Source organism: Elaeis guineensis, chromosome 6 (genome assembly GCF_000442705.2).
Source record: "Elaeis guineensis isolate ETL-2024a chromosome 6, EG11, whole genome shotgun sequence".
NCBI classification, from domain to species: Eukaryota; Viridiplantae; Streptophyta; class Magnoliopsida; order Arecales; family Arecaceae; genus Elaeis; species Elaeis guineensis.
Window position 1 is genome coordinate 13,531,232 of NC_025998.2, and position 71,879 is coordinate 13,603,110.

Genomic DNA, 71,879 nt, shown 5'->3' on the forward strand with positions numbered 1-71,879 from the left:
GACGACTCATTGCCCATCATCTACCTCCGATGCAGGATCTGTCGCCGATGCTTTTCTCCCACTTGGCCTCCCTCGTCGTCTCCCGCATCGACAGCTAACTTCGTCAGCAACCTCTTTTGCCCACCGAAGCTAGCGATGCCTCTCGCCATTTCTCACGTAGGCGGGGTTCCTCGGTCACCCTCACTTCTTCCTCCGCCACCTCGCTCTCCGATGATGAGGAGATGATCTCGCGCTCCCTCATGGATGGTGGCGGAGGAGAGCAGGAAGAGAGTGGAGAATTTGAAGATTAGGAAAGGAGGGAGGGGCCGGTGGTTGGGGTTCTTCTGATGCTAGTAGCGGAGGGCGGCGGCTTTGGCAGTGAACAGACTGGGGGAGGAGGAGGGTGGCGTTAACGTTGAGGAGGAGAAGAGGGGGAGGAGGGGGAGAGAACATTGGGAAGCTGGAGATTTTCAATTTCGCCGTGAACTGATTTATCCATATCAGCCCTTTCTGCCGTATAACTCAGTAACGGAAGCCGGATAGAATCCAGAGTCCAAATTGAACTTTTATAGTTTGATGATTTAATTATATCTGTTCGGATATATCGATCGGTCCTCTCACACCGACTCACTATCGGGTCCGTCTGACCAATGTCCGACTCTGTCGATCGACGACTGCCGACACCGATCGACCGAGTATACGTCGGTCGGACAGATCCTCTCCGCTCTCGACTGACCGAACTGTAGAGCCCGATATCCGACTCTTGTAAGGCGCCCGACTGACCATCGGAGAGTCCCTAGGTGTCCGTCCGACTGACCATCGAAGGGTCCCTGGGTGTTCGCCCGACATTCCTCAACCAGGCACCGATATACAGTCGGCCGACTCCTTCAAACGCCGTACAACTGCTAGAGGTTGTCCGCCCTGACAGCAGCGTGCGGCTTAGCCGCCTTGGAGCGTTGTCCCACCTAAGGCATGGGTCAACCCTAGTGATTTGACAGCCCCACGATAATTTGACAGTCCTCGATAATTTGACAACTCTCCTATTGTCGGCGCCATTAATGACGGCGCCATGCCGCGCCCTACTATAAAACGGAGAAGGCAACAGTGCTGAAGGGGGCTTTTCGAAATCCTTGAGCGTGTACTCTCTCTCTCCCTCACTGAGCTCCTTGATTCTTTTCTACTGTTGCCTAGTCTCCTCTCTGACTTGACCGTCGGAGGGTCCTCGCCGGAGACACCTCCGGTCAGTGCAGACTTCTTTTGCAGGCGCTCGTTTCCGGCGACCAGGCGACGAGGGGATTGGCCGCAACAGGTTTGGCACGCCAGGAAGGGGGGGCGGCTAAGGAACAGGGATTGCGACCCCCACAGAACTCGAGATGTTCTTTCGAGATGACAAGAACCAGAGCTCAGCGGTCGAGGATCACTGGATCGCGAGGCACTCTTCCCGTCGGGAAGAGGCATCTCCTCCACCCTTCATGGTGGAACCTAGCTCTCCGCGTCCTGTGGTGACCACGGAGGCGCAGATCGCGGTGATTGTGCGGCAGATGACCGTGCTGACGGACGCGGTCAAGAGCCTCCAACAGCAACCAATCCGGTTGCCGCACTCATCGACGGAGCAACCGACGGCACACCCGATGCCCTCCAGGAGCAGCCGCCGGCGCCCGCGTCGGTCTCCGTCTCCTCCTCAAGAGCCACTGTTACATCACTCCCATCGAGAGGAGGAGAGGCGGCCGCGGCTTGATACCCATCGGTCTAGACGACCGACTCCTTTCCGGCTGGAACGGGTAAGGAAGGAGAAGCGGCCGCGAATGCCATCCGCCTCCCTCTCAGAGTCATCGAGAGACTCCACTCCCGGGGTCCCTCAGCACCGACGGGCCGACGACTACGAACGCAGGTTCGAAGAAATCGACCGTCGGCTTGCCCAGCTGCAGGTGGACGGACAGAAGTCCTCGAACGACGTTGACTTCCAGACCGCCCAACCTCTCTCCCGACTTATCCTCGACGAGCCGATTCCTAGTCGGTTCAAGATGCCCCATGTGGAGCCTTATGACGGCTCCACCGACCCACTTGACCACCTAGAGAGCTACAAGGCTCTCATGATGATCCAAGGGGCGACCGATGCCCTCCTTTGCATCGGCTTCTCCGCCACACTCCGCAAAGCGGCCAGGGCCTGGTACTCCGACCTTCGCCCAGGAAGTGTTCACTCCTTTGGACAGCTTGAGCATTCTTTTGTGGCTCACTTTAGCACCAGCCGAAAGCCGTCACGAACTTTGGATAGCCTTTTTTCCCTTAAACAGAGAGAAAATGAGATGCTCCGACATTTCAAGATGCGATTCAACGCGGCCACGCTCGAGGTCCGGGACCTCAATGAAGACATGGCCATCTCAGCCATGAAGAGGGGGTTAAGGGGGTCCCGATTTACCTACTCTTTGGACAAAACCCTCCCCCGGACGTACGTCGAGCTGCTGGAGCGCGCGTACAAGTACATGCGCGTGGATGAAGGAGCTTCTGATCGGTGCCAGACCGAGGCCAAGGGCCCGAAGGAGAAGCGAAGGAAGGGTCGGGACCCTACCGAGCCTAGCAGGCCCCCGACCGACAAACAGGTCTCACCCTAGCGACGGAACCAGAGGTCACCTCAATAGCGGAGTCCGAGGCCGACACGCCCCAGGTATGACTCCTATACTCCTCTCTCTGCTCCTCGTACGCAGATTTTGATGGAGATCGAAGGGAAGGAATATCTACGACGGCCTCCACCTTTGAAGGCAAAGGGCCTCGACCGACGAAAGTACTGCCGATTCCATCGGGGCCATAGCCACAACACCGAGCAGTGCATCCAACTCAAAGATGAGATCGAGGCCCTCATACGCCGAGGGTATCTCGGCAAATTTTGGAAGGACCCGCCGACTCGACCCATCGCCGACCGACGACCCCAACCGACTGAAGAAGCAACGACTAACCAGCCTACGGCCGGGGTCATCAACATGATCTCCAAACGACTAGATCCGGGGACGACTGCTGGAGGAGAGCCGACGAAGAAGCTGCGCGAAGGCAATGTAATTACTTTTACAGATGAAGATGTTCGGGGCATCCAAACCCCCCATGACGACGCTGTTGTTGTCTCGACAACGATAGCAAATTATGATGTAAGAAAAATTTTTGTAGATAATGAAAGTTCGACGAATGTTTTGTTTTACTCGACCTTCTTCCGGATGCGACTGTCGGCTGACCGGCTCAGGAGAGTCTCTGCACCCCTGATAGGCTTCGCTGGGGATGCCATCACTGTGGAAGGGGAAATTACTTTACCCGTGACGGCTGGAACCGAACCACGGCAAAGCACAGTCCACCTAACCTTTGCGGTTGTCCAAGTGTCTTCGGCCTACAACGCCATACTTGGAAGGCCCAGACTAAATGCCCTCAGGGCAATAGTCTCGACGTATCATCTGCTGGTTCGGTTCCCGACTGAAAATAGAGTCGGAGAGATGCGCGGGGATCAACAGCTCGCTCGGCGATGCTTTCAGATCTCCGCTCGAAGCGATGAATTGAGGGGCTCCCTAACGGTCGACAAGTTGGACCAACGAAAAGTGGAAGAACGGGGTGAGCCGGCCGAATAGCTTGTCCCCATCTTGATATCAGAGAATCCCGAACGAATGGTATGGGTCGGGTCTCAATTACCCGACCCCGGGCGACGACAGCTAGTGAAGCTGCTGAAGACCAATGCCGACGTATTTGCTTGATCGACAGCGGATATGTCGGGCATCCCTCCGGAGATGATGACTCACCGACTCAACATCGACCCAGCAATGAGGCCGGTGAGGCAGAAGAAGCGGTCTTTTGCTTCTGAATGGCAGAAGGCCATCGACGAAGAAGTGGACAAGCTACTCGAGGCAGGCTTCATCAGAGAGACCACGTATCCCGATTGGCTCGCCAATATGGTCATGGTGAACAAGGCCAACGGAAAGTGGAGGATCTGCATCGACTACACCGACTTGAATCGAGCCTGTCCGAAGGACAGCTTTCCACTCTCGAAAATTGACCAGCTGGTAGATGCGACGTCCGGCTACCGACTGCTCAGCTTCATGGATGCCTTTATCGGGTACAACCAGATCCAGATGACGTCAAAAGACGAAGAGCACACGGCTTTCGTGATCGCCAAGGGCCTTTACTGCTACAGAGTAATGCCCTTCGGTCTGAAGAACGCCGGGGCTACCTACCAACGACTTGTCAATAAGATCTTTAAAGACCAAATCGGGTGCAATATGGAGGTGTACGTGGACGACATGCTGGTAAAGAGTGCATAAATTCTAGATCACGTGCAAGATCTCGAGGAAACCTTCCGCACTCTACGACGACATCGGATGAAGCTAAATCCAACTAAATGCACCTTCGGAGTGACTTCAGGAAAATTTTTCGGGTTCCTCATTTCGCAACGAGGAATCGAGGCCAATCCCGAGAAGATCAAAGCAATCGTCGATATGCAACATCCGATCAACAAAAGAGAGGTGCAGCAACTCAACGAAAGGATCATCGCACTCAGCCGATTCATCTCTCGGTCGGCTGAAAGATGCCTCCCGTTCTTCAAAACTTTGAGACAGGTGAAGGACTTCTCCTGGTCGGATGAGTGCCGACGAGCCTTTGAGGACCTGAAGAGGTACCTGGCCTCTCCATCGCTGCTTGTAAAGCCGAAAGTCGGAGAGACATTGTACCTCTATTTGGCCACTTCCCCTGAGGCGGTTAGCTCGATGCTCGTCTGAGAAAATGAGAACCGAATCCACCAACCTATATACTACACCAGCAAAGTGCTCCACGGTGCTGAAGCTCGGTATTCAAAGATGGAGAAGATAATATTCGCCCTGATTGTGTCTGCGCAATGACTCTGTCCGTATTTTTAAGCGCACGCCATTGTGGTCCTCACCGACTAACCCCTGAGGGCGATATTGCGCCGCCCCAACACATCGAAATGACTGGCGAAATGGGCAATGAGGCTCAGTGAGTTCGACATTCAGTACCGACCGCGACCTGCCTTGAAGGCCCAGGTCCTGGCCGACTTTATCGCAGAATGCCCAACAGCAGACCAAGGATCGAAAGACGAGAGCTTCGGAGAAGTTGCTATCTCGGAGCCTGACCCCAGGTCTACATGTGTGCTGCACATCGATGGAGCTTCCAATGCTCGTGGGAGCGGGGTCGGGTTCCTGCTCACCAACTCGGAGGGGGTAGTCACTGAGTACGTCCTTCGATTCGACTTTAAAACCTCCAACAATCAAGCCGAGTACGAGGCGCTCCTCGCTGGCCTGAAAATGATGAAAGAGCTTAAGATCGACAGCCTCCGAGTCTTCTCCGACTCCCAGCTGGTTGTGGGGCAGGTCAAGGACGAATTCGAGGCACGAGACCCGACTATGGCAAAGTATCTCCGGAAGGCGAAAGATCTCGTGGCACGCTTCGAATATTTCGAGATCTCCCACATCCCTAGGTCGGAGAACGCTCGGGCCGATGCACTCTCTAGGCTTGGGACTTCAGCTTATGACGCCTTGGGTCGGACGTTCGTGGAGAATCTTAAGCAGCCAAGCATCGACGGGACCGAGGAGGTGCTACAACTAGTGACCGAGTCAAGCTGGATGGATCCGATCGTTCAGTACCTGATCGATGAAACTAGCCCTGAAGACCCCACGGAGGCCAAACGGCTCCGATGGTCGGCCTCCCAATACGTGATGATGGATGGCCGACTCTACAAAAAGTCGTTCTCCCTCTCCTTGCTCAGATGCTTGGGACCGACCGATGCGGACTACGCACTCAGAGAAGTACACGAAGGGATCTGCGGAAGCCACTTAGGGGGCAAATCTTTGGCCTACAAAGTCCTACGGCAGGGTTACTACTGGCCTACCATGAGGAAGGATGCGGCTGAGTTGGTTCGGAAGTGTGAGCCATGCCAGAGGTACGCCAACATACAGCACCGACCAGCCAGCCGAATCACCCCAATCGCCGCCCCGTGGCCCTTCGCCCAGTGGGGAATCGACATACTCAGCCCCTTCCTCCCGACATCTAGCCAAAGGAAGTTCATAGTCATCGCCATCGACTACTTCACTAAGTGGGCGAAAGTTGAGCCTCTGACGTAAATCACTGAATGGAAGATGGAGGACTTCGTCCAGAAGTCCATCATCTTCAGTTTCGGATTGTCGCACACTATTATCACTGACAATGGATGATAATTCGACAACCAGGACTTCAGAGACTTCTGTGCAAGGTTTCATATCACGCACCGACTAACATCGGTCGGACACCCACAGTCCAACGGTGAAGTCGAGGTGACCAACCGGACCATTCTGCATGGACTTAAAATCCGACTGAATGAAGCCAAAGGCCCTGGGTCGAGGAGTTGAATTCCGTCCTATGGGTGTATCGAATGACACCCCGTGTCCCGACCGAAAAATTATCTTTCAGCTTGGCCTATGGGACAGAGGCGATGATACCACTCGAGATCGGACTACCATCGACTAGAGTCGAGCAGTATCAAGAGCCGGACAACTCTGAGTGTCGGAGGGCCGACCTAGACCTCCTCCCCGAACTTCGGAGCGAGGCTCAACTCCGTATGGCTTCATACTGACAGAAAGTAGTCCGATATTACAACGCCAAGGTCAAACCGAAGCTTTTCAGGCCTGGGGATCTAGTCCTAAGAAAGGCAAAAGTCTCGAAGCCTCTAGACCGAGGGAAGTTAGCTCCGGACTGGGATGGACCCTACAAGGTGGCGGACGCCTACAGACTGAGAGCTTACCGACTGGAGACTCTAGAAGGGAACGCTATTCTCCAGACCTGGAATGCCGACAACCTAAAGTTGTACTACCAATGAACTTTGTATCCCCTCACTCGAAATACAAATTCAGTTTCAAAACTTCAGAGTCTGGAATCTTGACTCTTCGACTGTGGGTCGGCGCTCGCCAAGAAGTACGAGCCCCGACGTCCTGACTTGAGCCTAACGTTCCACTGGGGACCAACGGCCCGATCGCCGACGATGCATCGGATGCTTGAAAGGGCCAATATATCCACGACAACGGGAGTTACACTCCTTCTATAGTTAAAACTCTCGGGCAAAACGATCGGCTGACTTGCCGACTCGGCCCTGGCCAAGAGAGGCAAAGTGCCAACGCGACCAATATCGCATCGGCAACTTACCGACCAGGTCACGATCGGTCGAAGGATATTCGGCTTGCCACCGTTTATCGCATGCGGCGCGACGTATAAACCCAACCCAGGTCAGGGTAATGGGAACTTGACTTGTCATCATTTCTCCGACTAAACGCGTCGGATGCCATTCGACTGAATGCATCGGATGACATTTGACTATCAGGTCCTATGGAATGATCCGGCCATCGAGTTATGCCCAGAAGTCGGTCGGCCTTCGACTCGATGAACATGCTCGACTCACGCCCGAGCGATAGGCATTCGACTTAAACCCCGACCGTCAGGTTACACGACAATCGGGAGGCTGATTCAAAGTCGGAATACGCTCTGCCTTTGCCGCGGCGCGCGTTACCGACTACCTCGGATCATTATCTAAGTCCTACCGAACGTCCTAACTGGTGCACTGGGCCTACGACTTACGCATTCAAAAAGTACTTCGACGAATCACACAAGACACACCTCAAAAAAAAATATACAAAGGAAGAAAGTCAAAGTTAAAAAGGCTTTTGCTTTCATTAAAGTTCGGGCTAAGTTTACAAAATTAGGCCGAAGCCTGATTACAAGTATGCTGAATAAAAGTAAAAACAAAAGACCGACTAGTCCTCAGAATCGGCTTCCTCCATCGGGCGAAGATTGGGGGCGGTCGGCGAATCCACTCGGGCTTCGTTGGTCGGTGCCGCTTCGGGAGTCAGAGCCGCTTGACCTTCGGTGGCTTGGTCCGTGTCTGCTTTGGCTTCTGCTATGGTGGTGCAACCTCCCGACGATGGGTCAGCCATCCCCTCCGCAGCTGGGGCCTCCGGCTCTGACAGAATGATGCTGCCGAGGTCGAGCTCCGGATATAAGCTCTGGACGGCTTTCCAAGCGTCCTCGTACCCCACTTGGTACGAGAGGAAGCCGCTCTCCAGAAGTTCCTCCCGGTACTCTTCGAAGTCGCGGAAGTCTTCCATAGCCCGACCCATAGCTTCCTTCGCTGACTCCGCTTCCACCCTTGCGATGTCTGCGTCGGTCTGAGCGATGGATAGACTTTCTTCAGCCTTAGCGAGGTTCCCGAGGCTTGCTCGGAGCTGCTCGCGTTCGGACTTGAGCTCCTTGGCGAAGCCGTCCCTCTCATGATGCAGCCGACGGACGGTGTGGGATTTCCGCTTAGCGTCTTCCCGAACCGACTGCATCTCGATCCCTGAAGCGGCCAGGGCGCCTGTGAGTCGGGAGACCTCCTCGGTAAGACGAGGGATCTCTCCCTCAAGTCGGGCCTCCCGGTCGACCGACTGCTGCAATTGGTCGACCAGTATGACCTTATCGGCTTCGACGGCCGCAGCCTTGTCCTTCCATGCCGTGCGCATATCGCCGAATCTTCGATATCCGGCTTCCAGCTCGGATATGTTATAAATTAGCTGCACAAAACGAAGCCGACCGTCAGAAGACCGAACCTATAAAAAATGATGATGAGAACAAAAAGAAAGAAGACTTACCCGAATCATAGTCGGATAGAATGAGGACAGCATGTCGGACACACGCTGATTCTTCATGGCCTCAACGTCGGCCGGGAGGATGAGCGCCTGGCATAGCCTCCTGGCCAAGTCATGGTTGGCCAGGGCCGATGCTCCTTTGGGAAGTGGGGAGTCGGTCGACGCCCCACCACCGGCCGACCTTCTATCATCGTCGGACGCCATCGGGGCCTTCCCTCGGGCGGATATCCAGGCCCTGATGTCAGAGAAGGATGGCATGCTTGAGCCCGACCGGGTCTCTCCCGAAGGCGCGGCAGCAGCAGACGCGGGTTGCTCGGGCTCGCGCGCCTCTTCCCGAACCTCTTCTGCCGATTGAGCAGCCGGCACGTCCTCGATCGATTCCTTGACCGCCCGTCCCTTGGGCGAGGTCGCTCCCTCGACCGATGGTCCCTCAGACGGGACTTCGACAGGCACCGTCGGTGCCGACAGCGCAATGACAGGCTCCGCCTCCGCCGCAGCCGGCTCGCTCGACGGAGCCACCTGAGGCCTCTTGGGAGGCCGCGATGGTTCGGCCCCTTGCACCGACCTTTTTCGCGCAGCGTATTGCCGGACGTCGGTCGTCGTCAATCTCGCCCTCAATGGCATATCTACAAACAGTGACAGATGATCAGCACCAAAAAATGAAAGGAAAGGAGAAAGAGAAAAGGAGAAGAGAAACGAACCTAAGCGAGGGATCGGGCTGAGACCGACGTCGTACAGGGCCTGCTCGGTGATGAGCTCCCTCTGCTTCGGCACCGAGATATCTTTCAGACGGTGAAAGTCTTCCCGATCCTCGGCCTCCACCTGACTGTTCTCGTTCGGTTGAGTTCGGGAGTCCCCCAACGAGTAGGAAACCCCTAAGGAATAGAAGAAGAGACGAAGAAGAACTGGTTCTTCCATTCATGAATCGACGATGGAAGATCGGTGATGAAGGAGAGTCCCTTCCGAGGATTGAAGTACCACCACCCTCGGACTTTAGGGTGGGGTCGGAGAATAAAAAAGGCTCGGAAGAGTGAAATCCGAGGGATGGTCGGCAAAAGCCGACACAACAGGGCAAAGCTGACTATTAGCCGAACTGAGTTCGATGCAAGTTGCGTCGGACATAGCCCGTAATAATCCAACACATTCCGGACGAACTCCGGGACCGAAAAGCGAAGACCGGCTCGGAGGTCCTCGACGTAAAAGGCCACTTGGCCCTCAGGCGGGTCGTTGACCCGACCGTTGGCTCCAGGGCGAACAGCCGAAATTACTCCGGGATGCAATACTGCTCCCGGAGCCGATCGACGTTCGGCCCCGAAAGTGAAGAGACCTCCACCTCCGGGGTCAATCGAGGATCGTCAGTCGGGTTCTCCGACCGACCTCCTCTTGGAGATATTCTAGCCATGAACCAGGACAGAAGATAGAAAATAAGAAGAAGGGGGGAAGAGAACCGTGAGGAAGGAAGGAAGGAGACGGGCAACGGTGAAGGCTCCTAGAGGAAACGAAAGACTCCTAAGAAGGGGAAAAACGGAGACAATTACCGAGGGCAGGGGACCGCGCGGGTAGAGTTTCGACAGCGAATGGAGAAAATGAAAATCCGGATGCAGGTGACCCTGTATATATAGCGCCCCCCGATGGCCGAGATGGAAGCACGACCAACGAGGATCTCCCAGATCGCGGCATGTGGCGACATCTGGGCCCTCCTTCGACCCGACGGTTCGACGCACCCATCCTCAGATCGAGCCACGTCACCCCCATCTGCTCGAACGGATCCGGCCCAATGGCCACCTGCCATGCGGCAGAAAGGCCGTGGTGTTTCGCATCCCTGAAGAGACGGCGGGAACGACGGTTCCCATTCCCGATGGGATGGGACGTCTGACGTCGATGGGACGAGACGTCCGACACCGATGGGATGGGACGTCCGACCCTGATGGGGCGAGGCGTCTGACACCCGCAAGACGCCTGACACCGGACCAACCAATGATACGGTCGTCAGAGTGAGAATTTAATACGATGGATATCCACTCCTCTCGCCTGACGATGCCGCCTGCGCAAGGACGCTGTCCAGCACGCCATCCGACTCAGGAGTGGAGGGGGGCAACTGTTGGGATATACCGACCGGTCCTCTCATGCCGACTCACCGTCGGACCCGCCTGACCAGCGCCCGACTCTGCCGACCGACGACTGCCGACACCGACCGATCGAGTATACGTTAGTCGGGCAGATCCTCTCCGCTCTCGACTGGCCGAACTGTAGAGTCCGATATCCGACTCTTGTAAGGCGCCCGACTGACCATCGGAGGGTCCCTAGGTGTCCGCCCGACTGACCATCGGAGGGTCCCTGGGTGTTCGCCCGATATTTCTCAACCAGGCACCGACATACAGTCGGCCGACTCCTTCAAACGCCGTACAACTGCTAGAGGTTGTCTGCCCTGACAGCAGCGTGCGGCTTAGCCGCCCTGGGGCGTTGTCCCATCTAAGGCATGGGTCAATCCTAGTGATTTGATAGTCCCACGGCGATTTGACAGTCTTCGGTGATTTGACAACTCTCCTATTGTCGGCGCCATTAATGACGGCGCCATGCCGCGCCCTACTATAAAATGGGGAAGGCAACAGTGCTGAAGGGAGCTTTTCGAAATCCTTGAGCGTGTACTCTCTCTCTCTCTCCCTTGTTGAGCTCCTTGATTCTTTTCTATTGTTGCCTAGTCTCCTCTCTGACTTGACAGTCGGAGGGTCCCCGCCGGAGACACCTCCGGTCAGTGCGGACTTCTTTTGCAGGCGCTCGTTTCCGGCGATCAGGCGACGAGGGGATTGGCCGCAACAATATCAAATTGAAGTTCATAATAAAATTAAAAATTTTCAAATAATTTAAAAAATTTTTCATGATTAAACCATCTGGATTTTTTAAGATCAATTTTTCTTACTTAGCATCGAATTATTGGGTGTGATAGTGTTGAGCATAGGAGCAAGAAAGAAACTTTCTACGTAGTATTATTCATTCAATTAGCGTGAAGTGGGGAATAGTCAGATCTGATGGAACGAAGCTGCATCAACTTTTGTAGGTACAGATTGTTGAAAATTGCCATAGCCAAAGTGGAAAACAAATACAGAAGTCTAATTGCATGAAAGATATGCTCAAATTGGTTTCTCTTGGATTTTTTTTTAAAATATATGTTAAAATTTACAAGACCCATCAATGAAGAAGACAGAGAATTTGTGCTCATGCCTGTTAATATGCTCTTTCCATACTAATGAACATAGAATTTTCTTAAATAGATTATTTCAAAGTTTTTTTTTCTGAAAAAGATTTTACCAATATAAAGCCAGATGTTTATGTTTCGTTACATTTTGAATTCTGAACATACCTTCTAGTCGAACTAGCTTACTATCTTCATATTTTGTTATCATCATCATACAATGGTAAAAAGAGCAATGTGGTCCATCAAAGATGAACATGTATAAAACCTTCATTGTAAGCTGGAACAAATGCTTAGTAGTCAGCAAGTCTGCTTTCCTATATAGTTGGGAAATGTCCAGCATTCTTACCGAGGTGGTGGATGTCTCTACTCAAAAGGAAAAAAAAAAAAAAAATTCTGATTTATAAATTATATACATAATATGAAAACCACGGGAAAAGTCATTATAGGAGGGAGTGCCAAAATGCTATAGACCATGATTCATATCATCTGAGACAGGATGAGATGGGTAGAGTTAAACGGGATTAGTTGGATTGTTGGGATCGGATATTACTGAAAGTATGCATAAAAAACCTCTAATAATCCCTTTCCCTTTGGACAATATGTTATACAACGAGCTTCGTGGCTGCGGGGATTGCAATGAGAGCCCCGGTATCCAGGATAAAGACGGAGCTGGCCGCAAAGAGACGGCTTTTTTGAGCACTCAAGTCTCTCGGTTCCCTCTTCTCCCAGCACCACCACTACGATGACCCACCAAAGAAGGAGAGGAAGAGCAGCTATATCCTGGGCCCGAATCTCCCTGACATCTGGAACCCTCCCAACTCCACCCCTCCACTGTCTCAAACACAGGGTAATGGCACTTCCCTTTCTGTTCCAAGCCTTCTGATGATTGGATGCGGCATAAACACAAACACGTGTCGGTCATCCACCTTGGGAGAATTGGCTTCGATTGTACCTGGACTAAATGTTCTAATTCTTGGTTGGTATATGTGATTGTCATTAGTGATTATCATCAAAAAGATTACCATTAGTGATTATCGCTTTGATTAGATAATATCTGTGGCATGACCATATTCTCGTTTTTGAGTAGCTAATGTTGACAGTAACTTTTTTCGAGCAACCATTTCTGTCCTCACTCACTTGTAATGGAATTTGGATAAAGTTAATATGCATTGTTTGGTATATCACTACTTTAAGCGCATGACATTTTTGAAGGGATTTCCTTCAAGCTAAAACTTCCCACAAATGCATTTTGTTTAAAGTTATTATTCTCCTTTACTGTATCTAATGTCAAATTTCATATATACTTGCATCAAAATTTTAAAGGGGTCCGAGGCTCCGAGCACTTGTTGTAGAACTATAATGGATTGTAGTTTAGTAGCATGAAACTTCTATTGAAGATGCCACGCCTGATTTGGAATCTCTAAGGAACCTCGCTTCTGTTCTCACTTAATCAGAACTTCTTATTTTATATTTATTTGAGAGATCTTCCGTGCAGCTGCAACCAGATCTGCTCCCACTTTCTTGGGTACCTTCTTCCACTCTAGCATGGAGTGACTAAGGATTGTGGTTGTAGTTTTGCTTGGTTCTTCACTTAGTCTATGATGCATTGCCTTGTTAATTTTTCTTGTTTCAAGAAAAGGAGTGATGAAGGGTATTATCAAAAGTGTTGGGTTTGCGCGGGGGAGGGGGTAATAGGAAGTCGGCGTCTTTGCTCCGTCTAATGTAATATATCCTGAATATTGTTTCAATTTCATTGGCGACTGTTCTGGAAGCTCATCGACTAGATGTTTCAAAAAAATACCTAAGAAAACAAGAGACCGAGATAATATCAAAATTGTTAAGGGTAATACCCCAACTGTGCCGAAGACGAGCATAACCGAGGTCGAAGTTGGACCGCCAAATCTCAGATGCCGATTCAAGGAATACCGCAGTTCAAATTTTTTTTTTTGCATCTTTGGTCAATCCTTACTTCTAATCATATATCACGTCAATGACTATATCAAAATATTCTAGGGTGCTCGGCTTCTTCCCGTGGGTGCCCACACCCTCTATGCTCGTCTGGTCTCTGTCTCAACCTACGAGCTCTGTGATGGCCTTGGCCCTTTCGCACTGGCTACTAATCCCAATATCGACTTCTAACCCCTAGTTTTGGTCGTTGGCTCCTAAGAGGCCTCATAATAGTACTATCACGTCATCCCATTTAAAAAGGACAATAGTCATGGATAAAATAAAGCAAGTCCCATTCTCATCTCTTGGTTATCAATCCAAATAATTAATGAAAGCGGCTCTCATTTGGTATGAGACGGCACTATTCTCCAACCTTTGGACAACCAAAGTGTCGGACGTGATTCTCAAGAAGCATCATGAGGGACAAAAAGATTTTTTATGGCCTTTCACCTTCCTAAGGCTCCAAATTCACTTACAAAAAATGATAAAGGATCCTAAAAAGTACACCTCCTCTCCCTCATAAAAATGCACGCTCTTTCCTCCTGTTGTGGGAAATCTAACTTGAACGTCGGAGAGTTTGCGCTGGAACCAATTCCGATAGAGACATTTCTTGTAGGTCTAGCTGCCGTCGATCTATCGGATATTTCGTTGTTTCAGTATTTTCGACTTAGGATGGATTTTATCTGCAACAAATTGGTGCTAGAGGAAGGACTGGGCTCATTTATGGAAAGGAGTAAGTATTCAATGAGAGGAGCTTCACCACACCGCTTGACTCCGACGAGATCCGGCCATCCACCTTCAAATCAGCCAGATGGTCCAATAATTCATAGACCGATTGATGTCGGCTAACGTCCCCCCCCCCCCTTTCGGATCATCCTCATCGGTCTCAAAATTGGGGAGCTCTCAATAAAGAAGGAGATCCCAATCAGCAGGAAAGATCAGAACAAAAAAAGCCATGACGTCCGCAGTGGGGTGCGCATGTTTCATGGTTCAAACATGCATGAAAGAATGCTATGTACAAATTTATTTTTATTTAAAAGAACTAGTTTTATTATAAAAAAGATGTTCAAGACATCACTGTCCAAGGCACCATAAAGATCAACAATCTTTGATCGAAAAAAAATTTTGATTGGTCTTAAAGACCAGAACAATTCCGAAATTTTTTGCACATGCCCTGCTTCAGACGGTGCCGAGATCGTCTGCGTGCGGCTATCTATGCGCCGAGCCTTCGATCTCGGGCTGAGCCAAATATCATGTGCGGTGGTAGGCTCCGCGCGCGTCTCCCATATATTTTTTTAATTTGAAACTGTACTGTCCAGCGTACAGATGCTTGGGATTTGCTGAGCTTGGCACGCGCACTTTTCCCCTCTCGTCCCATGCTGTCACAAGTGACAGGGAGAAGAGGGGGTGAAAAGAAGGCCACCACGTGCACTCCCTCTCGATTGGACATGACAAGTTGAATGTTACTTGGAATCGTCCATCCCCTAAATCCTAATGAGGGCGGTCGAGAGATGACTGACAATTTCGTGCATTTGGTTTCATGAGAAAACTGGAAAGGAAAACATCTCATGCACTCCCAAGGTTTGAGCTCAAAAGCGACGAACATATATTGCATTATAACATCATCTTTGTTGGATTGCTGGTTGTCACTGACCATTTCTCATGGATGCCTGGACGGTTTTTTGTCCAAGGCTCTCTTGCGAAAGCTGCAGCCACGGTTACTTTCCCCGGATAATATACAGCCTCTGGATCGCAAAGCCAAAACTTTTAAGACGTAGGTGGTTTTGACAGGAACCCTAACAAAAGCTCGGCCGCCAAGGACGAAAAAGAGAAGGGGAGGGCCCGAAGCCTCCCTGGAGCCTTCCGCGCGTGCCGAGGTCTGCCTACGTTGAAGCCTAGATCAAAGGCTCCGAAGCCTCCCCGGACTTCCTTGCGCACTTTCGTGTGTGGCCGAAGCCGCCGGATCAACGGCCTGAAGTCTTCTTGTGGTCCGAAGACGCGATCGAAGCCGGCGCTGGCAACCGTGAGACTGCCTCTGCGTGATTTCCAACATGGCCGAAGTTCAAGCGCTCCCGCACGGTCCAAGTCGTCCGCGGCACCAAAGCTCGTGCGTTTCACACATGCAGCAAGCACCTCCCACGCGGCTGAAGCTTCCCCACGCGCCCCCATGCATGGCCGAAGCCGGCAACGGAGGCTCCGAAGTCCAATAGGAAGAGTAGAAATATGCTGGGAGTTTTAAACTGATCCCAATGCTGTTTTTTTTGTCCTCACCTTTTTACCACAGAACTTGCATATGTTTTGCCATTCATTTAATGTAAATGCTCCTTCCTCTTTCTCATCGGGATAGGGCTTCCTCTTTCTAATCAGGATAGAGAAAGCTTTTAAAAGAACGTCATATAGACGATCCATGAATTTATGATGGGTATTGAACTTAATTGTGGCTGTGGGTCAGATAAATCAGTTGCGGCCACAACTTAGATTGTTGAGGGTAATTTTGTGTTAGTCGAAGACGTGAGATGTCTGAAAAAATTTTGCTTGGACTGGGAGTATGAATTAATCAGAGGCCCAAGGCATCATCGATTTGATCGGCCCGCTCCGCCTTCGGTTCTGCCCTCATCAGCTATCGACCCACCTCGGCCGTTGTTCTGTTCCCCCTGTTCATACTCGACCACCGACTCTGGCTTCGGCTGTTAGTCTCAGCTTTGGCCGTGAAGCCAACATTGTGATCACAGCTGCAGGAGTGGCCAACCTAGTACGTGGAAGTTGGCTAAAGAAAGGCACGATGGTAATTGATTTTGGGACATCCAATTAAGGCAAAACTTGTTGTTTGGCCATTTTATTGTATTTAGAAACTGACCTTATAACTGCAAAGTTTACTTATTATAAATACTCCAAGTAAATATAAACTACAACCATAGTGCAATGTTCATGGCCTTCATAATTAACTGAGCAATTGGCAAATGGTCTCCTTTATACACTCTCTACCATTTCATCACTTGCAATCCTCAAACTGCTTATGTGTTCTTAGCTGCTCTTTGCTATCTCAATGATTGTTTCGACTCCTCACTGTTTCTCAGAATAGTTTGTTGGCCCTGATCACAAAATTCTCTTGGCTCTTCCATGGGAATGGTATTCAGCAATTTTGCAGTTTATCTTTGTTTTCTTCCCTTTGAATTATTAATAACAACAAATATCCAATGACCAGAGTTGGAGTTTCATATATTAAAAACTCACTGAGAAGTCATAAATGCTATAAAAGTGATCTTTTTTTTTATTTAACCAGTATCATTAATGATATCTAGTTTAATAGTGTTTCCTCTTGAATTAACATCAGGACCCAAGCAGTGAGCATGGTTACTACCTTACAGGAGATGTTTGCTATAAAGAAGCATTGCAAGTGGTCAAGGCTATAACCCCTGTTCCTGGTGGGGTAGGACCTGTAACAATTGCCATGCTACTTTCCAGTACGCTGGAATCAGCCAAACGAGCATATGGATTGACCTAGTTCCTCTTTGAGAACATTGTCTCATTATCGTATCATTCATCATTCCTGTTATCATCACTGCAGCCTCTGTTGTAAAATTTTGTTTTCTTTTTCCCAATTTTAGTTTTTCGTTTGCACCACAGGAAGAATTACCCTTTAGTCTTCTTTCATTTTTAGTTCATAAATTATCCTCCTCTTGCTTAGCAAACAGAGATGTTATTTTGGTTGGGTGTTCCGAATTTGTGAAGAAAGGATTCCATTAATTTCTTCTGTATTCAGCTCATCTTTTGAGCTGATCACGTAATGTAAATTATGCATTCTTTCTCTGCTTAATAAAATTTGGGTGGCTTTAGCCTCCCTTATCATTGAAAGAAAAAAGGTTCATATAGCCATGTGAACTACCAGGTCTTTACTGCTTTCAAAATATTATACATTGCTTTATTGGTGGTAATTCTGGAATGTCAGATAATCCAGCATCTGCTGGGAAAACTGGGACTGATGCAGAAACAAAAAAATAATTAGAATGCTAGTGGCTTAGTGCATCACTCGTTAATGTGTATTATTATGCAATTTTTATGGAGCTAATAGGTTATAAAGATATAGCAAAGATGTCTAAATTCATATATTTAGGTAATATTTTTGTTGTGGTTCACTTTAGGAGAGTCATGAACCAGCAATTGCTTTGAAAGGCAAGCTTAGGGGTTTTAAATTGTAAGGTGAGTGCTAGTCCTACATCACATGTAGATGAAGGCCACCTATGCATGAAGTGAGGTAATTCAATTATTGCTAAAGGTGCACATGGAATGGGTTTTTTTCACCTTATATCTGTAGGTTTATCACTTTTTTTATCAAATTTTTTCATTTTGATTTTGCTTGTAAAATTGTTGCAGACAGGACTGATCTTATTATGATCTTTGTTTGCCTCGCTGTGTATTACCCAAGTGGAGACCGCTGTTCTGGTGCCAAAAACTTGCAGGTTGGTTGTTTCCCTTTATAAGCAGACGTTAATCTCTGAAATGATAAAATAAAATAGGAAACTTTGGATCTGATCTATCTTATTATAAATTTGAGTTCTAGATATATTGTATGATTAGGTTTACAGTATATAGGATGGAAATAGTATCTCTGCCTCAACCTGAGATCTGAGATAGTAATTTGAGAAAAAAACTTGTAAAATAAAGAAAAACTTTTATTTGCAAAACCTGCAAATCATGAGATATATTCCCAAGCTATTGCTGACCCATAATACCTGATAATTAGTTTGACTTAATTAGAGAATAAGATCAATATTATTAATTACAAGAGCACATATTAGTCACTAGTATATTTATATTTTACTTATTAGTTATTTTGTACTAATAATAAATTCATATTATAAAAAATATTTTCTCCTACTAGTTTTGGGTAACCGATTTTAAATGTTCTTCAACAAGACCCTCGAACAACAAAAGCTTTAAAAATACAAGAACTAAAAAAAATGATATATGGAAAACCATCTAACCATTTCTTTTACATTCATGTTGTATGCCTTCCAATGCCTTGATGGACAAAAGTTCCATCTTCAGTGCATTGTTGCTTAAGCGTTTTCTTTGCAAAGGAATGCTCAGATCACACAGAAAACACAATCTCTCGATTCTCTTTACTCTGGAACACATTTCACAACTACAATTCACCTGCCCCTTCCAGTGAAGAAACAGCTTAGGTTTCAAAATCAGAAATCCAAATAATCCAAGAGAAAATATTAGACTTTTTAGCGATCTAATATCAAAGAAGAAGAGAGAAGTTGACCTGCCATGATGGAAGTTTAAAGAGACCTTGAAAAGTCTGTCATTCCTTCAGAAATCTGGAACCCTGGTGCATAAATCTTGGAAAGAAGCAACTTAATAACTTCGCTGTTTCTTTGTCGATTCCAGTAGAGTTTGTTTCGTGGGTGTTCCAAACTTTGTCTTGTTGCAAAAATTTTTGGCTACAGAGTTCAGATTAAGATGTCAGATCCCTAGAGTTGAGCCTCAATGCATATGCAGGCACATATCAGCTCTTGCTTGTCAGTCTAGGGCTTCATCAAGCACCAGGAAGTACAAATAAGCCATATATTATAGTGGATACAGCTTTGAATTCCAAATGCTGAGAGTTGCAGGTCTTAAGAACAGGGAACTCTTATTCCCCATGCCTTTCTAGTTTTCAGTTCAAGCCATCTTACTTCAGTTCCATCAGTTCGATAGCTCTTTGAGTGTTTCTATTGATCCTTAGACATGTGATGCATATGGCTATGTGATACATAAAACGAGTTGTATGGGCACTTTGTTATCATATTATCTAATTAAGAAGAGATTCTTGACTGATCTCTGGACTCATACTTTCAAATTGTCAATTTTATGCTTGTTTTCATAAATGTGCAACCATTTACATACGGATAATAGACTGTTATTTGCAGTGCTACCAAGTATTACTTCCAGCTTGATAGTCAAGAACAAAAGAATACGTTAGAAATATATATATATTGGTTAACCATAGCCACCCTTCATTCTTTGGTAGGGCATCTTATTCTCCCAGAAAGGCTGCTTCCATAGAGCCTCTTGAGAAATCTTAAATTACATCAAACAGACAAATCAATGATTATGTTAAAACTCATCATCCACAAATGTCCTGCAACTTTTGCAGGACATCACAAAACCCACAAGCAAACACCTCATCCTCCAGTTCACTAGCATGGTGGCAGATCCTTGGGAGGAGGTAAGATGGATTGTTCTGTCCCATTTCCATTTTCCACAACAAATGCCATCTTGAGCCCCCAGGTGGTGTGGAGCTCCAGATGACAGTGCATGAACCAAACACCTGAAATAATAGGGAGAATGACATAATAGTTCACTTCAAAGAGCTAAGATCAACATAAACTAGTTTAAGAGAAGATACATGTAAATAACTGGTAATATTAACCTGGATTATCAGCTCTAAACCGGATTGCAGTCCAACCTCCTGTAGGAACACCAACTGTGTTTCTTTCTGGTGGATCGACCAAGTTATATTTAGCTGGGTCTTTCTTCGGGTCGAAGTTTCCGATCCCCCTCCCAACAACAAAGAAGTTGTAACCATGGAGATGGAAGGGATGAGACTCTGGTGCCAGGAGATTTGTGTCTTGCAACACCAATTCAACTGTCGAATTGTAAGGAATCCTGCTCAGCCTGGTGCCCAAGGATGTGCCAAGGTTTGCTGTGAGGGGTGCACCGGTATAATTGAACGTTGTTGCAGGTTTGTCGGGGAAGTCTAGCCTGAACACCCCCTTGATGTTGAAGTAGTGTGCTTGAAGTAGCCCAATTGTGGGCATCACAAAGGTAATGTTGTTCAAGGATGCAGTGAGTCGAGTTCCATTCAAGCAAGTCGGGCATGGATCGACGCCCAGACTAGCTGTGTAGAAGAGATGCCTGTCGACGCTGAGAGGCACATTAGCAGGAAATTGTGGAGAATTCAGACTTCTGAGCTTGTCGAGGAAGTCATTAACAAATTCAGTATCATTTGGTGCGGGCAGTTGAGGCAGGATGGGGACAATGGTTGTTGGAATGCCTTTGTATTGTAAAATAGCAGTTGCAGTTCTGTTGTCTACAGCGATTGGGGCATCCATGAAGGGTCTAGCGGCCATGAAGTATCTACCAGGGTTTTTGTCAGCCTTGACAAGAACACTAGTGGTTTGGCCGGGCGCAATCACTATGGCACTTGTGGTGAAGGGCTTGCAGTAGACTGCATCGATCTCAACCACAGTCATACTGTGCCCGGCAATCGCAAAGAAGAGTTCGTCGTTGAGGGCAGCGTTGACGATTCTAAGGAGGTAGATCTTGCCCCATTCAACTTCCATTGCATATGTATCTGAAACAAGAATGGGAAGAAGAAATGAAATGTTATCAACATCTCCTTCTGATTAAATTTTCTTCACAATTCTACCATGTGTTCTTCAGGTAAGCACTACTATCTCTCATTAAACCATTCTTGCTAGGTTTTATAATAAGATTCCATAATACCCTTTGTATTTCGGCAGGAGTATATAAGAAATAATGTATGAATTATATAGTATGTCATTGAAACAAGATGGAAATATACTGAGTGCAAGGCCATTGAGCTAGGAAACTAGTCCATATGATCTTACGTTTCTCTGAGCATGGGAAGAGAGGTCCTGGCTTTCCATTGATGGTGTGGGCATCCGACATGTTTGGTGGCAACCCAAGCATGTTACCTTGCTTCTCAACCTCTTCAACATCTGCATGCCACCATTCTCCTACAAAACAATATCAAAGTTAGCTCCATATACAAAGAAGACACACAGCTTACTACTAGCTAGGCTGCAATATCTAAGCTTCAGTCACCTAAAACCAGTTCAGCTTCTGCATGAGGTTGTGGGAATGGGTATGGAACTCCTTCCTTCGGCATGATCACGATCGCACCATGGATGGTGGCTCGCAACCACAAGATGTGAGCATGCCACCACAATGTTCCTCTCTGTCCTGTAACATTGAAATCGTAGGTGTAGCTTCTTCCACTCTGAATCGGGCATTGAGTAATGTATGCTGGACCATCAGCCCATCCATTTCGAAACTGCTTCAATCCATGCCTACATTGACACTCCTCTTTAACCTTCTAACCATTGTTATCTAGAGTACAAGGCAGAGTATTGATCTAGAGAGAATCCTACCAGTGGATGGATATGTTATATTGAGCATAGTTTGTAACGTTGATGACGACTCTATCTCCTTCTCGGGCATAGATGGTTGGCCCAGGGAACCTCCCATTGACTGTGACAATTGGCTTAGCATGACATAGTCTGCTTACATTCTTAAGTACAACCTGAGGGCCCAAAAGAATATAAGAGGAAGAAGCAGGAAGTTTGAGAGAGTCTACAAGTGTAATTAAAGGAAGTACTCACATCAAACTGATAGTTTTTTATGGCAGCCTCGGCTGGTAGTGACATGAAAATGAGAAACGCCGAGAGCAAAAGAATGGATCCGTAGAAGGAGAAGGCCATCTTTCTTGATTAAAAGCGACAAGACTTGAATGGTGGTGAGACATGGGTTGATTGGTTCTTATATACGGGGAAGGGGTTCGAGGCACCATCAGTTTGTTAAGAGAGAAGGGTGTTGGTGAGCCAAATTTAGGTGCGGATATGCACCGCGTTGTATACTGATGCTTGGAAGCAAATGGTGATGGAGACTATAGAGGGAAATGGTTATATGCTAATAGGCTTGAGAGATATGCTACGCGAAGAACCCAACAGAATGGAACTTTACCGTTAAGATAAAGGAATAGATGATGCCTGTAATTTTGTTTCAAGAGTGAGAAAGAGACGAGTAGTGGAGAATTGGATGTACTTTTTGAGAGATGTTTGAGTTACTTTGAAGAGCAGTTCAGATTATAGTAGTTTATTTGAGATTTAGTCAGTTGAGGTGTCACTATAGTGGATTTGTTTATTTTCACTTGCAGTTCTGTGAAGTCAGGAAAAAAAATGTACGGATATAGCCTTCTACGAAAGGGAAGGGTGCATATTTCTGATAAGCAAGTGATCATCAGCATTAGTGTCTAGGTAGGTTAATTAATTTCGTTATCATCGAGTTTAATATGAATATTAATCTTGACCAGATCATTATTATGTTCTCAACCTCATTCGCCGTCATAATCCAAATTTTCATATTCCAATGCAATTTTGACCTTCACCTTGATCAAATTCTTTGGAACAAACTTTTGACCATCATTAGACCCACCTATAGCTAATCCCCATTTTGATATTGACATTACCTTGGAATTCAAGTCATGTCCAATTTTACCTCGATGGTGACTTCAATTTCAATTTCATTGTTATTCTCAGATCCTGAGGCAGAGCTAATAGTCCATGCAAAAGTTGGGTTACCTCTCAATTCCACTTCCAGCCATGCTTGATTGTTATAACAGAATGTTAGAAAACCCATTGATAGGGCTAGTTTCTAACTATCTGAAAATGGTATTGATTTCTTTTGCAATCCTCATCCAAAAAGTTGGAGACAATATGATGGTATGGATTTGGTTTTTCCTGACCAAATTTGGAGGAAGTGAGAAAATTCCCTCATGATTTATTGGAATTCAAAATTGAAATAGAATATGGTACATGGAAAGGAATTACAAAAGATGAAACATATTACAAAGAAGATAATCATTGGAGATGGCCTTGTAACTGTCTATGGCCTTGACAGAGCATAAATTCCCCCCGCTAGTAGAAAGAATGTAAGGCCTTATCAAGGATGAAGAAGCCAATGTCTTCCTTTTTCAAGAAAATCCTTGCATTTCTTTCATTCCATATGTGTGCCACATGGTTGCTATTGCTAAATCATCCTAGGGAGTTTTGGTTGAGTGGAGTTAGCGTCTGAAATGAGGATTGGAAATTGGTGATTCTGATTTCAATAATTTAGTTGGGAGGAGTCCCATTCCTATTTTGATTTAGAGGCAAAATAAGAATGGCCGAATCTTTTTGAAACCTAATCCCGACTTTCTTTTAAAAATTCAAATCATCATTTCAACTTCTATCATGAATCAAATGCTTCGGTGCATGTGGCTATTTCGATTTTCATTCCAATACTTTTCGATTCCAATTCAATCGTAATCCAAACACCTTCTAACCTTTTCTGTGATTTCCCTGCACATTTCTGCTCCTCAGGAGGTCCAAAAAGTATTAAGATTAAAAGGCAGCCCTCTACGACTAAAGCAAGAAACAATAGGCAACCCGCAGCCAAACCGCTTGGGAGAGAGCCTTCCCTCTCATAGAAGGCTTAGATGTGTAGCCTTCCCTCTTGTATAGATATGAGAAAGCCTTCAATTGTCTATAGGCAATGGATCATTTACAACCCAAGTTGTAGAAAGTTTTAAAAACATGGCAGATTTTGATAGGCCAAAAAAAAAAATTAAGTTTTAAAAACATGGCAAATTTTGATAGGCTGAAAAATAATATATTGAGCACTGAATACATGATTTCCCTGGTCTCCGATGACTTCTCTAGAGCTAGCAGTGCCTATGTTGGGAAACCGAGGCAAGTGTTCTTGTTGATTCTGCCATGAGTTGTTTCTGCATTTTCCTTACCAACTTATAATGATCTATTTGAATTTCAATCGGGTCAAATTTTTAAGGCACGAAGTTCACTTTCTAGGACATCTAAGCCTCCCTGTGATGCTGCATCTAGATCAAACATGTCTCCGAGTCAAAGAATCCACTTGAAACAGGTCCCTCCCAGAGTACCCGCAGGTAATTATAATGTCGCTACCATCTCTTATGAGCACATTGCCTTTTGAACCAGGGGCCCAAGGAGAATGCATGTCATTATGCATTCAATTCCAACCTTGGCAATTCGAGAAGGGGGAACTGCACCATCTTCTGCAGGCTTCCTGGTGTTGCATGGCCAACCTAGGTGCTGGGTTCAAGGCGTGACAGTTTCTTGACCATGCTGATAAACAATTCTCAGGCTTATCACTTGCGAATCCCAATAACCAGTAGTAGAGTTCTCTGCTACAAGCATTGCAGAGCCGCCTATGCCTGCTATGGCAACATGTGAGCCTCTGGTTCTGAAGAATCCAATGCTGGTGCCTGAAGTTCAGAGACCGAGTCATGCTAGCTCCTGTCAAGCATTTCCACCTTGTCACAGCAGGGGATCCCTCCAACCAGGTTTCTCTCGCAGGGCAAGAGCAAGTGATGACTTCAGTTTCGGAAACTAGCAAAGGACATCTTCAGGGTGGATTGATGGAACCATTTCAAGCATTTGCTATCTGGTCGAGAAGCTACGACATAAAGCCCGCATGTGAATGAATAATGTAGACATGTTTAAGCCTCTCAGATTTTCCTAGATTATTTTCTGCTCAAATTCTAATGTTGTAGATATATTATCCATGGACAGCTTGTGGCTTATCAGCCTTTAACGCGGCTGAAATTGTAATACCCTGTCCTAAAGCCCCTCAAGCCCACCCGAAAGTGGTCCACCAAGCCCAAAACAAAAGAAAAAAAAAAAAAAAAATGGGAAGAAGACTCCCAATAGCAGTCTTCTTCTCCGGCGAGTTCCATTAGGAACAGGAGTTCTAAGACCATCGGAAGTCCTAGGGCTCTTTATAAATAAGTCCTCCCCTCCTTAAGATCCCCACCGGCGATCTTCAAGCTGGATTTCTCCTTTTTTCACCGATTGAGGCCGCGACCACCCTTGCTCGTGCTTGTCGAAAATTGGAACCGATAACACTGCTGAAGCTTGAGGTAAGACTCCGACCTTTTTTCTTCTCCCTCTTCCCTCCTTCCCTGGCTTCGTGCACTCTCGCCACCGTCGGGATCGTCGGAAAATCCACAAAACATCATGTCCTATTTTTTCCCTGTTCGGTCAAGCTCTTTCTTCCCTTTTTCGACCACCAGCACCGCCGCCCATGGTACCGCACCATGGATCATGACCCCACCTCCCTAGCCTCCTTCTCTGAAGGTCATGGCGTCGGTGATCGGTCAATAACCGGAGAAATCCAGAAAAAGGAGCGGGTCCTTGTTTTTCATTTTTCTAAATCCCCATAAGTCGAGCCTTGCTGCCGGCGATCTCTTGCTCCCCGCATCGGCCACCACTACCGGACCTCCAACCGTGCCACTGCCCTTCGTCAGAGCCCGAGCCACCGAGCCCCTCCCCTCGGTCCTCCTCTGTTTGGCCAGGAAGAGAAAGAAGAAAAGAAAAGAAAGAAGAAGAAGAAAAGAAAAGAAAAAGAAAAAGAAAAAAAGAAAGAAAAGAAAAAAAAAGAGAAAAAAAAAGAGAAGATTTTTCTCTCCTCTCTCCCCTCTTTCTCCCTCTCTTCTCTCTCCACTTTCTCTCTCCTCTTTTTCTCTTTAAAAATTTTCTCTCTTTTCCTTTCTCTCTCTAAGAAGACCTATAGATCCTATATTAGGCCATCTTTTTTCCTTTTAGGGACCTATGACCCCGAATCGATTCAGTGTCTGGGTGATCTATCAGATTGATCACCTAATCAATCACTTTTTATTATTATTTAATTTTTTAAATTTATGAAATGAAAATTGATCCTGATTTAATATTTTAAATAGGATTATCTGATTTATTTAAGGAAGACAAAAGATCTAGGATGGAAAAGATAAGTAATTTAGATACTTCTTACTTACTTTTGAAATTATTGACTATTTTATCATGAAAAAAATTATTCTATATTTTCATAAAATAAGGATCGAGCATATGCATTGTGAAATTCATGATTTATCATAAAATAATAATTTATGAATATTTTAATATGAATAATTTTTTTATGAAATATGAACTCCATATTTATGAAACGTATGCCCTATTATGAAAGAATGATTTCATGATTATTTTACTGTTAAAAATTATTTATGGATTATAAACTTTATAAAATTATTAAGTATCTTATTTATACATGATTTAAAAAAATATGATTTGATGAAATATGATTTAAGATGCTTATCTTAAAAAATATGAAAAAAAGCTCTCAAATAGCTATGTACGACTCTGCCAATGGATAATAGTTATTGGCATATGATCCTGCCAGTGGGTAATAGTAATTGGCAAACGACCTTGCCAACGGTTAATAGTAGTTGGTACATGATTATGACCCTGTCACAGATATAATAGTGACCTTAGCATTTAGTCTGAAAGAATTATTAAGAATCATGATATGACAAGAATGACAAATGATTTATGACTTTATATATGAAGTTGACATAATTTATGACTTTGTTTATGTTATACATTGGAAACTATATTTACGTAAATTACATGATTTATGCATATGCAAGAGCATTATTGAGAGCATTATTGATTTATGATATATTGTTATTATGAAAATTTTATGTTTCAATGATAATCATCTTCTCTAAATGATTTATTGATGCATGCTTATGCTTGATCTGGATAAGATAGTGTGAGGTTTACTTATTGAGCTGGTGTAGCTCATATTTTTTTCTTTTTCTATCCAGATAAATAAAATTAAAAAATAAAGATGATCTAGACTGGAGGGTCTATACCAGCAAGTATGGAGATTTGCAGTTGAAATTGAATTTATAGGATTATTATACTAAGTACGAAATTTATTTCTAAAACTCAATATTTAGTTAGTGATACTTGCTAAATTCTTTGACTTTCAATCCTAGATCTATTTTTGTAAAGAAAAATTTTAATAAAATAGTATCAAAAAAAAAAATTATATATATATATATATTGTATTGCTAAGGAACTAGCAATAGATAAGTTGGGGGGTGTGATAAGTGTATAAATTTACTCATAGAAATATTAATTTTTGAATTCAATTATCTTTATTTTTTTTAAATTAATACTTTTTCATATATTTTACAAGAAAAAAATATATCAATATGAAGAGTCCGATCTGCAAACTTAAAAAAAATCAAACGGGACCAAAAATGAGTTAAAATAGGTTGAAATTCAAAATCGAAAGTCAATTCGATCCGGTTCATAAGTTGATGGTCCACCATGGACCACTTGGTCCATAAGGAGGTTGGTGAGCCACTTGAAATGCTACAATAATATTTTTCACGTGGCTTAAGGAGAATTAGGATGTGGGAGCTGAGGTATTGAATGCACGGTGTTGAGATGGGGTATACAAGAAAATAATAATAATAATAATAAGTAGCTGAGCTCTTGCATGGGATTCGCTGTTGGTAGCTTCACGGGGTGCCTGAAATTCAAATTCAATTTGCCTAGGTGCATGGGGTCCATAACGTTGGCTGGAGTGCAATTTGAACGGGTCATGGGCTTGCGCTGGGTCATCAAAGCAAGCAGTGAGCACGGCTTGGCTTGGGCATGCATGCAGAGGAAAATAAGGGCGGTGGGCGTGACATGGCGCAAGATGCGGGCTTACGCGCAAGAAAATGGCTAGCTAGGTGCTGGATGCGAGCGAGGGACCGAGCGTTCACACGAAGGAAGAAATGCGACCACACGAAGAAAGTATTTAAAATTTTTTTAATCTTATATCTAAAAAAAAATAAAAAATATTTTTTCTATCTATACCTATAAATAAAGCTCTATATCTTTTTATTGAATCTATCTTTCTCTTGGTATCATAATTTTTGTAGAAAATCTGTGTGACAGACAAATATATCTATTTTTTAAATTTTTTTAATCACTTTATTCTCACTTTTTTCAATCCTTCCAACACACAAGAAGGAGAGTCAGCTAGAGAAATGTTAGCTCTGTAAGAGAATTTATTTTATTTTATTTTCTGTTTCAACTCCAAACCTCATTAATAACTTAGGAGTTAAAAATTTTTGTATCAGATTTTTATTCAACAATAAATTAATTTTTTTATTTAATTTTTATAATTTTAATTTTTATAATAGAGTAGTTTAATTTTCTGTATCTTTTAATTTTATAATTTTTAATTTTTATAAATTAAATTCTAGCAAGTAGCATAAGTTTTTATTTTATTTTATTTAGACTTTAAATCAATTATGTCTGATTAAACAATTCCTCTGAAATTTGCGATGAAGCTAGACTATGAATAGAAGCCTTCTTTCTTTGAATTTCTCTTTTCGAGCTTTTAAATTTTAGAGTCCTTCTTCTTTCATCTCTCTTGCCAAAAAATCTGATAGGCTATCGTTGGATCATAATCTCTTCATAGTCCATACTTGATTCGGTGCAAGAGAGAATGATTAGTAGAAAGCTCACAAATCTCTAAATCTTTTTTCCTTCTTTGTGAAAATTTTGATGGGTTATAGTTGGGTTTGAGTCCCTTCATAGACCATACTTGGATAACACGAGAAAAAGGAGAAAGAAAAAGCCTCTTAATTAGAGTGAAAGTAAAATGCTTGATGGATCATAGTTGAGTTAAATCTCTTCATGATCCATACTTGTTCATATTTTATACCTTAATCAAGGGACATTATAAGAGAAATTATAGAAAAGCTCTCTAATTTATTGGTCTAATTGATTCAAAAATTTTAGATTTTTAGATTATTTATTTTAATAATTAATTAATTTACTGTTTTGATAGTCAGTAATCTAATAAATATTTTTTTTAAAAAAAAATTATCTGAGTAAATATTTGGATATATTTTTGTTAAGATTTGATGCCTTGAGATTCAGCCCACATTGAGCCCACAGCGAGGTTCGTGGCGAAAAATGGAGTCCAACGAGACCAAGATCACCTGAAACGGAGCTCGGATGGAGGAGATACGAGCTTTTGAAATCGGCACGAGAATCGAGGTGGTGGAGGACCGCCGGCGACAGGCGGCGGGCGGCAGCGGCGGCGCGCGGGACGCGCGACCCAGGCCGGCGCGGGACGCGCGACCCAGGCCCGCGTGGGAGGGCCCGCGGCCCCGGCGGGCGCGCGGCCCAGTCGGGCGCAGGCCCGCGTGCAGGCGCGGCCCAGTCCCGCGCGCGCGGGCCGGCCCAGGCCAGCGGCCTGCTGGCCCCCTTGCCCCGGTCCACCGTGGATCGGGCGGTCCACGACGGGGCCTGTGGACCGCGTAGGCGTTTCCCATGCGTTTCACGCGGTCCACGATACTATTCCGTGGACCGAAGCACGATCGGACGGCCCAGAGAGATTGCGGTCTTGATCCGACGGTTCAGGGGTTTTTTGGCTTTGTTTAGGACTCCTAATCCCTCTCTAATCAAGTTTAAACCCTGTTTAACCCTTTAAAAGCTCGTGTGACGAACAGAGAGGAAGAGGGTTAGGTTTTTCGCATCGTACGGAGCCGTACGAACTCGAGAAGAGAGAGAGAGGCGAGAGTGCTGTGAGAGAAGGAGCAGGAGGCTCCTGGACAGCGGTCACCAGGCTCTTCAGGGGTTCAGGGGGTCTCCAAGAGAGAGAGAGAGCTTTTGTGAGGGAAACTTCAGGTGAGAGAGAATTGGGTGTACAAGGGTTGAGGGTGAGGTCTCCTCTTATAAAATTTTCTTTTTCATAGTGAAGTTTGCATGTCCCGTGGAGGCGAGCCCTTTTGTGGCTGATCCACGTATTTTGATTGTTTTTTCTTTTATTTTGTTTCTTCTTTCTTCCTGCTGCATCGCGTGGTACTGAAAGGATCTTGGGAGGTGGTGTCCTGGCCAGACATCCACCCAATAATTTTAAATTTTAATTTTTTATAAAATCGATTCGTACTCATTAGACGTGCTACATTGTACGCCGCACATTTATAATAAATTTAAGATATATTAAAATAATATATTAATTTTTTTAATAAATTATAGATTTTGATAATGCTACTGCTCGGTAGTCTCATCTTCTTGATATTGTCTAGTTGTCAGCTGATATAGTGGTCTCGGATATTATTACTTCTGATCGGAAATGGGATTGTGCTTGTCTAGCATTTTTTGTTTTTTTGCTGTGGATATGATGAGTCGAACATAGCTTATCCCCATTCCTAAAGGTTGTTGGTCTGATCAGCTATAGTGGGCCTTTATTAAGGGTACTTCAGTTTCTTTAATTGATATGTACTCTCTATGTCATAAATCTGATCCTCCGGCTCTTCCTCATAATTTTAATTGGATTTGGAAGCTGTGTGTCCCATATAGAGTCAATATTTTTGGTGGAAATTATTCTGCGACGGTATTCCTTGTAAAGCTTATCTTATTCAAAAAAATATTTTACTTTCTAATCAGCAATATTGTGATATTTGTGTGAACCAGCATGAGGATATAGCTCATGTTTTGCTACATTGTTCTTTTGTGGTACATTGGTGAGATTGTCTTAATAATATATGCCGATTGCACTTTGTTCCAACTATTATACCAACTTTGGATAACTGTGTTAGCCGCCAGGGTAAAGGAATGGAATAGATCCATTGTGGCGTATATAGGGTGGGTTTTGTGGTTGGCATAAAATGCAAGGATTTTTCAAGAAGATGGCCAGTCTGATGTTCCACTTATTAGGAATGTAATTGCTTCGATTTCCGTCTTTTATCCTTCTTTGCATAATAATGTTCTTGCTACTCTGTCAAGGTGATGGGATATCTCTATCTCATATTCTGCTAGTAATTTTTATTACTCTTTATTATCGTGGGTACCTCCTTCCTTTAGAGTACTTAAAATTAACTTTGATGCTTCCCTATTTTTAGAATCAGCTGCTATTGGGTATGCTATTGGAGATAGTAATGGTGCTCTCATAAGAGCAGGGGAGAATCAGATCTTGTACTTATCGGTTTTGATGGCTGAGTTCCAGTAGTTTATATGTTTAATGCAGTTGGTGAACTTCATGCGCAAAGAATATGGCTCAAAGGTGATTCGTCTACTGTAAGATCTTGGTTGCAGTTCTTTTCAGCCAATAACTCTAAGTATACACCTTTATTGCATGATTTCATTATTTGGCAATCAATTGTTTTTCAATTTAAGGTTTCCCATATGCCCAGGGAAGCTAATCAAATTATTGATTATATAGCTCATAAAGCTTTATAAGGTTCTTTTCACTGAATAATCAGGCTGATGTTGATGCTGATCGTGTCTTATTGTTGCAGGCTGGTGCTTGTGGCATATTCTTTTCAAGAGAATAGTTTAGGCATTATGTTATATATACTTGTTGGTGCAAAAATCCGCTTGCGTCGGAGAAGCTGGAGTCGAGGGAGTCGCGGTCGCCGTCGGGACCTGCAAAGGAAGTCTAAACCGAAGGTGGGGTTGCTCCGACAAGACTCTCCGACGCTCAAGTCAGTTCTCTGCCTTAACAAGAATAGAGCGCTCGAACGGAAATTTTAGCAGAGTTTCTAGGTAGAAAATGAAAGCTTATAGAATAACGTATCTGAGGTCCCTTTTTTATAGGCGAGGAAGCAACAGACTGATAGCGATGTTTGTAATCGCCTCGTCGTGGGCCGCACGGGGCCAGGAGGAATTTATCATGAGAAATAATGGGATGGAGTCGTGGCTGTCACCATGGCTCGCCACGTGGAATCAGTTGCGGGGAGTGGAGCGGCGTTCGTTGTCGCGACTTGCCAGGGAGTAGTGGAGCCGCGCAGCATCCGCCGCAGGGGATGGAGCAGATTCGCGGCCATTACTGCGACTTGCCGCGTGGAGCCTGTCGTGGGGGGTGGTGGAGCCACGCAGAATCCGTCGCAGGGAGTAGAGCAGAGTCGTGGCCGTTGCTGTGGCCTGCTAGAGGGCCCAGGCCTGTCGGCCAAAGTTCGGTTGGAGTCCGATCTCCGTAGGAGCCCGGATGGGAATCATTTGTCGAGGAGTCTCGGCCAAGGCCATTCGTGGTAGGGACTTGGAGTAGTTCGCTTGCAGCGGTAACTCAGAGTGGGTCGCTTGCAACAGGAGCTCGAAGTCCGACTCCCGTAGGAGTCCGGACGAGGGCTACTTGTGATTCTGATTTCAATAATTTAGTTGGGGGGAGTCCCATTCCAATTTTGATTCGGAGGCAAAATAAGATGGCCAAATCCCTTTGAAACCTAATCCCGACTCTCTTCTAAAAATTCAAATCATCATTCCAACTTCTATCATGAATCAAATGCTTCGGTGCATGTGGCTATTTCGATTTTCATTCCAATACTTTTCGATTCCAATTCAATCGTAATCCAAACACCTTCTAACCTTTTCTGTGATTTCCCTGCACATTTCTGCTCCCTCAGGAGGTCCAAAAAGTATTAAGATTAAAAGGCAGCCCTCTACGACTAAAGCAAGAAACACTAGGCAACCCGCAGCCAAACCGCTTGGGAGAGAGCCTTCCCTCTCATAGAAGGCTTAGATGTGTAGCCTTCCCTCTTGTATAGATATGAGAAAGCCTTCAATTGTCTATAGGCAATGGATCATTTACAACCCAAGTTGTAGAAAGTTTTAAAAACATGGCAGATTTTGATAGGCCAAAAAAAAAAATTAAGTTTTAAAAACATGGCAAATTTTGATAGGCTGAAAAATAATATATTGAGCACTGAATACATGATTTCCCTGGTAGCAGTGCCTATGTTGGGAAACCGAGGCAAGTGTTCTTGTTGATTCTGCCATGAGTTGTTTCTGCATTTTTCTTACTAACTTATAATGATCTATTTGAATTTCAATCGGGTCAAATTTTTAAGGCACGAAGTTCACTTTCCAGGACATCTAAGCCTCCCTGTGATGCTGCATCTAGATCAAACATGTCTCCGAGTCAAAGAATCCACTTGAAACAGGTCCCTCCCAGAGTACCCGCAGGTAATTATAATGTCGCTACCATCTCTTATGAGCACATTGCCTTTTGAACCAGGGGCCCAAGGAGAATGCATGTCATTATGCATTCAATTCCAACCTTGGCAATTCGAGAATGGGGAACTGCACCATCTTCTGCAGGCTTCCTGGTGTTGCATGGCCAACCTAGGTGCTGGGTTCAAGGCGTGACAGTTCCTTGACCCTGCTGATAAACAATTCTCAGGCTTATCACTTGCGAATCCCAATAACCAGTAGTAGAGTTCTCTTCTACAAGCATTGCAGAGCCGCCTATGCCTGCTATGGCAACATGTGAGCCTCTGGTTCTGAAGAATCCAATGCTGGTGCCTGAAGTTCAGAGACCGAATCATGCTAGCTCCTGTCAAGCATTTCCACCTTGTCACAGCAGGGGATCCCTCTAACCAGGTTTCTCTCCCAGGGCAAGAGCAAGTGATGACTTCAGTTTCGGAAACTAGCAAAGGACATCATCAGGGTGGATTAATGGAACCATTTCAAGCATTTGCTATCTGGTCGAGAAGCTACGACACAAAGCCCGCATGTGAATGAATAATGTAGACATGTTTAAGCCTCTCAGATTTTCCTAGATTATTTTCTACTCAAATTCTAATGTTGTAGATATATTATCCATGGACAGCTTGTGGCTTATCAGCCTTTAACACGGCTGAAATTGTAATACCCTGTCCTAAAGCCCCTAAAGCGCACCCGAAAGCGGCCCACCAAGCCCAAAACAAAAGAAAAAAAAAAAAAAATGGCAAGAAGACTCCCGATAGGAGTCTTCTTCTCCAACAAATTTCATTTGGAACAGGAGTCTTAGGACCACCGAAAGTCCTAGGACTCTCTATAAATAAGTCCTCCCCTCCCTAAGACCCCCCATCGGCGATCTTCAAGTTTGATTTCTCCTCTTTTCTCTGATTGAGGCCGCGACCATCCTTGCTCGTGCTCGCCGGAAATTGGAGCCGACAACACTGCTGAAGCTTGAGATAAGACTCCGACCTTTCTTCTTCTCCTTCTTCTCCTCCTTCCCATGGCTTCGTGCACCCTCGCCGACCGTCGGGATCGTCGAAAAATCCACAAAACATCATGTTCTATTTTTCTCCTGTTCAGTCGAGTCCTTTCTTCCTCTTTTTCGACCACCAGCGCCGTCGCCCATGGTACCGCACTGATGGATCATGACCCCCACCTCCCTAGCCTCCTTCGAAGGTCATGGCTGCCGGTGATTGACCAATGATCGGAAAAATCCAAGAAAAAGAGCGGGTCTCTTGTTTTTCATTTTTCTAAATCTCCCGCAGGCTGAGCCTCGCTGCCGGCGATCTCTTGCTCCCCGTAGTCGGCCGTCACTACCGAACCTCCGATCGTGCCGCCGCCCTTCGTCAGAGCCCGAGCTACTGAGCCCCTCCCTTCGGTTCCTCCTCTGTTCGGCCAGGAAGAGAAAGAAGAAAAGAAAAGAAAGAAGAAGAAGAAAAGAAAAGGAAAAGAAAAAGAAAAAAAAAGAAAGAAAAGAAAGAAAAGAAAAGAAAAAAAGAGAAAAAAAAAAGAGAGAATTTTCTCTCTCCTCTCTCCCCTCTTTCTTCTTCTTTCTCTCTCTTCTCTCCACTTTCTCTCTCCTCTTTTCTCTCTCTAAAAATTTTCTTTCTCCTCTTTTCTCTCTCTAAGAAGACCTATAGATCCTATATTAGGCCATCTTTTCTCCTTTTAGGGACCTATGACCCCGAATTGATTCAGTATCCGGGTGGTCTATCAGACTGGTCACCTAATCAATCACTTTCTGTTATTATTTAATTTTATTAAATTTATAAAATAAAAATTGATCTTGATTTAATATTTTAAATAAGATTATCTAATTCATGAAAGGAAGATAAAAGATCTAGGATGAAAAAGGTAAGTAATCCCGACACTTCTTACTTACTTTTGAAATTATTGACTATTTTATCATGAAAAAAATTATTTCATATTTTTATAAAATAAAGATCAAACATATGCATTGTGAAATTCATGATTTATCATAAAATAATAATTTATAAGTATTTTAATATGAATAATTTTTTATGAAATATGAACTTCATATTTATGAAACGTATGCTCTATTATGAAAGAATAATTCCATGATTGTTTTACTATTAAAAATTATTTATAGATTATAAATTTTATAAAATTATCTAGTATCTTATTTATGCATGATTTAAGAAAATATGATTTGATGAAATATAATTTAAGATGCTTATCTTAAAAAATATGAAAAAAAAGCTCTCAGATAGCTATATACAACTCTGCCAATGGGTAATAGTTATTGGCATATGATCCTGTCAGTGGATAATAGTAATTGACATACGATCTTGCCAATGATTAATAGTAGTTGATACATGATTATGACCCTGTCATGGATATAATAGTGACCTTAGCATTTAGTCTGAAAGAATTATTAAGAATCATGATATGAAAAGAATGACAAATGATTTATGACTTTATATATGAAGTTGACATAATTTATGACTTTGTTTATGTTATGCATTGGAAACTATGTTTATGCAAATTGCATGATTTATGCATATGCAAGAGCATTATTGATTTATAATATATTGTTATTATAAAAATTTTATGTTTCAATGATAATCATCTTCTCTCAATGATTTATTGATGCATGCTTATGCTTGATCTGGATAAGATAATGTAAGGTTTACTTACTGAGCTAGTGTAGCTCATATTTTTTTTTTCTTTTTCTATCCAGATAAATAAAGTTAGAAAATAAGAATGATCTACGCTGGAGGGTCTACACCAGTAAGTATGGAGATTTGTGGTTGAAATTGAATTTATAGGATTATTATGGGCTTGTAATCAACTACCGGTGAATTTTGATATATGGGTTTAATATTATCTTTTAGATTTAGTCGCTCTGAACCAATATTGATTTATTTACTTGATGAATAATGGAATTGAAATTTTTGTTATAACTTATTTTTGATGGATTTTAGCTGATTATGATTGATTGGTTTCGTGTTATCGAGGGCTGCATCCTTTGATAGCATTGTTGGGTGGATATCAGACCAGGACATCACCTCCCAAGATCTTTTCAGTACCACGCGATGCAGCAGGAAGAAAGAAGAAACAAAACAAAAGGAAAACAATCAAAATATGTGGATCAGCCATAAAAGGGCTCGCCTCCACGGAGTATGCAAATTTTACTATGAAAAAAAAATTTTACAAGAGGAGACCTCACCCTCAACCCTTGTACACCCAATTCTCTCTCATTAGAAGTTTCCTTCACAAAAGCTCTCTCTCTCTTGAAGACCCCCTGAACCCCTGAAATGCCTGGCGATCGCTGTCCAGGAGCCTCCTGCTTCTTCTCTCTCAGCGCTTCCACCTCTCTCTCTCTTCTCGGGTTCATACGGCGCGAGAAAACCAACCACACCCTTTACTGTTCCACGCACAGGCTTTTAAAAGGTTAAAACTAGGTTTAAACTTGATCAGAGAGGGATTAGGAGTCCTAAATAAATCCAAAAAACCCCCTGGACCGTCGGATCAAGACCGCAATCTCTCTGGGCCGTCCGATCACGCTTCGGTCAATGAAATAGTGCCGTGGACCATGAGAAATACGTGAGAAACGCCCACGCGGTCCACAGGCCCAGCCGTGGACCGCCCGATCTAGGTGGACCGATGCAAAGGGCCAACGCTAGCCTGGGCCAGCCCGCTCCCGCGCGCGAGCCTGCGCGCGCCTGGGCCGCGCGCCTGCTTGGGCCGCGCACCCAGCTGGGCCGCGCACCCGCATGGGTCGCGCGTCCTGCGCGGGCCTGGGTCTCGCATCCCACATGCCGCCGCCTGCGACCGCGCCGCTGCCGCCCACCGCCGGTCGCCGGCGGTCCTCCACCACCTCGAATCTCGTGCCGACTTCAAAAACTCGTATTTCCTCCATCCGAGCTCTGTTTCAGGTGATCTTGGTCTCGTTGGACTCCATTTTTCACCGCGAACCCGCTGTGGGCTCAATGTGGGCTGAATCTCGAGGCATCAAATCCTAACAATCTCCACCTCGACTCGATATTCGGTCTCCTCCAAACTCCGAGAGCTTCTGGATCTCCTCGCCCCCATGCCCTGGGGCAATCACCTGCTGATCATGGATGGACAAACATGGGAGTCGAGCCAGGCTGCTCAATCCCATCTCCGTCGTATGCTGTGCTCCCCTGACCTGAGACCTGCTCGGGGCATCATCCTGCGGCAATAGGAATCTCACCTTGCGACGTCGCCTCTCGTCCTCCTGAGTCTCCTGTCTCGTGCCCAATCCGCCTCCTGGAGCTCCACCTCGCTCTGGGCTCTACTGGCTCCCGAAGCTCCACCTCGCACTGGGCTTCCTGCCAGGTCATAATGTCCTCTGCTCCCTTTCTTTCCCTCTAGCACAATCCTATTGCCGCATAACACCCTCAGGATTCCTCCACCAGCTACCGTCCTGTAGCCTCTCGAATCCAGTCTGCTAAGTGAGATAAGATTCTGTCTGAAATCGGATATGTATCGGACCTCCCCCAATCTCCTCACTGCACCCTCATGTGTCCTCCAGCTGACCGTCCAAATGCCTCTGATCGCACAGCTCGATCCATCCGGCAGATATACAGTGCCCTCACTGTTCTCCAGGGAATCAAACTGCTCCTCTCTACAACATACATGATAGGGGCATGCAGAATCTAATATCCACTGCTGGAAAGAAGTAGATACCTCGTCAGATATCTCCAGGACATCTCCATCTAAATCGCTGCCGGCCGTCGCTACAGCAGCCACCGTCCGATTTTTAAGTTGAGGGCAATCTCTGGCTAGATGCCCCAACTCCTCACACCGGTAACACCTGGTTTTGCTCAAGTCCCTCCTGGACTTAGACAGCCCTCGTTGCGATCTCCTGTCGCTCCGTCTACCGCCTCCTGCTCCTCCAGAAGCCACCAGAGCTGAGCTACCATCTCAAGTGGTGGTAGCTCAGCTTTGGTGGCTTCTGGAGGTGCAGGAGGCGGTAGACGGAGCGACAGGAGATCGCATCGAGGGCGGCCTAAGTCCAGGAGGGACTTGAGCAAAACCAGGTGTTATCGGTGTGAAGAGTTGGGGCATCTAGCCAGAGATTGCCCTCAACTGAAAAATCGGACGGTGGCTGCTGTAGCGACGGCCGGCAGTGATTTAGATGGAGATGTCTTTGAGATATCTGACGAGGTATCTGCTTCTTCCCAGTAGTAGATATTAGATTCTGCATGCCCCTATCATGTGTGTTGCAGAGAGGAGCAGTTTGACTCCCTGGAGAACAGTGAGGGCACTGTATATCTGCCGGATGGATCGAGCTGTGCGATCAGAGGCATTGGGACGGTCAGCTGGAGGACACATGACGGTGCAGCGAGGAGGTTGGGGGAGGTCCGATACATACCCGATTTCAGGCGGAATCTTATCTCACTTAGCAGACTGGATTCGAAAGGCTACAGGACGGTAGCTGGTGGAGGAATCCTGAGGGTGCTACGCGGCGATAGGATTGTGCTGGAGGGGAAGAAGGGGAGCAGAGGACATTATTACCTGGCAGGGAGCCCAGTGCGAGGTGGAGCATCGGGAGCCAGGTGGAGCCCAGAGCGAGGTGGAGCTCCAGGAGGCAGATCGGGCACGAGACAAGAGACTCGGGAGGACGAGAGGCGACGTCGCAAGGTAAGATTCCTATTGCCGCAGGATGATGCCCCGAGCAGGTCTCAGGTCAGGAGGAGCACAGCATACGACGGAGATGGGATCGAGCAGCCTGGCTCGACTCCCATGTTTGCCCATCCATGATCAGCAGGTGATTGCCCCAGGGCATGGGGGCGAGGAGATCCAGAAGCTCTCAGAGTTTGGAGGAGGCCGAATATCGAGTCGAGGTGGAGATTGTTAGGATTTGACGCCTCGAGATTCAGCCCACATTGCGCCCACAGCGAGGTTCACGACGAAAAACGGAGTCCAACGAGACCAAGATCCTCTGAATCGGAGCTCGGATGGAGAAGATACGAGCTTTTGAAGTCAGCACGAGAATCGAGGCAGCGGAGGACCACCGGCGGCGGGCGGCAGCGGCGTGCGGGACGCGCGTCCCAGGCCTGCGTGGGATGCGGGACCCAGGCCCGCGCGGGACGCGCGACCCAGGCCCAGGCCCGCGTGGGACGCGCGACCCAGGCCTGCTGGCCCCTTGCCCCGGTCCACCGTGGATCGGGTGGTCCATGGCGCGGTCTATGGACCGCGTGGGCGTTTCCCACACGTTTCTCATGGTCCACGGTACTATTCTGTGGACCGGAGCGTGATCCAATGGCCCAGAGGGCTCCCGGTCTTGATCCGACGGTTCAGGGGGTTTCTTGGCTTTGTTTAGGACTCCTAAACCCTCTCTAATCAAGGTTTAAAGTCTCGTTTAAGCCTTTAAAAGGGCTGTGCGTGAAACAGAGAAGATGGGCTCGGGTTTTCTCACCGCCGTACGAACCGAGAAGAGAGAGAGAGGCTAGGGCGCTGTGAGAGAAGGAGCAGGAGGCTCCTGGACAGCGGTCGCCAGGCACTTCAGGGGTTCAGGGGGTCTCCAAGAGAGAGAGAGCTTTTGTGAGGGAAACTTCATGTGAGAGAGAATTGGGTGTACAAGGGTTGAGGGTGAGGTCTCCTCTTGTAAATTTTTTTTTTCATAGTGAAGTTTGCATGCCCCGTGGAGGCGAGCCCTTTTGTGGCTGATCCACGTATTTTGATTGTTTTTCCTTTTGTTTTGTTTCTTCTTTCTTCCTGCTGTATCGCATGGTACTGAAAGGATCTTGGGAGGTGGTGTCCTGGCCAGACATCCACCCCCAACATGAATAAATTATTATATGTGATATCTTCACTTTAAAAAAAAAGTTATTTTCATCGATGTTTTATTTAAAAATTACATCATAAGAAAATCAGGATGGACGGAAACTAATCTAAAGTATGATAAAGATAATATGAAGATAAGATATCCTCATTTATTTGAAAATGAAGGTATATCAAGTTTCGAGGATAAAATTTTTTTAGGGAGATGGAATGTAATACCCTGTCCTAAAGCCCCTCAAGCCCACCCGAAAGTGGCCCACCAAGCCCAAAACAAAAAAAAAAGGCAAAATGGGAAGAAGACTCCCGATAGGAGTCTTCTTCTCCGACGAGTTTCATTTGGATCAGGAGTCCTAGGACCACCGGAGGTCTTAGGGCTCTCTATAAATAAGTCCTCCCCTCCCTCAGACCCCCCACCAGTGATCTTCAAGCTTGATTTCTCCTCTTTTCTCCGATTGAGGCTGCGACCACCCTTGCTCGTGCTCATCGAAAATTGGAGCCGACAACACTGCTGAAGCTTGAGGTAAGACTTTGACTTTTCTTCTTCTCCTCCTTTCTATGGCTTCGTGCACCCTCGCCGACTGTCAGGATCATCGAAAAATCCACAAAACATCATGTCCTATTTTTTTCCTGTTCGGTCGAGCCCTTTCTTTTTCTTTATCGACCACCAGCACTGCTGCCTTTGGTACCGCATCCATAGATCATGACCCCACCTCCCTAGCCTCCTTCTCCGAAAGTTATGGCCGCCGGTGATCGGCCAATGATCGGAGAAATCCAAGAAAATGAGTGGGTCCTCTGTTTTTCATTTTTCTAAATCCCCCGCAGGACAAGCCTCACTGCCGGCGATCTCTTGCTCTCCGCTATCGGTGCCACTACCGGACCTCTGGCCATGCCGTCGCCCTTCGTCAGAGCTTGAGCCATCGAGCCCCTCCCCTCAGTCCCTCCTCTGTTCGGCCAGGAAGAGAAAGAAGAAAAGAAAAGAAAGAAGAAGAAAAAAAGAAAAGGAAAAGAAAAGAAAAAGAAAAAAAAGAGAGAGGATTTTCTCTCTTCTCTCTTCCCTCTTTCTCCCTCTTTCCCTCTCTTCTCTCTTCACTTTCTCTCTCTAAACATTTTTTCTCCTCCTTTCTTTCTCTAAGAAGACCTATGGATCCTATATTAGGCCATCTTTTCTCCTTTTAGGGACCTATGACCCCGAATCGATTCAGTATTGGGGTGGTCTATCAGACTGATCACCTAATCAATCACTTTCTGTTATTATTTAATTTTATTGAATTTATGAAATAAAAATTGATCCTGATTTAATATTTTAAATAGGATTATCTGATTCATTTAAGGAAGATAAAAGATCTAGGACGAAAAAGATAAGTAATCCCAACACTTCTTACTTACTTTTGAAATTATTGACTATTTTATCATGAAAAGAATTATTTCATATTTTCATAAAATAAGGATCGAGCATATGCATTATGAAATTCATGATTTATTATAAAATAGTGATTTATGAATATTTTAATATGAATATTTTTTTATAAAATATGAACTCCATATTTATGAAATGTATGTCCTATTATGAAAGAATGATTTCATGATTGTTTTACGGTTAAAAATTATTGGTATATGACCCTACCAGTAGGTAATAGTAATTGGCATACGATCCTACCAACGGATAGTAGTAGTTAGTACATGATTATGGCCCTGTCACGGATATAATAGTGACCTTAGCATTTAGTCTTAGAGAATTATTAAGAATCAAGATATGAAAAGAATAACAAATGATTTATGACTTTATATATGAAGTTGATATAATTTATGACTTTGTTTATGTTATACATTGGAAACTATGTTTATGTAAATTGCATAATTTATGCATTTGCAAGAGCATTATTGATTTATGATATATTGTTATTATGAAAATTTTATGTTTCAATGATAATCATATTCTCTAAATGATTTATTGATACATGCTTATGCTTGATCTGGATAAAATAGTGTGGTTTACTTACTGAGCTGGTATAATTCATATCTTTTTCTTTTTTTGTCCAGATAAATAAGATTAGGAAACAAGGATGATCTAGGCTGGAGGGTCTACACCAGTAAGCATAAAATTTGCAGTTGAAATTAAATTTATAAGATTATTATGAACTTGTAATCGAATTTTGATATATGAGTTTAGTATTATCTTTTGGATTTAGTAGCTTTGACTCAATATTGGTTTATTTACTTAATGAATAATGGAATTGAAAATTTTGTTATAACTTATTTTTGATGAATTTTAGCTGATTATGATTGATTGGCTTCGTGTTATCGAGGACTGCATCCCTTGATAGCGTGACCGTGTTAATTTGCTGCGCGACAGAAGTAGCTGTAAATGTGCTGCTTATATCCGGGGGATCAAAGTTGAACATGAGAGGTTATTGTCTCAAATACATTTTGGAAATTGTCTGCAAAACAGAGAGGTAACGTGGATTGCTCTTTCATGTGGATATCATGCTTTGCGATGTTGTTACCGATCATGTAGAGAGTATGTGGAATCAGGTCTATTCCAGAAAGGACATCAGACATAACTTGCTTTTTCTTAAATTCAGAATATATACAATGTTTAGGAACTACAGACACATGTTCATATGATTACAGTCATCAAACATAATTGTATCCTGGAGGGCAGGTAACATTGCTTAAACAGTCTAAAAACTGATCATTTTAGCCATCATTTTTTAAGAAAAACATAGAAGTGCTACTGTAGTAGTTGCAGGCCATGACAATGTTGTTCTGCACAACCGTGAATGCCGGTTTCACGCTCTACTTGTACCTTCCTCCGCTTGTCTTGCCCTTGCATTACCATTAGCTGTGGAAGTGGCACCGATATCAGCCTTTTCCTTCTTTTTCTCATCGCAGCAAAAACGGCATCCATGCCGCTGTGGCTTCTGAGGGTTCTCTGGATCACTGTCGCTGGATTCCATAAAGAGTGCTCGAAGGCACCGTCTTCTGATCCTGGGCTCGTGGGACGGTTTCTGCTCTGGAGTAATGCGAGGTGCAGTCTTCTGTGGTTTAATTGGCTCTGGTGGTCTCCTTAGACTTGCGTCAGTCTTCTGCGGTTTAAGTGGCTCTGGTTGTCTCCTTAGACTCGCGGCCTCCACCTTCTTACTTGATAGCTTCAGGTGAACGCCAGGGTCTCTTTCATTGCAAGAACTACCATGGAAGGTCGAGTTGTTGATGCTTTGCGCATTGCTATTGATGGTGGCAGTGATTGCCGGGTCATCATAGCTTGCCTCAACATCGCCCTTAGGATGCTTGAATCCCCTGTGAATATGGATGTGTGAACCTAGAACCATGGATGCTCCGTTGTTTTCACCTGCTAAGGTGATCATACTCACTGGTTGTCCATTCCCCATCCTCTCCCCAATGCCCACCTTCTGCACCAGTCTTGAATGCCGCTTCTCGATCTCCTTCTCAAAGGGAGCTCGCTCGCCATCGGAGGATGAAGCCATGGCATGGTGGAGATGGCGATCTTATTCTCTTTTCCGCTGGAACCATTTTGTGCTGACTCCTCTCTGTCTACGTTATCTTGCTCCTTAGAATGCCCAGGTTTTGAGATTCTAAGTTCCGCTATTATTTTGCCTGCTTCATTTTGTGGTTTCTGAGGCTCTATTTCTGGCTCTGTTTCGAGTTTGCCTTTAAATCCTTCGGCAAGTCTATCTGATTCTGGATTTTTGGTTTCAGGCTGCTCTTTGGAAGCTGGTTCAGAATGTGCTTCTGACTCGAGGAGTTTGCCAGGCTGCTTGTCTGGTTTTGGTTCTGGGATCGTTCTGGGCTTTTCTTCTTGAGTTTGCTTGGTTTCCTTCTCAGATATTGAGGGGTATGGTTTGGACTCTGGATCTTGTGCAGGATGGTCATCTGTTGGCTTTGAAGCTGATTGGATTGGATTCGTTTCTTGTGTTTGAGGAAGAGCGTGTGGCTGCAATTGTGTAGGTGATTTGGTTTGTACCAAAGTCGGAGATTCATGGGGCAATAGCTCTGGCTGGTTTGATGGTGAAGTTCTTCCAATTGGTGATTTAGGTGGTGAGGAAGGAGACGGGGGTTGAGATAGGATCTGAGACTCCACCTGATTTGCTACTGGTGATGGAGATCTAGAAGCCTTTTGAATTGCAAGTTGTGGAGTTGCTGGTGCTGGTGGGGACTTTGGTTGGGTCTGAGATGGGTGTTGAGGTTCAGCTGGAGGCAGTGGAGTAGATGCCGGAGTTTGAGGTAGGGGTTGCTGCTGAGTTGGGATTGGAGGACGCGGAGGGGTTAGGGATGGATTGGCCCAGAAAGGTAGCCAAAAACGAAATGGCCGAAGCCGGTTGGGTCTGTCTGCCATGCCTTCTTTGTTGGAAAAGAAAACAAGAACAAGATTCTGATGAACAGCTAACACAGAGGTTCACAGATTTCATATATGCTTGTAAGCCAAGGGATTTAATCACAGCCCCTTCAGTGTGGATTTGAATCAGATCCTTAGTACACCCTCGGTTCATAAGGTTGGCATATTCCGGCAGCTTCTCAAGGGCAAACCTCTTGCCCTGAGAAGTTGGATTCTTGTTGGAGCTGCCTTGGTTGACAGGCATTGATCCTATTGTATATAATTCATGCTTGCCACGGAGGTGAATGAATGAAGGAAACGTAGAAGTTGGAAATGTGAACCTATGGTTGGAAAAGGATGCATGCGGTCTAAGCAAACAAGAAGCATGTAAGAGAATTTCTAGGACAAGAAGTTCCACTTGTTTAATATTTCCAGTTCATAAAAATGAAGTTTCCTTGCATTTTCAATAAAATTCATTTCCAAATGGTTTATGATGATAGTGTTCTCGTATAAACTAGATCTATTGCACCTGCATCTCATTATTAAATCACCAGAGCATCTGTCCCTGACTGATACTATAAGCAGACACAAGATAGCAGCAGAATCTATATCTTACCGAGTTTGCGTAAAGCCTAAAGGAAATATTAATACTGGAGACATGGTATCCATTGCCGCTTTTTTCTGTATTTTTCAAATAGCTTCGAACGTGAAGTGCATCATTTTATCCGATTGATCCATATAGTCATCACTTTCCAATATACATTTAATATCTGTAGATCAATTTTTTTATTTAAAAATCTTATATAATAAAAGTACCTCTATTCTTTAGTAAAATTATGCCATTCTATGTCCATATTATGACAGCATCCAGAAAGTCATAATTTTTATCCACAGAATGTCATAATATACACATGATGTCATAATTTTTTTTAAAGAACAGAAATATTTAATTATTCAAAATTTTCAAACAAAAAAGCTGCAGGCATTGAGAATTTGTTTGATTCGTGGGAAAAATTTTTCTTTCCAGGAAGTAATTTTCTGAAAAATAACTTTCTAGGAAGTTACTTCCTGGAATAGAATTTTGATATGTTTGATTGATCATAGGAAGATGACTTATTATAAAGTAACTTATGTTTGAATGAACACCTATTTTTCTGAGAAAACTGTGTAAAATACCTATTATACTCTTAGTCATGGTTCGCCGTACCGAACTGTCCGGTACGGGGTGTATCGAGCCGGACCGGTCCCTTACCGATTTGGTTCGGGCCTTTTTTTCGAAACACAACCCCGAACCGCAGTGAACCGTCTGGTTCGGTGCGATTTGGGCCCATACCGCCCAAAATCGGGCGGTACGGCTCGGTTCTGGATCGGTTCGGGGTGAACCGAACCGTACCGCCCAGGAGAAGGGGGAGGAGGGAAGGTGGAGGTCTTTTCACATGGTTGAGGGAGAGAGAAGGGAGAGAAATGGACGTGGCCCACTTCACATGGGGGAGGGCCTGGTGCTTTAATAAGCACCAGGTCTTCGGTGTTCTTTGAGAGTTCTCAAAGAACTCCCATGGCCGTGGGCAACTTAATCGTTGAGACCTCCAAAAAATTAGAAAAGAAGGCAAAATTTCATGAAATTGGAGGAGTGATTTGAGAAGAGGCTGATCTTTGGCCGGAGGTAAGATAATCAGTTATTTTGTTAGTAAATTTTTTTTTTTTATTTTTGTTGTTAGAAATAGGATAAAAATGAGATAAAATAAAAATAGAAGAAAATCATGCCAAAATCTTATGATTTTGGTATGATTTAATTATATGTGATAGACCTTTGGAAGATCTACACGATGACATCTGTTGGTGCAAAAATCCGCTTGCGCCGGAGAAGCTGGGGTCGAGGGAGTTGCAGTCGCCACCGGGACCTGCAAAAGAAGTCTAAACCGGAGGTGGGGTTGCTCCGACAAGACCCTCCGACGCTCAAGTCAGTTCTCTGCCTCAACAAGAATGGAGTGCTCGAACAAAAATTTTAGCAGAGTTTTTAGGTAAAAACGAGAGCTTATAGAATAACGTATCTGGGGTTCCCCTTTTATAGACGGAGGGGGCAACAAATTGATAGCGACGCCTGTAACCGTCTGGTAGTGGACCGCTCAGAGTCAGGAGGAATTTATTGTGGAGGGTAGTGGGGTGGATCCGTGGCCATTACCGGGGTGTGCCACGTGGAGTCGACCACGAGAAGCGGAGCGGCGTCCGTTGTCGCGACTTGCCAGAGGATAGAAGAATCGCGCGGTATCCGTCGCAGGAAGTGGAGCAGGACCGTGGCCATTATTGTGGCCTGCCAAGGAGAGATGGAGCCTCGCGGAATCCGTCGCAGGAGGTGGAGCAGGGTCGTGGAATGCTGGAGCCGCGTGGGATCTGCCGCAGGGAGTGGGGCAGAGTCGTGGAGTGATGGAGCTGCGTGGGATCTGCCGCAGGGAATGGAGCAGAATCGCGGCTGTTACTGCAGCGCGCCAGGGGGCGGAGGTCTGTCGGCTGAAGTCCGGCTGGAGTGTCTGGCAAGAGGAGCTCGGAATCTGGCTTTCGCAGGGGTTCGGACGAAGTCTTCCTTTAGTCACAGCCGAGGACGGAGCCCGGCTCCCGTAGGAGTTCGAGCGGAATCTTCTTGTAGTTAGGTGCGAAGTCCGGCTCCCGTAGGAGTTCGGACGGAGCTTACCGGCAGTTGAAGTTGGCGACGGAGCCCGGCTCCCGTAGGAGTCCGGGCGGAGTCTCCCTTGGAGTCGTGGACGGAGCACGGCTCCCGTAGGAGTCCGAGTGGAGTCTCCCTTGAAGTCGTGGACGGAGCCCGGCTCTCGTAGGAGTCCGGACGAAGTCTTCCTTGGCGTCGTGGACGGAGCCCGGCTCCCGTAGGAGTCCGGACGGAGTCTTCCTGCACTTAAAGTTAGGTGCGAAGTCCGGCTCCCGTAGGAGTCCGGACGGGGCTTACCGGTAGCTGAAGTTGGCGACGGTGCCCGGCTCCCGTAGGAGTCCGGGCGGAGTCCTCCTTGTGGTTGAAGTCGTGGGTGGAGCCCGGCTCCCGTAGGAGTCCGGGCGGAGTCCCCCTTGGAGTCGTGGACGGAGCTCGGCTCCCGTAGGAGTCCGGGCGGAGTCTCTCTTGGCGTCGTGGACGGAGCCCGGCTTCCGTAGGAGTCCGGACGGAGTCTTCCTTGACGTCGTGGACGGAGCCCGGCTCCCGTAGGAGTCCGGGCGGAGTCTCCCTTGGCGTCGTGGACGGAGTCCGGCTCCCGTAGGAGTCCGGGCAGAGTCTTCCTGCAATTAAAGTTAGGTGCGAAGTCCGGCTCCCGTAGGAGTCCGGACGGGGCTTACCGGCAGTTGAAGTTGGCGACGGAGCCCGGCTCCCGTAGGAGTCCGGGCGGAGTCCTCCTTGCGGTTGAAGTCGTGGGTGGAGTCCAGCTCCCGTAGGAGTCCGGACAAAGTCCGTCTGCAGCCGTTGGAGTCGAGGACGGAGCCCGGCTCCCATAGGAATCCGGGCAGAGTCTTTCTGCAATTAAAATCAAAGGTGAAGTCCGGCTCCCGTAGGAGTCCGAACAAGGCTTACTAGCAGTTGAAGTTGAGGACGGAGCCCGGCTCCCGTAGGAGTCCGAGCGGAGTCTACTTGCGGTCGAAGTCGTGGGTGGAGTCCGGCTCCCGTAGGAGTCCGGACGAAGTCCGTCTACAGTCGTTGGAGTCGAGGATGGAGCCCGGCTCCCATAGGAATCCGGGCGGAGTCTTCCTACAATTAAAATCAAAGGCAAAGTCCGGCTCCCGTAGGAGTCCGGACAAGGCTTACTAGCAGTTGAAGTTGAGGACGGAGCCCGGCTCCCGTAGGAGTCCGGGCGGAGTCTACTTGCGGTCGAAGTCGTGGGCGGAGTCCGGCTCCCGTAGGAGTCCGGACGAAGTCCGTCTGCAGCCGTTGGAGTTGAGGACGGAGCCCGGCTCCCGTAGAAATCCGGGCGGAGTCTTCCTGCAATTAAAATCAAAGGCGAAGTCCGGCTCCCGTAGGAGTCCGGACAAGGCTTACTAGCAGTTGAAGTTGAGGACGGAGCCCGGCTCCCGTAGGAGTCCGGGCGGAGTCTACTTGCGGTCGAAGTCGTGGGCGGAGTCCGGCTCCCGTAGGAGTCCGGACGAAGTCCGTCTGCAGCCGTTGGAGTCGAGGACGGAGCCCGGCTCCCGTAGGAATCCGGGCGGAGTCTTCCTGCAATTAAAATCAAAGGCGAAGTCCGGCTCCCGTAGGAGTCCGGACAAGGCTTACTAGCAGTTGAAGTTGAAGACGGAGTCCGACTCCCGTAGGAGTCCGGGCGGAGTCTACTTACGGTCGAAGTCGTGGGCGGAGTCCGGCTCCCGTAGGAGTCCGGACGAAGTCCGTCTGCAGCCGTTGGAGTTGAGGACGGAGCCCGGCTCCCGTAGGAATCCGGGCGGAGTCTTCCTGCAATTAAAATCAAAGGCGAAGTCCGGCTCCCGTAGGAGTCCGGACAAGGCTTACTAGCAGTTGAAGTTGAGGACGAAGCCTGGCTCCCGTAGGAGTCCGGGCGGAGTCTACTTGCGGTCGAAGTCGTGGGCGGAGTCTGGCTCCCGTAGGAGTCCGGACGAAGTCCGTCTGCAGCCGTTGGAGTCGAAGACGGAGCCCGGCTCCCGTAGGAATCCGAGCGGAGTGATGGGAGTTCACCAACGACAGTCGAAAGTCGGAAGAGACTTGCGAGGGTCAATTCCGCCAAGAACTTCGATCGAGGGTATTTTATACCCAACAACATCAAAATTGATAATTTTTGTTAATTATATATTTTTTAAATATTTTTAAATATTTATTTATTTAAAAATTTTTTAAAAAAATTTAAATTTTAGAAAAAAAAATTAGACTTTGAAAATCATGTTTAGAACGATTCAAGCTACTTAAATCTAATTTCAAATTTTTCTTCAAATATTTAAAATTAAAAAATTATTTTTTTAATTATTTAAATTAAAAAATTTAATTATAAAATAAAAAATATATAAAAATAGTGTTATATTTTAATTAATTTAAAAATATTATTTGAAAAATATAACATATTTATTTTCAATTTATAAGTTTTAAATAATTATTAAAATTATTTTAAAATTATATATAATTATTTTAATTATCATTAAACTATCGTGTTTCGTTATACTTGCATATATTTTAATTATATATATACTGCGGATGATCTTGCACGTGGAGTAGGATCCATGGATGTATCTGGATCATCCCGCATTATGGATCCTATTATCCACAGTCACCTTATGATCCATATGTATATGGTACATCCGTGGCATCATCTTCTAGTGGTTACTACCCTATGCAGTCTGGAGTATCTTACGGATTAGATTTTGCTACTGGCATATTTGGATGGGCTCCTCCACAACTGTACCATCATCTCGAGGATACTTCTCAGAGTCAGAATTTTAGCGAGAGATCTGAGATGTCTTACAATCCATAGAGGATGCCTTATGGGATGATGAATATTCGAGAGTACGGTGCAGCTTGGCTAGAGGGTTGGACTGATATCCCTTCAGACTATGTTGATGATCCAGACATCTACGAGCGTTACAGACACTCGACAAGAAATTAAATATATTTTATATATTTTTTCTTTAGTTTTAAGATGACATAGTTGAAATATAATGTAAATAAATATATATTTAAAATTTTGGATCAAGAGTCTTTGTACCGCAACCTAACTCCAAATTGAACCCAAATATATCAATAATATGCAATATAATACCATATTGAAGTTGTATTTATCAATTATTAACTTCAAAAATCTAAAAAAAAATTTAAAAATCGAAAAAAATATTGTGTACCGATATCGGACCGGTACGCCTAGACGTACTGTGTGTCGGTACGGTCCAGCACTGGCACGCCATCCGATACCGGTACAGCGAACCTTGCTCTTAGTAGATATAAAATCATACATTTTTACTCATAAACTTTATATAAATATTAATATTATATTTATATTAATATAAATATAATATTAATATATTATAATATAACATTAGACCATAATAATTTATTGTATTAATATATACTAATATATTAATATTATATTAATATAATATGAATATTTTAATATAATAAATTTATTAATAGATATAAATATGATGTTATATTAGTATAAATATTATATTAATATTAATAAAAATATTATATTAATGTAAATATTAAAATAATATTAAAATATAATAAATATTAATATTATATTATATGAATATTAAAATAATATTAATATAAAATTATATTACTATTTAGTATTTCATCCTAATCATTTATTGATATTTTATTAAATTTTAATTATGAATCTTAAAAAGATATTTTAAGAAAGAAAAAAATAGCACCACTTCCTATGTGAAGTGCTAAAACCCACCTTCTTTATGAGTTTCCACTTTCCATAAAATGTGAAAAATGACTTCCTATGGGAAGTATTTTTTTCACTCTCTCATTTGAAAACTCCAATCAAATAAGAGATACTTTCTTCACTTCCCAGGAAGTGCCTCTTCCCCTCCACTTTCCATCAACCAAACGAGTCCTAAATGCACAATAAAAAATAGTTGGACAAAAACATCCCTTCCATATATGATATGTCCAATCTACAAACATTAAATGCATATTGAAAAATAAACTCTACATCAAATTTTCTACGTCGCCCACGGTGCGCAAAGAATTTCTCATGACAAAACATACCAAGCTTGTTATAAGCACAATCCAATCTTCCAAAAAAAAAAAAAAATTCTTTTTGTGCTTTCTTTTTTTTTCTGAAGAGACGAATAAAACCCATGAATAGAAGAGGAAGGGAAGCCGCATCAATTTTCATTGCGCCTTCCTTAGCCAGTACATCACACGTGCAAGAGTACTAAAGATACTCGCTTAAGCTGAGTGCTGCATAATTTTGTGTTTTAAATATACTATGAACCAACCTTCTAAATCTATCGTAGTCGTTTTTCAATATAATTTTCCTCCAGAGCGATGGAAGACACCCGTCCGAACAAACAAATATTTACTAACACTTCCACGAGAGATATTTATTGATACATGCTCTTGTTTATCCAGTGGAAACCAAATAAAACTATTAATGTGACTTGCGAGTAAAGAGGAGATTGAAATGGAATGAGATACTCCATCAAAAAAAAAAAAAAAAAAAAAAAATGGAATGAGATAATTGGAAAAAGAATTTATACTTCAAACAATTGTCGACGTCTAACACCATACTTCACCAGAAACCTTTTAAATTTTTTTTTGAGGCAGAATTCACATGCTTGAGTTATACATAGCATACATATAGATGTGTTAGTGAATGAACATTTGTATTAAGCTGCAAGACATATCTTCTACGTGACATGCTCTTCTTTGAAGAATAAATCCCTCTGGAGACTCTCATGATCTAAGAAAATATATGCATATCTACCAATAGTGCACTGGTCGATTCCAATGATAAAAAATCTTATCATAAATAACAAGACCATGATCATACATAAAATACTTCTTCCCCTTTAATAGCAAGATTCAAGGTTGCATGTCCGCATGCCCATTGCTTTTATGGGGGATTAGGGTTTAAATTTCTTGGTAAATTACATGACATGAAATAGTTTGAGCAACACAGGAAACGGGACAAATGCTAAAGAGCTGAGCATGGATAAAACTAAAAGCAAGACCGGTATTACACAGAACACGATTAGAAAAATATCCAATACTATATTGCAATTACGAAGTCAAAATTTTGTAGATGATTTTTTTTTTAAAGAAAATTCCGCCTAATCCAAGAGGAATGGTAATGTCGTCATATCAGGTTTCACAAATCAGATGACGAAGATAGTGTTAAAGATTAAGGCCAAGCGTTAAAACCAAAAAAAAAAAAAAAAGTCATAAAATTAATAGAAGGGAAAAAAAAAAAACAAATCCATTGAGGACACCAGTCTGAACCCTTCAGCACGGATAAACTGTTTATAAGTCTAAAAATAATCAATATCCAGATTTTTAAAAAAAAAAGAAAATAAAAATCCTTTTCTTGATACCATCTCGGTCCTCCTATCATGAAATTATGAAAGTGAAACAGAGAAGGGAGGGGATGCAAGAGAGGAGGTGCTCAGAGTCTTGAATGGATTTGAGGTTATCCTCATAGCATCGTATAGATCGGATTAACGAGAAAACCATCACTGCTGCCTCCTCTCTTCTTCTTCTATACCCCATCCATTGTGCCTTAGATAAAAAGAAGCCAAGCAAAATAGAGAGAGAGAGAGAGAGCTCTTCCCTTCTAACCCCAGATGGATGGGGCTCGACCGGCGCCGAAAACCCTAGCTAGGTTTGGGACTCGGACGAGGGAGGGGCCTTTTTATTGGGAGATTTTTAGGGCTCACTGGGCCAATTACCGAACTGCCCGTCGTTATGCCAGGTTTTAAATTTCGGATATTCTTCCATAAAAAGCACGAATTATTTGCAGACGGAGATTGTTTTCTTTTAATTTTATTTCAAGCATTTTTATGCATTACAAGTGCCATTATTAGTCCAGGGCAGGTCCGGATGCGACTAACGCAGTCTGGGGTTTCAACTGTAACTCTTTTGTCCTATCTGGCCCAAGGATCAAGTCAGGTGTGGTTGGAATGATAAATATGCATTTGGTTCGGGGTAAATGGAGACTTCAACAGTTAATCAAGCGACAACAATCCATGCTTTGAGAAATTTATCGATGTGACGTCCAATACATATTGCAGAAATTAAGTCATAAATAAGAAATACCTGATGATTAATTATATAACAATGATTGACTCCATAACAAAAAAATGGTTTAATTAAAGTTAAATAGGAACATTCAAACATATTCTAACATACTATACTACTTTTTTTTTTTTTTTAATTTCCCACTGAGTTATATGACATAGTTTTATACATTAAGAGTTGAAAATAAAAAATATAAATAAAGATATATATGCAACAACAACAACAACATGGAACAACAACATGGGGTTCATGTTGGTTTTGAATTGCGTTGGCTCTACAACCTCAAACCTAGACTCGATTCAAAAAGTTCAATGGATTTGATTTTAGACCCATACACAACTCATTAATTCTTCGTCGGGTACCATTCAAGCCTAATTAGCTGATTTGAATGCAACGATGGTCCAGATAACATTCATAATGGAGTTTTAGACTGGCAGATGATGGAACATAATACTGGAGCTTTGGTTGTTAGGAAGCCAGGGAATGAAAAATTGCTTACAGGAATAATAACTGAGTTATCATTTACTTGTTACACTCCGCATGGACCTTAAAATTTTAATCCTTTTTTTTTGGGGGTTAAATGAAGGTGGATGCTATATTAAAGTAAAAGTGGTAGAACATAAAGAACAGTCAAAAACAGAATTGATTACAAAACCAAAAGCTGTAAGAACTCTGGAGAAAATGAACTGTAAACCCAAAAACCCCAAGAAGAAAAGGTTATAGACGGTAAATAGGGAGCTGGAAAAGATCTAAACATGTTGGTAAACGAGCTTTAACAGAGAACCATCTGAAGGAGAGTAAGAGTGGAAGTTAGCAGCATCGCATTTACTGTGATGGAGCTCATCAAACGACAGAAGAAGAAAACCTGTGGCAGTAAATTGAGCAAATCCTTTCAATTCACGGACGGTTCAATTCAAAGTTTAGACCTATTATGAGCAGGAAAACTTATGACACATCTCAAAGCTTTGGTAAAAAGAATGAGTTACAACATATAAATCATATAATATAACTAATGCTTGTAAAAGAACAAATACCTCATGGATGGACTTGATCCAACATGGTATAACTAATGTAGTCCTGCAAGCATTTTAGACAATTGTTTAACCGTAGAGAGACAGGACTTTCTATAAAACAGAAAAACTCCAGACCTTACCATACTCAAAATTTTGGCTCCAACCAAACAAGTGATTTCCTATCGTCTGGCAAATTGTCTCCAGAAGATCATTATGCAAGGAAGATTTTGCAAAGCCAGAAGAATTGGAGAAATTATGACTGAAGAGCAGAGCCTCACATAGTTTATGTAACAGTCTGAGAATATTTGTTATAATTCCTTAATCTTCTACCATTTTTTTGAGTATGATTTTACAGAACAAGCTCATTACAGTGTCGTCTGATACAAAAATTCTTCAAGCAATGCAGCTAATGACGGGTATGCTATTGATCATTCCTTGAAAGTCTTCCCTAAATGTTGTGCTGGACAATTCATAAAAAATAAGCAATTAATGAAGAAACCAACGTTCATACTTGGTGCTGGCAGAAAAACATATTCAACATGTCCCTGTAATAGATGGCAAGTTAGTTGGCATAATTTCCATTGTGGATTTTGTCCGAGCAGTAGTAGAACAACAGCATAGGAAGTGTAGCATCTGAATGAATTTATGAGGGGATTACCATTGAATGTAAACAATAAACTACAAAAGACAGCTAACATACAAAAGCCTTTGAAATGCAAAAGGTGTTTTAAGCTATATTATTTATTTGTGGATCTATCTAGAGTGTCAACAGATGGGTAGTTAAACTCCTACCGCCTATATTGCAATAAAACACATGAAAACTCCTGGATCCCCTGTTCTTCCACTAAATATTTTGCATTATCCTGGATACTTGGGTTCAAACAACAAAACTCATTGGCGCCAACCATGAGCTGGACCAACCAGGATGAAAATTGACATTGAAACACCCAGGTAAAGAATGAAAAACATCCACAAATGCCCAGGGGATAAGATCTTTCTGAGACCAGGCTTGAAATTCCAATCAGTCTTTCCAAATTGTTCCCGCAACACAAGTATTCACACTCGTTATAATTGCGTCAAATCAACAAAAAAAGAAAAAAAAAAATCATATGTTTAAGAGTTATCTGTAACAATCATAGGATCATAGGGTATGTGAAAAATGGAACATCTTGAGAAGCCATATATACAAGGCTTTTGCATTCTGCCAAAGCTAACAGACAGCACAAAAATAAAAGCATACAGTTTTTAAGGCTGTTTCATAATATAACAACAATAGAGGCCATGTTACCGCCCATAATATGATGAACAACTGGCACCGCATGAGGAAATTTAATGGATTGGTAAACCAGTTAATATCCAACTCACTACACCAATGTATTTCAAATATAAACTTACTACAAGTCTAAGGAGAATATGATGGGTTATACAATTGAAAGTTGTGGTTTCTGAATGCTTTCCAAGATGCATGCATTTCTTCATGTTTGCTATTGCCACCATTTTCATCCTGTTTAAGATATTGTCACTATTGAACCTATTTAAGAGTTGAGTAGGTGATGAATTCCTTCGAAATAAAATGAAATGGTTGATGAGGAACAGGGTTCCTGCAAAAAAGCACAAGTAGAAAGGCCTTAGCAAGGGAACTTGTAAAATTACAAATATAAAAATTTGATAATTCTGACGTACGGACGAGGCCCATATATTTTGATCTGCCGCACATGTGTGTCCCTCCCATTCAAGTGATTGGACAAAACAGCAAGTTGGAGCATGAAAGTGTGAATAAATGTCTCCCTGCGAGATGAAGATATTCTTAGAGTACTCTTATTTTCGCGTATACAAGAAAGTTTGTATCAGAATACAAATGATTAAGTTGTCTTCCATCTCATGACCCGGTCTTTCTAAACGAGGACCCATCACTAGATCATTCATTGACTAAATAGAGGTAACACATTAGCTTTTTAAGATGACAAACATAATGGCAAACCCAACATTTTAAGAGACATTTAAGACTAAACATGAAAATGGAATTTTTCAATAATTAAAATCTTAATTTCTTGCTTTCTACATGGAAAAAACTAGACCAAGGAAAAAAAGTGACTTTAAAAAGCAAAAAGATTGATATAACACACAGAGGTACAAGTGAAGGAGCATTTTAAATTTGAATCATGGAACGGAATCCAAATTTTAATCAGCCTAGCTCAAGCTGTCACCAAAACAATGCAGTGGTGTACAAATGGCTGTTAACACAAATTTTCATTCTAAACTTCACATTCAGATTTTAATGTTTGCATGCCATTTATTATTTTAGTAAAAAAATTTTGCAATGAGACAGACTAAATCTCCAAAGTACCAATCTGAGCTCTTAACCACAATCATCACCCATGCCTTTTACCAGCAAATATGGGGTTCGCTGCATACCAAAACTTGAAGTCAAGAACTCTTGGCAACAATAAAAAGGGAAATGTCTAAGGTAATGAAAAGGATTTCTATGATGAGAAACCTAATCCCAATGCAGAGAAACTAAATTAGAGTATTTAAGTGATGGAAACACTACATCCCCATGAACCCAACTTTCCTTCTCAAGCACTTAAAATAAAATAAAATGGAATTATATTTTCTCCACAAAAACCAATATACCACCCACCAGTCTCCTCTGCAGAAATCTCTTGAAAGGAGAACCCAAGTTTCAACTTAGTTAGAATACTTAAATCCAGTAGATTGACAACGGTCCCCAATTAATTATACAATGAATGTGAAACAGTTGTTAATTTATAGATAGTCCAATGTTCTAAATAATGTAAACCAGACATAAACATATAAAATCTTTGGGCAAAGTCTTCATAATCATCATAGGTTTACAGTTAAACCATGGAATGGCTGCCCAATATGAGTTAACAAATGGGACATGTTTCTCTGAAAGGTTGTGAGGATTTATTTATTTCCAAAACCAACAAGTGGCACCCTTATGCATAATATATATAAACTCTAATTAGAGGAAAAAGATACAAATTTTGACAAGTAGGACCAACATTATAACAAAATAATTTGAAGTGCACAAAGAAGTGAACTATGTTCCGAACAAGGATAAGGTTGGATCCTGAGGAAAAAAATACCACAGAAAGATATGACCAAAGAGGAGAGAAAAGGTATGAACATGTAACATCTAATGAAGAACATGATGTTCTATAACACTAAATTATAAAGGTAAACCTTGTTGGTTTACAGTTAGAATGTCCAGTAACATCCAAACATTCAACTGGAAATCTTATGCCATTAATATGGATTCCACTATTCAAAAACAAAAAAGGACAAAACAATTAACATATTAGGACACAACAAAAATAACTAGAGAGCAGAAAACAGTTAGAGGTAAAATGGAGAGAAAAAACTCAATATCTTCTTTTGAAAGATCAAACAAAATTCTTAATAAAAATGAAAGACAATGCCCATTCTTCATGTTTCAGGTTTAGGTTGCTAATGAAGCATAAAAACTTGGATTATTAATTAAAGAGACATTATTAAATACAATTCTTCATAAATTCTTTGATATCTACATAAGCATGGATCATAACAAAAGTGGAATCTGATGTGTTTGAAAAATGAATCATGTAGACATTACAAAGCTCAGGGAAACCCCTCATATGAAGAACATGAAAAAGGATTTCAAAGCAGGTGGAGAATGTCTGAATAGTCAGAGTTACTCATGCATATGATTGTTATAAGCCTTCAACCATGTAATGGCTAAATGACACTTGTAAAACAAATTCCAAAGCATCCTCCCAAATACCATAGCATATATTATAATAGTGAGTTCAAGCACAAGCACTGGCATATTAATTAGTCATTTAATTTATAGACCATATATGAAATCGCATCATCAGCATCTTAGCAATTTAGTATCCAATGCAGAACACACGACAGCTTATCGAACAACAATTTTCATGTGATAACTTAAAAGCAATTCTCCAACCAAAATCCTAAATCTTATTGTAGAATGGTAGAAAGAGGGAAAGAAACATATCGCAAAGCTCAGTGATGCCAAAACAATCATTTACCAGCAATGGAAAAAAAATGATGGTAAGTATAAAATGTAATGTTTCATCTACTTCAAGAGACACAAAGAAAGTGGTTCTCAAATGTTACAAGAGCTAAAGTATAATGTATAACTAAATGCGGAAGTGATACAGACCGGGGATCAGTTCCAGATAAGGGTATGTGAACCCAACCAACTGGCTTCTTGAACTCCACAGTTTTTATCTCCTGGAGCACAGAGAGCATGAAAACCAAATTAGACATTCAAAGGGCATCAAGTCAGATACTAGAAACAAAAGAGACAATCACTGACTGCTAAGTAAGTTCCAATTCTGTCTGCGCTAAAATTATCAGAAGATGCATTAGGGTAAACAATAAAAATTCTCTGTATATCCTAACAAACCTACGGACAAGTGAAAGAAAAGATATTGAGAAGTAATTTTATTTAAATTTATGAATCAAGAAGGACACCTTCAGATTGTGGAAACCATCACCAGCACGAATAGAGATCTTGCTCGGCGTGTAGCTCTCATCAAGCTTGAAATCCACATAGAGAACCAGTAGCTGAACCAGATGTTATCATTCCATTCAGCACCAATTTAACAACAAAATTCGGAAAAAGGGTTTAAATCGACAAATAGAATAGCTAAAAGGGAATCGAAATCATACTTGCAGCTTAACCTTCTTCTGGAACTGGATATTCACCAAATGGGGCTGAGCTCCATCCGATCTGAATCGAAATAACACAACTTCTATCAATATTTCGACTAAATTAACAAGAAAAACCTCCTTTTCTGGTTCCGTTTCCTAGGGTTTCATCGATATTTAGAGATAGATCTTTGAGAAAAGGGGGGCAAAGACTGAAACTTTAGAGGGAAGGAAGAAAGAGAAGGGAGATAGATGGATTAACTGCCAGTAGGTGTCGAGGTTGTCGTCGCGCAGGGCGAGGACGCCATTGCCGGGCTTGCAGGAGCTGACGCTCCAGGCGGCCTTCTTGGCCATTTCGCGGAGATCGTCGTCGACTTCCAGGTGCTGGCTCCCTGTTAGCTTCCCCGCCGTATCCTCCTCCCCATCGGACTCCGTCGCCATTGTCGACCACCACGAGCCCTCACGATTTTGCCGAGAACAGAGCGGGCCAATAGAGGGAAAGGAGAAAGTACGAAGCGAAAAGCGGCAGAGCAGCCCGAATAATTTTTGGAGTCGAGCGCTGAAAGTACCGAAGCTGCATAAATTTATATATATTTTTAATAATATTATTTTTATTTATAATATATATATATATATATATATATATATATATATATATATATATATTAGATTCGTTCGATCGAATTTCAATTCTTATCCGGTTGGATATCCCTCTGGATCGACACACATCTTAATATTTTTTTTATAAGTTAATGGAAAATTTGAAGAACATTAGCTGAGCTATCGTATTAAAATAAAAAAAAAAATAGCATTCGATGGGATGCGACGCACGCACAACCGTCATCGTCTCCTCTGCTACCATCTTCTGGTAACCTCCCATCTGTCTTCTCTCTTCTTCTCTCTCTCCCCACCCACAGCAGCCATATTTCAGTAACCCCCCACCTGCACCTCCTCTCTTCTTCTCTCTCCCCCCACTCACAATAGTCATCTTTCGGTAACCCCTTACCCGCACCTCTTTTTTCTTCTCTATCCCGCGATTGCCATCTCATTTCCTCCCAAGCCGAGTTCCCTACCCTACGGCCGCCATCTCCTCTCCTCCGAAATCCCTCATCGGCCATTAGTGAATATTTTGTATAAATTACATTCAAAAATTTGTATTCTCATTGTTTCTCATTATTGTTTCTCATTATTTGTGACAGGATAAACACAAACTGCAAATAACCTGATAGGATAAATACAACCATGGATAGGATAAACATCAAGTACTACAGGATAATAAATAAAAACTTTGAATAATAAACACGAACTCCGCTGGAATAAACATAAATCCTGCAGAATAAATATAAACTCTGGAACGATAAACACAAACTGTTCAGAATAAATATAAACTCAAAATCAAAAGTCTGTTTATCGATAAAGAGTTTACATTTATTATTCATAGTTTCTATTTATCTGCATAAAATTTATGTTTATTATTCACGATTTTTATTTATTATTTGAGTTTGTATTTATCGACTTAATATTTATCCTTCTCTTTTGTTCTTGTTTACTGTGGGTGGATCCTAGGATCACTCAACTTTTGAATTCTGAGTTTTTGTTTATCGTAAGAAATTTCTATTTATCGACACAAAGTTTATGTTTCTGTTTATTTGTACAGAGTTTATATTTATTATTCATAGTTTCTATTTATTATTTAAAGTTTATATTTATCCTTCAATAGTTTGTATTTATTTTCGTAAGACTTATTATTTATGTATTCAAACTATATAACTATGTTAATGTAGTTTGAATTTTAAATATTTTTCGTGGATCCGAATTATGACCCGACCCAAAAGCTTGCATTGTGATGCGAATGAAATATTTTTTGAGATCTGTGGTAGTAGCGGAGGGAACCGGCCAATCTCGATAGTTTTGTGAGATATTTATCGATTTGTTCTTGATCTTTTTCCATTCTCTTTGGCCATCGAAAATCAAATTAAAATCCTCCCTAACCTTTGAGCTACAGTGCTGAAGGTGCCTTCATGGAAAGGCTTCATGAATTATGTAGGTGCCTTCATGAACCATGTAGGCATCTTCATCAATCATGAAGGTGCTTGATTAAATGAATGCACCTTCATGGTTGATGAAGACGCCTTTGACGAAGAAATCTAGAAGGAAGGCACCTTCATCAAGCTATCAAGTTGGAAGGAACTTAGAAAGAATGAACCTGGAAGGAATGAACCTGAAGGAAAGAAGGAACTTGGAAGAAAGGAATCTAGAAGGAAAGAACCTGGAAGCATGAAGGTGCCTTCGCTTGATGACCATCAATGACTAAAACTCTTTTAGGTGACTAAACTCTTCATTCAATAATCTATTTTTTGTTTTGATGCCTATCGCTATACTCCCAATGTTGTGGTGCAAGCTCTTTTATTCTCCTTTAGATACGTCAAGGTTTTCCCTATCTTCATTTTGGTTATTGTAATATCTGTTTGCTACTGTAAATATCAAGGTGCTACTATAATTTTTCTCTAATTTTATTTTGGGTTATGCTACTTTGTAATTTTTAATTCATTATTTTTTTTTATAAAAATATGTTTGTGCTACATTGAACCTACACCGAATGTAGGTGCCTACACCAAGAAAAAATGTAGGCGCCTACATATGGAAGGAAAGGCACCTTAATCCCTAAGGATAGGCACCTTAATCCTTAAGGTAGGTGCCTATCCTTGGGATGTAGGCACCTGAACTATCCTAAGGATATAGGCACCTATCTTTGAAATTAAGGCAACTATCCTTGGGATGTAGGCGCCTTAATCCCTAAAGTAGGTGCCTATCCTTGGGATGTAGGCGCCTTCATCTAGAAGGAATTAGGCACCTATATGAGGATGTAAGGTGCCTACATTCTCATGTAAGGCGCCTATACCTGCATCCTGAATGTCATCCTAGCTCCTCCTGTTCTTCTATTCATCTTCTTTCCCTTCCCGACGATCTCATCTCAAAATTCTTAGCTCCCATCCCCAAACTCATCTCACCATCTCCTCTCACATCTCAAATCAAAAATCTCCTCTTGACGATCTCATGCATGAAGGCATCTTCCTAAAGATTTTTTTTTCTCCATGGAATAGAGGACCCATGTCCTCTTCTTCCTCCTTTATTCATGGAACAGAGGATAATAAATCAACAAATTTAAATCTAAATTGGAGAGATTGTCAAAGGAACTGAAAGGAAGATGCCTACACGAGCATGTAGCACTTCATGCTTCTTCTTTTGGTTCTCCATTTCATTCAATTCTTTCGACTTATTTTTTTAAACAATATTGAGTGATTCGTTGATCTTCCATTTCATTCCATTTCAAAACACAAACATCATCAACAAACGAATTAAAAAGAATAAAATATTATATAGTTTCAATATATATCATCAAATTAAAAATAATTTAAAGTTTCTGAATGAACAAAGCATTACAATGATGGTGCACTAAGCACCACAAAGAATAAAAATAACAAACAAGATGATGACAGCAAAAAGCTCCTTCTAACGTTCACCATATCCTGCTCCATTAAGTCACGGACGTCCCTTAATCACTCCCTATTAAGTCACGAGGTCAAGGATAACCGCTCCTGTTAAGTCATGGGTGCTTTCTTTTTTGAAGACATTCAGACATGCAGTGGATTCATGGGATCAGAAATGTAGGCACTAAAAAATGCAGACTCTATACAATAAATAAAAATTTTTTAGAATAAATATAAATTCATGGTTCAAAGAGTTTCCATTTATTATACGCAGTTTGTATTTATTATTCAGAGTTTATGTTTATTATGGAGAAATTTGTATTTATTATGGACCTATTTGTGTTATTATTTGGAGTTTGTATTTATCTGGCCCTATTTGTGTTATTATTTGGAGTTTGTGTTTATTCTGAAATGATTTGCATGTACTTGTGTTTATCCTATTCCTTTATTATTTATCCTGGATGGACCTTTAGATCACTCAACTTTTTGACCCCGAGTTTGTGTTTATTCTGGGCAGTTTGTGTTTATCGCCCCAGAGTTTATGTTTATTCTACAAGATTTATATTTATTATTCAAAGTTTATATTTATTATTCAAAGTTTTCGTTTATTATTCTAGAGTACTTGGTGTTTATTCTACCACGGTTGTGTTTATCCTATCTAAGGTTATTTGTAGTTTGTGTTTATACTATCATATACAACGAGAAATAATAATGAGAAACAATGAGAATATAAATTTTTGAATGTAATTCATACAAAATATTCACTAATGATCAATGGGAGGTTTGGGAGGAGAGAAAATGACGGCTGCGGGGTGGAAAACTCGGCTTGAGAGAAATGAGATGATGATCGCAGGATAGAGAAGAAAAGAGGAGCCACGGGTAGGGGGTTATCGAAAGACGGTGGCTGTGGGTAGGGGGAGAGAGAAGAAGAGAGGAGGCGCAGGTGGGGGGTTACCGAAAGACGGCCCGTGGGTGGGGGGCGAGAGAGAAGAAGAGAGAGGCGGGTGGGGGGTTACCGAAAGCTGGCAGTAGAGAAGATGATGAAGTCGCGCACATGGGCCTTACATCGCGTCGTGTCTCATTGAATGCTGTTTTTTTTTTAACACGCCAACTCAGCTAATGCCCTCCGAACTCCTCCATTAGCTTATAAAAAAAGTATTGAGATACGTGTCGATCCAATTGAAGGAGATCCGACGGATAAGAGCTAGAATCTGATTGAGTGGAGTCTAGTCTATCTATATATATATTATTTTTAGTTTAAAAATTAATTTTGAGTTCAATATGATCCAATTAATATTGGAGTCGATCTCGAATTTTATCTATTTTTTATCGAATCGAATTCGAGCTTAAAATATTAAGGTTCAATCGATTTCGAATCAAATTTTAAGTCCGAGTATTTTGAGTTGAGTCAAACTCGAGTTTTCAGCTACTTAATTCGATTCGACTAAGTTACACCTCTATATAGTATCTAGATCCCTTGTTATCCACATGATCCAAAGGGTGCAAATGACTGTGATGGATAAGGATCTAGGTTGATCCAAATGTAGGCCATTCACTTAATTTTTTATTATATCTAAACTAGAGTGCTTATGAAACAAAAAAAATAAAAAAGTCTATAAAATCAAAAAGAGAAAAAAAAAGAATGTTTTTCATGTCTAAATCCATCTTATATCATGAAAAATATTATTTATTTTTATAAAAAATTATAGAAATATCTTTCAATTTTAATCTAATTTCATTTACACCCCATGCATGTACTTTAAAAAGTATCAAACTGATGATTCTAATTAACGATATGTTTCAATGTGGTCCAGTAATTTATATACCAATAGATGATGTTATCGTTCCTTTTTAATGGATAGAAATATTTCTTACTCATAGATGGGCTTGGAGAAGAAAGAGGATGAGAAGGAGAGGGCTGCCATGAAGGAGAATGCTTTTGGGCAACTTAGAGGAGGATGAGGAGGAAAGAGAGGCAATGGAGGAATGGATGGAGGTCGAGGGAGCCGCCATACAGGAGAAAAAGTGGGTGAGGAAGAAGGAAAAAAAGAAAGATAGGGGAGAAAGAAGGACACCGACAATGGAGGAGGAGGAGATTAATCCGAGAGGATAGAGAAGGGAGGAGGAGGAAGAGGATGCAGTGGAAAAATGGATGGAGGTGGTAGAAGCCATCATGGAAGAGGAGAAATATGTGAGGAGAAAGGGAAGAAGGAAGGAGAAGGAAGAAAGAAAGATGTCGGTAATGGATGAGGGAATCAATCTGAGAGGAGAGAAGAAGATGAGGAGAAGAAGGAGAAAGGAGAGACGGTAGAGGAATGGGTGGAGATAGAGAGAGCCACTATAAAAGAGGAGAAATTGATGGAAAGAAAGGAGAGAAAAAAGAGGAGGAGAAAGGGAGATGCTGGTGATGGAAGAGGGAATCAATCTGAGAGGAGAGAAGAAGATGAGGAGAAGAAGGAGAAAGGAGAGACGGTAGAGGAATGGGTGGAGATAGAGAGAGCCACTATAAAGGAGGAGAAATTGATGGAAAGAAAGGAAGGAAAAAAGAGGAGGGAGAAAGGGAGATGCTGGTGATGGAAGAGGGAATCAACCGGAGAAGAGGGAGGAAGATGGGGTGGGGAGGGAAGAGAGGCAGTGGAGGAATGGGTGTAGGTAGATGGAGCATATGGAGGCAGAGAAATAGATGAAAAGAAAGCGAGAAGAAGAAAAAGTGGATGCCAGTGATGAAGGAATAGGGATCATCAGAGAGAAGAGGAGCTAGAGATAAGAATATTTTTATCATTTTATAAAATAATACTATCATATGATGGTTACGTGATATCATTCTATTAATGGAGATAAATTACTAGACTATATTGAAACATATCGATAACTAAAAAGGTTAGTTTAATATTTTTTAAAGTACAGAGAATGTAAATAAAATTAGGTCAAAATTGAAGAAATATTTCTATAATTTTTTTTATTTTTATATAAGGATGTCTCATTATTGATTTTGATCCCGTTCAAAAGCTTTATGCGTGAGTGTATGTAAATCCATGACAAAGCTTTGTATTGTCAACTATTACTTACTAAAACTTTGATGCGTAGGATGCACAAGGCTTAATTGCAAGTATGAGATTGATTTCAACAAAAATTGCTTTGCAAATGAATCAAAAGATACCCGATTTATGCTGCTAGCATTTTCCCTTCATTCCACGCCCACCAATTTAGTAGTTTTGATTCAATTCCTTCTCTTTTTGGAGGTAGGTGGGGTCGCCACTAATTATTTTATAGAAATGATAATTTTGTTATTCATGTCAAAACATGTGAGAGAAAACGGTTTGTCTGATTCAAATTCAAAAACTTCACTCCATTAGAGAATATTCCTATTGTGAAAACTTCCCTTCTGCCTTTCTTTCATTTTAACTAGTGACATCGAAAACATTAGCCTATGTATATTAAGGGATTAATCACATCAAAAATTTTGAAATATTTAGAAATTTTTAATTTTCTCTTGAACTTAAATTTAATACAATCAAATCATCAAACTTTCAATTTTTTTTAATTCATATCCGGACTATAAATTCTATTTAGCGACCATGATAGTATGATCACGTGCTATCCTATGGCTTGTTAAAAGTTAATGATTTGTCATTCTCTTGATCGACAGAAAATAAGCTTTGAAATCTTTCTCCCTCTTTTTTGCTCTCTTTTGGCTAGGGTTTTACTTTTTAATTCCATCTCTTCTTCCATCTGGTGACTAAGGATCAGCAAAGGCCATGGGGTGAGCAACAAAAGTGAGAAAAAGAAAGGAAAAAATGGAATAATGAAACAAAAAACTAATTATTATAATGTTCTTAATCCCTACAAACTGAAATCTTTTATTCTTACACAAATAATGGAATCAAGAAATTATGAACAAAAAAAAACAAAGATAGAGATATATGACAATGAATTCCAATTCATTACCTGGGGGCTCTTGAAAGCTGATTTTTTTTTTTTAGCTTGACAATTTATATGACATTATTCAGAGCACATGATGTAGTAACTCATTACAAATACTTCTCTCACTTCTTCTTTTTTTTTTTTTTTTTAAGATAAGAGAACCGAAGAAACCTAAGATAAGGGATGAAAACCCTAAAAAGTAAACCCAAGAAAATCTCAAACCTTAGTTCGTATCAATCCAACTTTTTGAACTTCTTGAAGGAGAAAGTGAAGAAAAAATAAATAGTTAAACACGTGCCATTCCTCCAAATCAAAATCATCCAATCTTTCTTTCTCAAATTAGAAACTATGACCTCAAGAAACTAAGAAACAAGAGAACAAAGATGGAAAAAAATATAAAAATACTTAAATCCAATCACTTGAAGTATCTTTTTTTACATAATCTATCTCCTCCTTTCTCCTTTTTTCTACCATTGTCAATTAACTACCACTTATCATCCAAGGAAAAACCACTGAGGAGAATTAGGATTTGGATGGAAATGAAAATTAAAACCCTAACCAAAGAGATGAAAATGGGGGATAAAATCTTATCCATATTATCCTTTTCTGGCACATCAGCAAGTCATTGATATTATATGACCCTTCTGTTATGGCACCCAAATAGAATTCATGATCAGATCTGAATTGAAAAAATTAAAAATTTGATGATCTAATTATACTAAATCAAAGTTCAGGAGGAAATTGAAATCCCCAAATAATTCAAAATTTTTGGCATAATTAATCTACATATTAAGCTTACTTTGCCCTTTAAAATGATTCGCCATAATCTACACCAAAAAAAGTGATCCTGCAATCTTCGGACTCGCTAGAGCAAACCATTCCATGCCATTACTACTTCATGTGATCAGTGGAAGAAAAAGAAAAAAAAATATTATTGCACAAATAAATTATCTATCTGATAGCTAGTATAAATAAACAATCAATTTCATTATTTTGATGACAATTGCAACCATAGAATCTCAATGTTCAACTTGAGGAAGATAGTCCTTCGAGTTGTAGTTGGTTTGTTGTCACAATGAAATTGGGCTTCCATCTCTTTTTTCTATTTTTTAAAAAAATGATAAAAGAATAGTTTAATCACCAACGGAAGGTGCAAGCCCTTGAAAGAGGGTGCTGACCATCGAACCCATGTCTTTTTGACACCAAGTCCCCATTACCACATTAAGGTATTTAGAAATTTTTTATGTACCACGGGTGGTGCAGAAAACTCGACGTAGAATGCACCATTTTATGTGATTGGTCTATGTAGTCATCAGTTTTCAATACATATTTAATACCATTGTATTTTTGATTTAAAAATTTTATATGAAAAAATATTTCAGTTCTTTGAAAATAAATTATGACATCCTGTGGCATATTATGACTTCTTATACGCAGAATGTCATAATATGTCTAGAAAATTATGACATCATGTAGATATTATGACATCCTACATTAAATTATGACTTTTTGCATATAGGATATTATAATATCATCCAGGATGTTATAATATGGCCCAAATATCATAATATGGAAGGAACATTTTTGTCCAATCATTTTTCAACGCGTACTTGATGCTTGCAACTTTACTTTTTTTCATTTAAAAATTTTGAATAATAAAAGTATCCCTATTCTTTGAAAAAAATTATGATATTCTGTGTATATTATGACATCCTGCATTATATTATGACATCTTGTGGATAAAAATTATGACTTTCTGAATACAAGATATCATAATTTTTTCAAAGAATAATGATATTTTCGTCATTTAAAATTTTAAATGAAACAGTAAAGCTACAAACATTAAATGCGCATTGGAAAGTGGTGACTAGCCCATGGTGCACAAAGAATTTTCCTTAAAGTATTTGCATGGTAGTAAACCATGGCCCATGGAGTTTTTTGCCTCTCTTTACATTTAGCGCTCATTCTTTTGAGGGTAAAAAATTATCCAAAAATCTATATTTTTCTGAATAAGTATTTTTCAGATAATATTAGATAAAAAAATAATTTATCTATATTTTTTATATATTTAAAAATAATTTAAAAATTTGTTATCCATGTTCTTTTGCATTATTAGTTTCCTAGATAAATTGCTAAGATTTATCTTTTTATTATATAAATATAATTTATTATTATATTATATTATATTTATATCTTATATAAATATAATATATATTATATATTATTATATATAAGAATATAGTATAATATATTATATTATATTAGTAGATATTATTATATATAAAATATATTATTATATTATATTATATTATATTATGTTAATATCTTATATAAATATTATTATATATAATAATATAATATAATATATTATATTTTATTATATTATTGTTATCAGGTTAAGAATATATTAGGAATGAATTAAAAAGATTATTTTTTTGATTGATAAGAAAATGATTTAGCAACCTCCTAGTTGGGTAAGATTTTGCTCTATTTTATGGATAAATACTATTCATGAAAAGTAATTTATTCATCTTAAAAAATATAAAAATATAGATAAATTAATTAATAAAAAATTTGATTAATTTTTTATAATATTTATCCTCAAAAGAACCGGCTCTCGGAGAAAAGAAAAGATTTACCGGGCATGATGAACATAAGGTGATTGGAACCTGGCAGTGACTTCAGCTTCAACCAAAGGTGTGCTGCAAGGGAGGCCAACGGAATAGGCCCGAATTAATCAAGCCACAGGTTAGGCCCAGACAGTAGAACCTGGAACCCAAAATCCAGCCCACTAAAAGTGGGCTCGGCGTGGCCCGTTGTTACCCTAGTCTGGAAAACATGCTACGAACAGCATTCTTACAAGCGCCAGCAGGCTCTTTCAGCCAAAAAACCAACGCTTTGTGCGGCAAAATCTCATCAACCTCTAGTGCAATTCATTACTTCCAATTCTCGAAGCTACTTATCGCTAATTTAAAGCATTGCTTTGGTTACTTGTACTTTCTGCTTTCATGATTCCTGAAGAGAGTGGCTGGCCTTCGAGAGCAACAAGAGAAACTAAAGGCATGTCATGCTTGATGTGTAGTTATGGACTTGCTTAAAAACACACAATGCATTTTCAAGTTTACACTAATTTAAAGAATGCAACCTGGTATCTATCCCAAGGATTTCCATATCTTATCTGCACCCTAAAGCTTCAGAACATTCGACATGCCAATCTTTGGCTCCCTGGAAGATTGGTTTAATTAATAGACAAGACCAAAGGGGAATATCTGCTCTTTCTCCAAAGGGCTAGAAGAGTGTTCGTCCAATGTGCCCATTGTTCTCAAGATTCCATCAGAAGGTGGTTCTCAAGCGCTGCTAGTTTGTGTGGACCTGGTCTGGTGGTTTAAGTCCACTTGTGCATCCAAGGTCTAAATGCCACAATTAATAAGCATTTCAGCTAGTGATTTTAGACCACCTGAAACCATATGGTATCTTATCTTTGCTCTCTTCTGTTATTGCTTCTGTCATCAGTCAATTTTAAGTGAAACGAATTGGAAGGATGGTCTACAGAAAATCCATTAGATAGATACAGCGACAGAAACGGATTCTTCCAACCTGTGTGAAAGGAACACAGAATTTGAAGTCGCACCAACATGTAGCAATAGAAAAAGAAAGGAATCCACAGTCGTTGCGTTATGGCGATTAGCATGGGATAGAATATGGGATTTCTACTTTGTCCGGACTCTATCTCGAGAAAACTTTTTTTGGAAGCATAGATTCCTGCAACAATTGGCCTTTCGTTCAAAGGAGCACCAAGTTGGATGAGGGGCTTCTCTTTGAGGGGATCTTAACCTTCCACACTTCTCAAGAAAGGAGAACCTTTTGATATTGTGTTCCTGAGTCTTGGGGAGATTCTAGCTAAATTAGCCGACTTCTGTTATTGTCATTGAGTGATCATGTGAGATTGACACACATAGTTTTGAGCATTAAGGACCAAGGTCGTAGGAGGAGCAGGATACCTCTATCCCTTTATGCAGATGTTACAAAATGATATATACGCCTAAAATTATGGTAGAACATGTCAAAGTGGAAGATCACCATAACAATCACTGGCCTCCTTTATTCATCATTGCCGCAGAATTAATCTGATAATACCTACTAAAATTCTAATGATAATTATAGGAAAACATTCATAGTCTTTTTTGGGGGTGGGGGGTAAGAAAAAAAAACATTCTTAGTTGGTGTTTGGTTCAGGAGCAAAGTAAGGCATGAGGCTTGGAATAAGTATGATGCCTGCCAAACATCTTTCAGAAAATAGCCATAGGGAAAGAATAGTTATTCTGGTCAAACATGTTTATCCTAGGCTGTTATCAGTTATCCCTACCATTAAGCCTCCTTAATGCCTGACTCCTTTTTCTGTATGGATAAAAAAAGCACTTTGTCTAGAGTTATTACAAACTATATTCAATGAAAAATAGGCATAACTTGTGAAATAACTATTCTGATAGCAATAGCTATTCCTAATCCCAAGACGACCACAACCTCAGCTGATTGTGTGGCATGATATAGTAAGTTATAGCAGAAGTGATCTAGAGTAGTACCTATTATGATCTAGATAGTGGATAATCACGTTCACATCAATCAACCGTTGCTTGTATGTTACGGCAAAAGATGATGGAGACTATCTTTTGTCATAATTTATCTTAAAACTAGTTTCAGAGGAAAAGGCATCAACTTGTAGAGGACCAAAATCAACATGGTCCCAAAAACCTTCCATAAACCAACTTTTTGGAATCGTATTGAGAGGTTTTGGAAGGTGACAAAACTACTAAATTTAAGCTATATTTGCTTGTGCAAAGATTCTGACTACGATTGCAAGCTGATACGCATCAAGTTGTCCCAGTTTTTAAGTTGTTAGATGTTAGGATGAAGAATTATCAATTACTTATAACCATTCATTCTTAGGTGCAAGAATTATATCTAATTTTTGCTAAGTCTCGTAATGGGTTGTAATGATATAAGTCCTTGTTCAAAAAGATTAGACGCAAGATATTATTATGATTGTTTGATTTTTATAAGTATTTAAAATTTTTTTAGCAAATAATTGATGTAGGACTAAATACACACTCACATAAATCCTCACATACTCTTCTTATTTAAGTCTTGGAATCCTCACATGGATGCTTTTGCCAGTCCTCTTACCGATCAAATACATCTTTTACTCATAACCTGTCACGCCCCCGACCCGAAATTTTGAATCGAGGGTCATGACAACCGCCGCATACTCATAGAAAACTCTTCCCATAAGTATGCAAGGCATCTTATCATACTATCCTAAAACAACAGCGGAATAATTAGTCAACAATTTAAATCTAAAATATAACGACCTAAACTTTTTCTTTAATATCTCAATAAATTCAACAACGATTCAAAGGCTTTGCATCAAATTCAATAAGCCTTTCAACCTAAAATAAAAGTATAAAGATTCTGCTTCTGATCACTCTTCCATTTATATCTTGTATCATCTTAATTCTTCAATATCTGTAAAAA

At 42.1% G+C, this 71,879-nt stretch overlaps 4 protein-coding genes and 1 pseudogene across 5 annotated transcripts; 1 reads left to right on the forward strand and 4 right to left on the reverse strand.

Annotated features, from left to right (window-relative positions):
- Positions 1-241, reverse strand: part of LOC140858726 (uncharacterized) — a 33,575-nt pseudogene extending 33,334 nt beyond the window's left edge.
- Positions 242-19,676: 19,435 nt separating this feature from the next.
- LOC105047178 (laccase-11) lies at positions 19,677-22,289 on the reverse strand. Its single transcript, XM_010925985.4, has 6 exons — positions 22,155-22,289; positions 21,924-22,075; positions 21,598-21,842; positions 21,381-21,509; positions 20,180-21,103; positions 19,677-20,077 (listed from the first exon to the last, which is right to left on the reverse strand). The coding sequence occupies exons 1-6, from the start codon at positions 22,251-22,253 to the stop codon at positions 19,947-19,949; spliced, it is 1,680 nt and encodes a 559-aa protein (XP_010924287.2). The 5' UTR covers positions 22,254-22,289; the 3' UTR covers positions 19,677-19,946.
- Positions 22,290-24,171: 1,882 nt separating this feature from the next.
- On the forward strand, positions 24,172-25,051 carry LOC140858727 (tubby-like F-box protein 5). The gene is made up of 3 exons (XM_073260034.1): positions 24,172-24,281; positions 24,546-24,656; positions 24,817-25,051. Exons 1-3 carry the CDS (start codon positions 24,172-24,174, stop codon positions 25,049-25,051), a joined length of 456 nt encoding a protein of 151 aa, XP_073116135.1.
- Positions 25,052-42,736: 17,685 nt separating this feature from the next.
- On the reverse strand, positions 42,737-44,689 carry LOC105047217 (uncharacterized). Its single transcript, XM_010926035.4, is given in 2 exon segments — positions 42,737-43,650; positions 43,653-44,689. Coding segments are annotated over 2 exon segments (1,563 nt in total). The 5' UTR covers positions 44,524-44,689; the 3' UTR covers positions 42,737-42,958.
- A 10,717-nt stretch (positions 44,690-55,406) lies between these two features.
- LOC105047177 (anaphase-promoting complex subunit 10) lies at positions 55,407-59,492 on the reverse strand. 2 transcript variants are annotated; one of them, XM_029265172.2, is made up of 6 exons: positions 59,195-59,492; positions 58,954-59,014; positions 58,756-58,848; positions 58,442-58,512; positions 55,943-56,043; positions 55,407-55,856 (listed from the first exon to the last, which is right to left on the reverse strand). In XM_029265172.2, the coding sequence occupies exons 1-6, from the start codon at positions 59,371-59,373 to the stop codon at positions 55,585-55,587; spliced, it is 777 nt and encodes a 258-aa protein (XP_029121005.1). In that variant the 5' UTR covers positions 59,374-59,492; the 3' UTR covers positions 55,407-55,584. The 2 variants fall into 2 exon arrangements, with proteins under 2 accessions (XP_029121005.1, XP_010924286.1); XM_010925984.2 differs by having other exon boundaries at positions 55,939-56,043.
- Between the last annotated feature and the right edge of the window lie 12,387 nt (positions 59,493-71,879).

Bases quoted from the DNA above. Each gene is read 5' to 3' on its own strand.
- LOC105047178 (XM_010925985.4), bottom strand. From the start codon at position 22,253: ATGGCCTTCTCCTTCTACGGATCCATTCTTTTGCTCTCGGCGTTTCTC. The intron at 22,076-22,154 runs GTGAGTACTTCC...TTGGGCCCTCAG, and splicing joins TAAAAAACTATCAGTTTGAT to GTTGTACTTAAGAATGTAAG. The intron at 20,078-20,179 runs GTTAATATTACC...CTATTATTTCAG, and splicing joins GTTTAGAGCTGATAATCCAG to GTGTTTGGTTCATGCACTGT.
- LOC140858727 (XM_073260034.1), top strand. From the start codon at position 24,172: ATGGCAAATTTTGATAGGCTGAAAAATAATATATTGAGCACTGAATAC. The intron at 24,282-24,545 runs GCAAGTGTTCTT...CTTTTGAACCAG, and splicing joins GCCTATGTTGGGAAACCGAG to GGGCCCAAGGAGAATGCATG. The intron at 24,657-24,816 runs GTGCTGGGTTCA...CTGGTTCTGAAG, and splicing joins GTGTTGCATGGCCAACCTAG to AATCCAATGCTGGTGCCTGA.
- LOC105047177 (XM_029265172.2), bottom strand. From the start codon at position 59,373: ATGGCGACGGAGTCCGATGGGGAGGAGGATACGGCGGGGAAGCTAACA. The intron at 58,513-58,755 runs GTGTCCTTCTTG...TCTGTGCTCCAG, and splicing joins ATGGTTTCCACAATCTGAAG to GAGATAAAAACTGTGGAGTT. The intron at 55,857-55,942 runs GTCCGTACGTCA...GCTTTTTTGCAG, and splicing joins GATCAAAATATATGGGCCTC to GAACCCTGTTCCTCATCAAC.